The sequence below is a fragment of the Hyperolius riggenbachi genome, chromosome 4, assembly GCF_040937935.1.
Source record: "Hyperolius riggenbachi isolate aHypRig1 chromosome 4, aHypRig1.pri, whole genome shotgun sequence".
NCBI lineage: Eukaryota > Metazoa > Chordata > Amphibia > Anura > Hyperoliidae > Hyperolius > Hyperolius riggenbachi.
This window is the reverse complement of record NC_090649.1, coordinates 273,592,053-273,664,141: the sequence shown is the minus strand read 5'-3', so window position 1 is coordinate 273,664,141 and position 72,089 is coordinate 273,592,053. Positions and strand designations below refer to the sequence as shown.

General features: G+C 44.6%; 1 protein-coding gene across 1 annotated transcript; it reads left to right on the top strand.

Annotated features, from left to right (window-relative positions):
* Positions 1 to 13,213: 13,213 nt before the first annotated feature.
* LOC137504774 (piggyBac transposable element-derived protein 4-like) lies at positions 13,214 to 63,065 on the top strand. Its single transcript, XM_068233362.1, has 3 exons — positions 13,214 to 13,556; positions 13,842 to 15,086; positions 62,656 to 63,065. Exons 1-3 carry the CDS (start codon positions 13,214 to 13,216, stop codon positions 63,063 to 63,065), a joined length of 1,998 nt encoding a protein of 665 aa, XP_068089463.1.
* The last annotated feature ends 9,024 nt before the right edge of the window (positions 63,066 to 72,089 follow it).

Genomic DNA, 72,089 nt, shown 5'->3' with positions numbered 1-72,089 from the left:
ATAATCTTATTTCTCAGCATCAACATGGGTTTACTAAAGACAGGTCCTGTTTGACTAACATGCTCAGCTTTTATGAGTTAGTAAATGCTAATGTGGATATTGGGAATGCTGTAGATGTGATATACTTGGACTTTGCAAAGGCCTTCGACACTGTTCCACGCAAAAGTTGAGGATGCAAGGACTGGGGAAGAGTTTGTGTGCATGGATAGGGAACTGGCTAATGGACAGAAAACAAAGAGTTGTAGTCAATGGATAATACTCAAAATGGGTGACTGTAAGCAGTGGGGTCCCACAGGGGTCTGTATTGGGTCCAGTGCTCTTCAATTTAATAATGACCTAGTAGATAGAGTAGTAAGCAATGTTGCTATTTTTGCAGATGACACAAAATTGTGCAGAATCATCAACTCACAGGAAGATAGGGACATACTGCAACAGGATCTGGATAGGATGTCTATATGGGCACATAAAAGGCAGATGAAATTCAATGTTGAAAAATGTAAAGTCATGCATTTTGGTCGTACCAATGGTCTAGCACCATACAAAATAAATGGGATACAGTTGGGGACATCAAAGTTGGAGAAGGACTTAGGAGTACTCATCGACAGCAAGTTAAATAATCATACTCAATGCCAAGCCGCTGCAGCTAAAGCTAACAATTTTGGGATGCATTAAAAGGGAAATAAAAACTCGAGATGCTAGCATAATATTGCCCCTGTTTAACTCTCTAGTAAGGCCACATCAGACATATGGAATTCAGTTCTGGGCACTACATTACAGGAAAGATCTTGCAGTTTTAGAGCAGGTGCAGAGACGAGCAACAAAATTGATATGTGGGATAGAAGGTCTCAATTACCAAGAAAGGTTAGATAAACTGGGTTTATTTAGTCTAGAGAAAAGACGCCTTAGAGAGGATCTAATTATTAAGTATAAATACATCAGAGGGCAATATAAAAGCTTGGCGGATGAACTTTTTGTCCCTAAGCCTTCTCAAAGGACTAGAGGACATGATCTGCGCATGGAGGAAAAATGTTTTAGCCATTTATTTAGGAAACGATTGTGGAATTCTCTCCGTGATCAGCGCACAGGACGTGCGCTGACACTGCGGAAATCCTCCAGAGGCATATAATTTGAGGGAACCCAGCAAAAGGTGCAACGCACCTGTAGAGGGAAATTCCTGTCGGCAGGTGGAGCTGTGGAGTGCGGAGGAACAGATCCATTGCCCTGCCACAGACGCCAGACAGGAATTGTATGAAGGGAAGAAACGCAGGGCAAGATAGCCCTGAAAGAGAGAGAGCAAAGCGACAGAGGGTATGTGTGTGCACCAATCTAGTCGCCAACCCGCGACAGTGCATACACAACAGCAGATATGAAGTAGGAACGCAATCGCGAGAGAGGCGATTGCCAGAGGTGACACAAGGCTACAGCAAGGCAGAGCACGAGAGTAGCGAAGGCACAGCAAATCATACAATGAGAAGATAAGGAAAATAACAAACGCTAACTAAACGCGAACACCGCACTCATTCGCAACAGCGACACGTTTTCTGCGCGGTCTCCGCGTGTTAAGCACAACAGAGACAAGCACGCCTAACTAACCACCAACAGACAAACATACCACAGAGGACGCGAGCGCTTGCTTAACGGTTACCTCACCGAGCCTCCAGCAAGCGTTCGTAGCAGACAAGACAGATCAGATGAGATAGCTGGTAGCAACCGCTGCTCCAGCTATACTCCAAGAACAAAGATCAGAATGACTTCCTGTCGACCACCGCTGGGAAAGGAGAATCGCAACAGACAAACAAAACAGATATGCAATCCTAACTGCACTAGGGAACCTGCCTAGTGCAGTCCCAGGAATTACTCTAGGCTAATCTTCAAACAATGAGCAAGGCTGACACTCCAGGAGTGTTTCACAGGACAAACCCTTATGACCAGCCCAGGTCTGTGATATCACATGGTATTTATAGTACAAACCTCCAGAGGATGTGGCTAGGAAATTTGCATGACCAACGTATGCAAATTCCTCAGCAGCAGCAAGCTGCAAAACTGACAAAAGGTCTCTCTTCCAGAGACCTGCAAAATGCAAACCTGAACAGTGGTCAAAAAGCTGCCTGCCTGCGCAGGCAGCCGAGCGGATCCTCACAGGAAAGAGTTCTTTACAGTAAGAGTGATTAAGATGTGGAATGCATTGCCACATTAAGTAGTTATGGCAAATTCTATACCTGCATTTAAAGGGGGCTTAGATGCTTTCCTTGCGTTGAAAGACATCCATGGCTTCAATTACTAGGAATGCCCAATGATGTTGATCCAGGGATTTTATCTGATTGCCATCTGGAGTCGGGAAGGAATTTTTTCCCTTTTTGGGCTAATTGGACCATGCCTTGTAAGGGTTGTTTGCCTTCCTCTGGATCAACAGGGATATGTGAGGGAGCAGGCTGGCGTTGTACTCTGTTCTCTGGTTGAACCCGATGGACGTATGTCTTTTTTCAACCCAAGTAACTATGTAACTATATATAGCAGGGGTTCGGACCCAAGCAAGGGGTTCCTTGGTTAGTGTACTGGAGGGGGGGGGAGGGGTTACTGGGCTCAGGCGCATGTTACCACGCACCCTGTGCTCATTGAATGCCAGTGACTAACATTCAGGTTGTTCTTTATCAGGGTTCTGCAATGACATGGATGTACTGTAGCTGAGTAATAAAATTGCTTTAGGCCCCTTTCACACCGAGCATTTTCATTGGGTTGCGTCACCTGTTTTTACCACAGGGTAATGCTAATTGCTAAAGCAATGAAAGTCTATGGGACATTTCATACCTAATGCAATGCGCTGGAAGAATAGCATCTGATGTGAAAGCATCAGTGCGTTATGGCTCATCATCCTCAGTGACATGTTCTGACTAGAAGTCATGTAAGTCAATGGCTGATATTTTAAAGCGGCGGAATTGTCACCATAAAAATCAAATTTCAACAGTAACCGGTGTGAGTGTATTAAGTGATAAAGATGCTAATACTGCATTCAAAACATTTTCTGCTGTTATGGTTTGGAGTTGTCACATACCTTAGGAGCACTGGCCCTTTAATTGCCATTGCCAAACAGTTGCATGCTGGGGGTCTTTTTATCTATAATATATTCCTCCTCTTCCCTTTAGTTCCCCTTCCTTCTAATGACATCAGACAGTGCACTTCCTAGTATAGACTTCAGTGGGAGTGTCTGAAGACTCTGGGAGGAGAGCGGGGTAACAAATACACAATTAGCAAGAGGGGAAAGAAAAAAGTGAGGGAGGAAATGTCAGAAGGTCAAAGGTAACAAAATGGAAACTGCATAGAATAGGATTCTCTGTTTTTCCTTTATAAAATTCACAGGAATCATAACGTGGACAGTGCAATACATTTGTTATGTTAGTACAACTAGTATTTATCTACTTATATGTGTTTTTATTTCTAGGTTAGCATGGGTGTCACTTGTTTAAACTTTTTCGCATTCGCGATGCGTATGCGGAGAAGCAATTTTTTTTCAATACACTTGCTTGCAATGTGTATTTCCGCCACAGAACGTAAGCACTAGAGAGCCTCACTTATGATTTGAATTGTTGCCAAGAATTACTTGAAGGCTTTTTACCGCAGGTATCTACAATGCCTGTTTTTAGCATTGCGATGGGATCATCCAATTGCACCGCAATTAAAACGCTGGTTGCTGGTGTGAAACTGAACTGAGAGTATGTCAGCATCACATTGTAAGGAGGTTTGAGCCCATTCAGTTGTACGTCTTTGGCCCTGTCAGCAGCTTAGAGAGCCCAAGGTGGGCTTAGGTAGCAGCCATCCACGCCGCTCCTGTGGGCACTAGCCCACTTTCGACCTCTGGGTCACGACACTGGAAGGAGAGATTGACTTATTTCTCTCACACACCGTGCAGGGACGTGGGGGAAGAGCAAGGGGCGCGTCCAGAAAGAGCCTGCAGGAACACCCCTAGTGGGTGTTTTGAGCAGGGCACCCCTCTCCTCTATTCACTTTATGAGATGGGGACAAATATTGTCACAAATTTTGGGGGGCTATAGCGTGGAAGGGGAGGGGGCAGAAAGGAGCAGTGTGGGGACACAGAGGCATGTCATGAGGCAGAGAACATGCCTCTGTGTCCCATCTGCCCTCCCAAGGAACCACCTCGGGTTCTCTTTAACTCTCCCTTGAGAAAGCCAGAAGTCCGGGGAAACATGTTGGGTTGCTGGCGTGCTGCGCTTGGATGTGCTGGTTCCTTTCACCTGGGTGTTTCCGCGGCTTGGCCCACTGCCCAGCCACTGCCTAGCCCTTTCCACCTTGGATGAGCATTCAAGTCCTGCTACAACAAGCCTAATGACGCCACCAATACTGCTACAGCCATAAGACTCGCAGGATCATCTGCAGGACTTGCCGTTCCAGGCTTGTTAGGTTTTAATATGATTGACATATGCCTTCTGTGTCGCTGCTTGCCCATAATGAACCTATGTCTTTTGACTGCCTTGCTTTCCTGCATGCTGCTGGCTTTGTCTAATGGTATGCACTACATATGAGCCTTGCTGGCTGAATTACATACATTTGCTTGTCTGCATTAAGTGTTCACATGACCCTGATTCAAGACTGCTTACAGTGGTTTGTGGAATCAAGCAGTGGCTTAATAGGAACTTACTTTTTACATCCACCTTCCTGCAGCAATTATTTGGCGTTCATTTAAACAGTGGCCACATTGAAGATACTAAGCTGTTGAACGCTGAACCTTCATTTATGCATTCATGCAACTTACTGTACTTCTCTGTCTGCCCACGGAGCCAACTTATCTGGACATTACTAGATGTTGAACGGTTGATGGACTTAGTGGGAAAGAACTGTAGCCTTGCTTGTCAATTTTTTGGGTGGTGATCTGTTCACCACCAGCATACAAATTCACATTTATGAATTGCTGCTTGCATTCAGGATGCACAGTTTGATGTGTTGTGATATAAGTGTGGCTGCAAGCTTGTGAGTATGCTGGAGCATTTAGGTGGGTGGGTGGGGGGATCCTTCTAGGTGGGGATTTAAAAGACTGCATATTCCACTTTTTAGATGGGTATTGTAGATTTTTTTTTTTTAAAGCGGATCCGAGATGAAACTTGTCTATATATCTTATGTACAGTTTAGATGGTTTAAACAGCATATCTGTTTGCATACTGCTTTAATAGAATATGATTATTTCTTCCTGTGATACAATGACAGCAGCCATGTTGTTTGTAAGCATTACACAGAGGCAGGCTTATCTGCACCATCAGCACTCAGACTGAAAAAAACTAATCCCCCCTCCTCTTCCCTCCTCCCCTCTGCCTCTGAAATCTCTGGCTAGTAATACCTCCCCCTCCTCCTGCCCAGACTGATCTCCCATGAGCCCTTGCTACTGCCAAGGCTCTCTGAAAACTGTGGGTGGGGCTTATTTAGTTTATAGGGAATTAAGTTATGAAAACAAAAACAAAAAAGTATTTGGCTTGAGGAATGCCCTATAAACTATAGGAAAGGAACACAATTATGCAATGAGTAAAAGTTCATCTCGGATCCACTTTAACTTAATTCAGATATATTAATGAAGTAATTTTTGTAACACTTTCACTGATGCAGTTTGTGATCTTTTGGGACACACGTCTCCACCTGTATATCTCATGATTTTGTGTAGTCTCTTTAACTGTAGTAACTTAGAAAATGATGATGATGATGATGATGTTATCCTTTCAGTCGTATCCGACTCTTGGCCATTCTATGGGTTAGCTCTCTCTATGCTGTCAGTACCATTTCTGCCAGTTGGCTTAAGCTCAATTAAGACCGGCATATTGGCTGCAAGCATCCGCACGGCTGGGTTAACTTAGAAAATGCAAAGCTATAAAATTATCCAAACTCCCTTCTATAAATAAAATGTAACATCTAGAATGATTTGGCCACCTTTGTTATCAGTAAGTAGAGGAAAATCAATGTTAGTACGGACATGCTTTTAGCTAAGTTTATTGCTTGATGTTGCAAGCTCCGATGTACTGATGTACAATTGGCAGTTGTCATAGTGCAACTTGAAACTTGACATGCAAAGAGCTGGTATAGCTGTGCTCCCAGACTTGTCATGTGTAGTAGATCCACTTATTTTTAGTCCTTGTGTCTTGTTCTTTTTGTAGCTGTTTCCATTCCTTGTAGGTGAACCTCATGGAAAAATCGGGCTGCTTCTTGTTACATGGGGCGTGTGTACTAATGTGAGACAGATTCACATAAACACCTTTAAGGACATTTATTTTTTTTATTCTTTTTCCTCCCCTCCAGAAGATACAAAATGTTCTGCATTTCAGAATCAGATCTTATGTTACTCTGGCAGAAGTTTGTTTACAGCTGTGACAGTAACATGACCCAAGCTGTTCCTAGAAAAGGAAGATAAATCCGCTCTGAAAACTGTTGTCTTGAAGCAAGTATGCTTTCATGGCAAACCTCAGACTATTCCAGTGGTTTGGAATCAACCAAGCAGTGTTAATTGCCAAAACCACACTGCTTATAAACTGTATGCGATTCCTCAGCTTAAAAGGGAACTCAAGGCAAATGAGTAAATAGTTGTTGCGGTAATACTGTAGTAGTTGCAATATAGGTTAGTGTTTTGTCACCAGGTTTGTAATTTGTGCAGTTATTCTTGAGGTCAGATACAGTTGTTACACTACATTCCCTTAGTAGCTCAGCTTTTCTGCCTTGTCACATCAACCTGTTAATCAGACACCATATAAAGGGCAGGCAGGTATCATAGGGAGCTAAAAGAACCAAGTACTAAGTAGTGGCTGTCTGTCCGTGTGTGCTTGCAGCAGAGAGAACTGTGGGCTCCAAAAAATGACTATTGTGAAGGGTCAGAACATTTCAGACATATCTGTTTCTGCCCCAGTACTTACGCATGGATCCTGTAGAAGACGCAAAAATTTCCAAGATTTTAGGGAAAGTTAAGGTATTTCGTAATCTCTTACATTCTGAATATTTTTTTTCATTTTCTAGTAGGTACAAGTCCTCTAAAAGCACAATATCAGGCATCCACATCATCCCCACAAGTCATTGTTACCTTAGGTATCAGCAAACTAAAAAAATAAGTTTTAATATACATATACATTCATTTATAAAAATGGTGAGAAACAGGCAATTTACAATGAAAGCTAGGCAGACCATCATAACACTTAAAAGTGTAGCTCCAAATTTATTTCATATCTTTGTATCGGCACCTTATTGTGGTAAGCATTCTCTTACCTTTTCAACTGTCTTTTTTAATTGTTTTATATATTTTGGGGGCTCCTTCTCCCACAAGTCAGAGTTTGTTAAAGCGAACCTAAACTGAGTAAATAAATGAAGACTTTAAAGAGAATCTGTATTGTTAAAATCGCACAAAAGTAAACATACCAGTGCGTTAGGGGACATCTCCTATTACCCTCTGTCACAATTTCGCCGCTCCCCGCCGCATTAAAAGTGGTTAAAAACAGTTTTAAAACGTTTGTTTATAAACAAACAAAATGGCCACCAAAACAGGAAGTAGGTTGATGTACAGTATGTCCACACATAGAAAATACATCCATACACAAGCAGGCTGTATACAGCATTCCTTTTGAATCTCAAGAGATCATTTGTGTGTTTCTTTCCCCCCTGAGGGGGGAGTGCATAGCAGAACCACAACACTGAAGAACTTGGCAGCCTTCCAGACACAGGCTGACAAGTCTGACAAGGGAAAGATACATTGATTTATTACAGAGACTGTGATAGTACAAAATGCTGCAGTAAGCCAGAACACATTAGAATAGCTTTTGGAACTTGTAGGATGATAAAAAACAGGATGCAATTTTTGTTACGGAGTCTCTTTAACTTACCTGGCGCTTCAACCAGCCCTGTGCCCACGCCGAGACAAAGCGATCCTCCAGTCCCTTGCAGCGACCCTCTGTTACATGGATGCGCGACCCTCGTTCACACACCTCCTAATTGCTTTCCCCTGGACGGGAGCGCTCTGTATGTGCAGTATGACAAAAATATCTACTGTGCATGCAGGGAGTGGAGCGTGGTAGAGAATGCATGCAGGCGTGCTTGTGCAGTGGCCGTTGACTCGCTGGTCGGCCAGAAGAGGGTCACCGCGGGGGACTAGTGGAACACTTAGTGACAGCGTGGGCACAGGGTGGCTGTAGGGGGCTTGTAGAAGATCCAGGTAAGGTTTGTATTTATTTATTTTTTTATATTTAGTTTAGGCTCCCTTTAAGTAATCTGCTCAGTGGATGCATTGCAAGGTACAAAAGGATAATAGGAAATGGTAGAATAGATTACTACAACCTTGGATTTCAAACCTAGCTCTGAAAGAATGAATGTAATGCTGTATGATATGTAGCCTAACCCATTGTTTCTAAAACATTTTCAGGTGAGAGCACACTCAATGTCTTTACATTTTTTTACTCCAAGGCACCTCTTGGCAAAAACAACAATCAAAATGCTGCAATGAACTAACAGGAGGTAGTGTTTATTCTGGTATAGGTTACAGTACTTCCACAGAGAGTTTGTGTGCATTAAACACCAAGTGAACACCTGACATATCTGGCTTAGCAAATTTGGCCTTATTCATGCAAATATGCATTTGCTTTCGCATGCCAAATAATGCAGGGTCAAAAACCAATACCGCAAAGTGGTTGCCCTGCGGGAATTAGTTCATGCTACATTAGCACTATCCGGAGCGCCACCGGGAGGCTTCCCAATGCCCCCATACAACCGGGGAGCTGCGGGGCCCCAAGCTCTCTCACTGCTCGGGGACCTCAGCGGCGCCCCGGAGGAGGAGGCTGGGGGGTGCAGGCGACCCCCCCCAAGCGTGGCCAATGCCGGGGAGGGCCGTCCGAACCCGCCTCCTAAGATTAACTTCCTTAGCGGTCTGCTACTGAGCATGACTTGGGTGTGGTAGTAAAATGCCCCGAGGGGGGGGGGGGGGGAGCTTGCCTCAGGAGTGGGAAGCCTCTGGATCCTATAGAGGCTTCCCCATTCTTTCTCAGTCCCCCCGATCCAGCACTGGCACTCCTTGAAAATCCACCGACAAGCCTGTCGGCAGTGTGTGCAAACGCAGTAGTCATCCGGATCCAGAACCATTACAATCCTGTGACACGCCTCTCGCAGGCGCACTTGCGGCTTCCTGTTTGGGCGCCGGTGGAAATGGCCATGCCTGATTGGGTCTGCTGTACTGTGCAGATATGAGGTGCCTGCGCAGTAGAGCGGATCCGATTTGGGCTCGGCTATTCCTGCCAAAGCCAATTGAAAAGTCTGTACTGCACCTGGGCGAGGCACGTCACAGGCTTGTTATGGTTGCAAACAGTTCAGGGGTCTCTGCTCTGGATTGTGCTGGCTAAGGAGGATGGGGAAGCATCCTATAGGATCCAGAAGCTTTTCCCTACTGAGGTAAGTACCCCTTATGGGCACTTTATTTCATTACAGATTTATTTAAAAGGACAACTGAAGTGAGAAGCATATGGAGGCTGCTATAATTATTTTCTTTTAAAAAATACCAGTTGCCTAACAGCCCTGATGATCTATATGGGTGCAGTAGGATCTGGAACAAGCATGCAGCTAATCTTGTAAAATCTGACTGTAATGTCAGGAACGTCTTATCTGCATTAGAGATGTAGTGAACAGTTCTACTGCGAACAGACCATGGGCAGCCTGCCTATGTACTTCTTCCGAGTTGGCAAGGTCCCTCAGTACTACGCAGGTGCTGGCCCGGCGGCGCGCGTCCTTTATTACGTGCATGTGGCCAGGCACGCTCTGCGCATGTTGTGTGCATGACGTCATGCATATGCGCACATATGCTACAACTCTGCAAGCCCCCAGCAGCTCTCCTGACTTGTAAGTCGAGGCCAGTGCAGCCCTGCCAAGTGTATCCTTTTACGCATTCCTGTCTGCAATAGTGCTATTGCACACTGGAATGCAAAAGATATGCATGGCCAGAGCCGTGTAGGCGCAGTGGCCCGGTGGCAAAACCGAAAGTAGCTGGCTGTGGGAGAACTGAGGCTCGTGGAGGACTGGCGCGGGACAGGTTGGCTGCAGGGGGCTTGGAGAAGCCCCAATTAAGTGAAACTGTTTTTTTTTTAAATCTAACGGCAGTTCCGCTTTAAAGTAAACCTGAGATGGGCACACTAAAAGATTTTATACTTACCTGGGGCTTCCTCCAGCCCCATGAGCACCAATGCGCCCCTTGCTGTCCTTCCAGGTGCCTCCGTTTGCCTGGTATTGATTCCGGTAAATGGCTCAGCCACGCCAGTCGGGATATTCTGCACATGCGCGGAAAGGCCGTGCATGCACAGAAGAGCCGACTGGCGTGAGTAAGCCAGATTACTGGAACCGATACCAGGCAAACTGAGTCACTTGAGAGGTTTGCGATGGGCGCATCCGGTGCTCTTGGGCTGGAGGAAGCCCCAGGTAAATATAAAATCTTTTAGTGTGCCCACCTCCACTTAACCCCCCTGGCGGTATGAAAAATTCCGCCAGGGGGCAGCGCAGCAGTTTTTTTTATTTTTATTTTTTTTTAAATCATGTAGCGAGCCCAGGGCTCGCTACATGATAGCCGCTGCTCAGCAGCATCCCCCCGCCCGCTTCGATCGCCGTCGGCGATCTCCGATCAGGAAATCCCGTTCAAAGAAGCAGGGATGACGTCAGCGACGTCGGGACGTCATTGGGAGTCCCGATCCACCCCTCGGCGCTGCCTGGCACTGATTGGCCAGTTCAAATTAAGGTTTGATATTAAGCGCTACACAGTCCTGCTTCTGAAGGAGGGAAAACCTCTCTTTCATACGAGTTCTTTTATATTGCCAATTAGAGATGTAGCGAATGGTTCCCGAACCGTTCGCCGGCGAACATCTCTCAATACATGGGGCTTTTACTACTTCCGGGTCGCTCTGACCCGGAGTAGTACGCCTGCGCTGCCCGGCGAAGCGCGTCCTAGATCACGCTCCTGTTGCCGGGCACTCTCTGCGCATGTGCGTGACGTCATGAACGACGTCATGCACATGCGCAGAGAGTGCCCGGCAACAGGAGCGCGATCTAGGACGCGCTTCGCCGGGCAGCGCAGGCGTACTACTCCGGGTCAGAGCGACCCGGAAGTAGTAAAAGCCCCAGAGATGTTCGCCGAGCGAACAGTTTGCAACATCTCTATTGCCAATATGGTTCTCACCGCCACCACACCAAATATTGGAAAGGGACTCACCCTCTTCTAAGACCCCCAGTTAGGTCTTAGTCTCGCCTTGGGGTTATTCCCAGGTCACCCCGACCTTATCGATCTGTATCTTTAGTGGGTTAGGCCAATCCTTGATGTTTATCCAATAATGCTGATATGTTACCTCCAAACAAAAAATCTCACATAACGTAATACTGTATGGTTTCTAAAAGCCTTAAAAATGTATTGCACTTACAATATTCTCCAGATAAAAACAGCATGAGTTTTTCAACGGGCTCTCCCCCGTATTGGTGGCCTCCGGAGGGCTCTCCAAGTGTAGCTACCCGGTCTGGCTGCCGCGCGGCCAGCCTTCCGTGTAGTTTCCGCGTTTGCCCCGCTGTTAGCTGTGCACTCCACGCCGTCTAGGGTCCCGCCCGACTAGTTTCGTCACAGTACGTGACTCATCAGGAGTCACGTACTCATCACTGATTGGCCAGGCAGTCATCAGGACTCATCACTGATTGGCCAGGCAGCGCACGGGGTCTTGGGGGGGGGGGCGCGCCGCAACGGATAGCGGCGATCGGGCGCGGGCCAGCGGCGATCAGTGTGCTGGCGCAGCTAGCAAAGTGCTAGCTGCGTCCAGCAAAAAAAAATTATGTAAATCGGCCCAGCAGGGCCTGAGCGACACCCTCCGGCGGCTTACCCCGTGTCACACACGGGGTTACCGCTAAGGAGGTTAAATATGAAATAAATATGGCGGCCTTCATATCCCTCTCACTTCAGTTGTCACTTTCCCATGTCTGCATCTGTGGTACTTTCATTCACTTCTTGATCTTGAGTTGAAGCAGATTAATGCAAACTTGTTATGCAAATGTTTGCAGCTTGAAATGGACCAATTAAATTCCACCATGGCTTCATTTGATTGGTCCATTTTCAAGTTGTTTAGAGTAGCAGAAAAATTGCTAAATCTTACATAAACTCGGAATTATTTGCATTCCATTAACTATCCATAGTTTCTAACCCTTTTCTACACTATTTAAAGCGAATATTTAAAAATCTGAGAAATGGGCTTTACAGCTGAGTGTTCCGCCATGTATTACTATCCTGTGATAAGCTTTCTCGTTTTGATCATCTTGTTTGCTTGATTGACAGATATAATTGGGCAGTGTTGTTTTTCTGGTCAAGCAGATTATATTAGGTGAAACAATGTGTATTGAGAACATTTATGGTTTGTTCATTTTTTTTTTGCAATTTATTTTAATTTGCAGTCATAAAACGCACAAATGAATTGTGTTTAAAAAGAATTACATCTCTTTAATAGAGTGTAGCAATAGGGGTGTTTTTGGTTTTTTTGATCATTAACCGCTTCAGCCTATATGGACGAGCAAGCTCGTCCAGGCAGCGGCAGCTGAAGTCTATCTGGACGAGAGTCCGCGTCCAGGCGCACTTCCGCGTGTGCGCACGCATGGTCGCGTGGTGCGCGCTGTGCGTGCTCGTGCCCGGCGACTGACAAGCCGATCTGTCTGGTGAAGAGGAGCCAGCGCTCCTCTGAGCCAATCAGAGCAAAGGAAGTAAAGAATTCACATAGTTACATCCAGTAACAATGTGAATTCTTAATAATGTTTGTAAATAAAACATTTCCCTCTCTCTGTCTCTCAGCTCCTGTCACACAGATCAATCACTGTTCTGTGGTGACAGGAGCTGAGAGACAGACTGACAGATAAACTGGTAGGACTTTCTTTTAATAAAATTTGCCCCCCATCCCTGAATTTTTAACCCCATAACTGCCCAGAATCCCTGATTCTCCCTCTCCTTGGCCATTTATTCCCTACAGATCTATTGATCACTGATCTATTGTGATCTTTTTCTTCCTATCTGTTACTATCTATACTCTACTGTCCTCCCCCCCCTCTCTACCCCCTCTACAACCCCCCTCTACAGCCCCCCCCCCCCCCCCCAAAAAAAAACCTTTAAAAAAAACTGTCACTTTAAAAAAAAAATCTTTCTATCGCTTTATATTTTTCATCTTTATCTATCCCTTTCTAAATAATGGCGAGGAGGCTCTATTCTGTGGTGGAGGCAGCTGCCATCCTCCAGCAGAGCAGCAGCGAGGATGAGTCAGGTAGTGATTGGCTCCCTCCGTCCAGCTCTGGTTCAGGATCTGAATCTTCAGAGTCCGAAGGGCCGCCATCACGCCGCTTAAGGAGGGACCCAAGTCCTGAGTCCGCTGATGAGGGACCATCAGGACTGTCCACAGCAGGGGACTCCGTGGGCGACCCAGCATCGGGCTCCGTGGGCGACCCAGCATCGGGCTCCGTGGGCGACCCAGCATCGGGCTCCGTGGGCAACCCAGCAGAGGGCTCCGTGGGCAACCCAGCAGAGGGCTCCGTGGGCAACCCCGCTGCTGCTAGCAGCAGTGCGCCAGGGGGAGCTAGGCGCAGACAGGGTAGGCAGCCACAGGTACCTCGCAGGCAGGAGGTACCGCTTCATATGTTAAATGGCACCTGGGAACCCCCTAATTATGCTGCGCCCAACATCCCACCCTTCACAGCCACCGCTGGTGTGTCAGTGCCCATTGTCAATCAGGCACCAATTGACATTTTCCAGCTTTTCATGACAGAGGCAATGTGGGAGCATTTAGTAGAGCAAACTAATTTATTTGCTCTACAATTTTTAGCTGACCACCCCACCAACTATATCACCAGAAAATGGCACCCCACCAACGTGCCTGAAATGAAGGCTTATGTAGGCCTCACGCTCAGCATGAGCATCACCCCAAAGCCCCAGATAAAAATGTACTGGTCCAGGGACCTTTATCATAATGCACCCCTCTATCCAGCAATAATGCGCAGGCAGCGTTTTGAGCTGTTGTCAAAGTTTTTTCACCTAAATGACAACACGCAAAGTGTGAATCATACCGACCCTGACCATGACAGACTGTTTAAATTAAGACCCCTGTTGACCCACCTAAGTGCAGTGTTCATGGATGTATATACCCCACACCGGGAAATAGCTGTGGACGAATCCCTGGAACCGTTTCATGGGAGACTTTCCATGAAACAGTACATCCCAAGCAAGAGGGCAAGATGTGGGGTGAAAATTTATAGGGCATGCGAGAGTGGCACTGGCTATACCTTCACTTTTAAAATTTATGAAGGCAAAGACTCCATTATGCAGCCAGCTGGGTGCCCTGAGTACATTAGCACCAGTGGCAAAATAGTGGTGGACCTACTGAATCCACTTCTCCACCAAGGCTACCACGTCTACTTGGACAACTTTTATACAAGTGTGCCACTGTTCAAGTTCCTCTTCTCAGTCCAGACTGGCGCATGTGGGACGGTGAGAGCAAACCGTAAAGGCCTCCCCCCACAGGTAGTAAATAAAAAACTATGCAGAGGAGAGTCCTACGCACTCAGATCTGAAGAGCTCCTGGCATTAAAGTTCCACGACAAGCGGGAGGTGATGATGCTATCCACCATCCATACTGAGGCCACAGTTCTTGCCACATCCAGAACGGAACAACGTACAAAGCCAGAGGCCATAGTCGCCTACAATAAAAATATGGGAGCAGTGGACTTAGCAGACCAAGTCTTGGCGCCTTATTTATTAAGAAGAAGAAGGAAAGCATGGTACAAAAAAATAACATTCTTCTTGTTGCAGATGACCATGCACAATGCATTTGTGGTCTATCTAAAAACCACCACAACACCAACAAGCCAACAGATGACCTTTCTTGAGTTCCAGATTCAAGTCCACAAGTCCCTAATGTATTCCCCTGGCCAAATTGCACAACAGGATCCTATCCATTTGGAGAACTCAATTAGACTGAGGGAGAGACATTTCCCTGAACTAATTCCCCCCAATGAAGTGAAAAAAGCCCCCCTGAGAAGATGCAGAGTGTGTGTGAAACACAAGAGACGGTGTGAGTCACGGTATTTTTGCCCAGATTGCCCCTCAGCCCCAGCACTGTGTGTTATTAAGTGCTTTAGGGCATACCACACACTTGCAGATTACTAACTTATTTTTTTTCCTTTTTTTTGTGTTTTTGTTTCTCTCTTTTTTTGTGAGTTTTTTTTTTTTTACCTGGACATATTTGACTGGCATTTTCCCCCTTCCTATATATATTCATGTAACTTACAGACCCTCAAAGGAGCTCACATTTGGCATACCCCTATGTTTTTGGGGTGTTGGCGGAAACGGAATTTTTTGAGGAAAAAGAAAACACAAAGTAAGTTCAAAATTGAACTTTGGACCCTGCTGCTCCCATCTTCTGACTCTTGGATCTGCTTGACCCCTGACTTATGGCCTCTGGCTTTTCTCTAATTCTGCAAGACATCCAATGGTAAGTTCCAATGTATTTGTTATCACTGTAAAGAGAAGTGATATATTCAAATTAGCCACATTTTGGATTTGTTATAACCAGGGCAATGTGAAAATTCCTTTTGCAGTGTTCCTTTGAGAAGGTAGCTCACAAAATACCTACTGATGAATAGCCCTGGTTGTTAGCCTTCTATGATGGTGTCATGTGCGGTCTTTGTTTGATTCCAATCTCTCCTGGGAATATGCAAACAAACAATAGCTCTGCAACATATTAGTGCAAAAAAATAGTGCACATTGGGTATAATTGATTGCTGCACACAACCATTTGTTACTAAGTAAGGCATATGTTGTATCATTTTAACCGTGATGAGCTGTAGAATACATTTTGGTGTGTTTTAGGACTGAGGCCTAAGTCATCAGATTTTTTTATAGTGCCAAAGTGAAAAAAAGATGTAAAAAATATCATTTTCCAAGTTATGATTCAATTTTAGCAAAACCGCAGAAGTCCAATTGTTTCAAAATATGTGTATCTCAGTAGGCCTGGGTCTCTAGTTTTCAGAATGGTGACATTTGTGACCTGTTTCAAATGTTCTGACACTCCAGGGGCTTTACGAACAAAGAATGACTGTACTACTTTTGTTGGAAAAAATGGCCTTGAAAATTGCATTAGTGCTGCTCATGGTTAACAGAGTATTGCGTGGCCAAGAAGCTATCTGATTATGTGTATAGGGTATCATTTTCACCGGGACAAGCAAGAGAATAGTATTTGGGGTCTTTGAGAGACAAAAACTATGTCAAGTGTTTGTTTTTTTTGTGCCAAAGTGAAAAAAGATGTAAAAAAATACCATTTTCCAAGTTATGATTCAATTTTAGCAAAACCGCAGAAGTCCAATTGTTTCAAAATATGTGTATCTCAGTAGGCCTGGGTCTCTAGTTTTCAGAATGGTGACATTTGTGACCTGTTTCAAATGTTCTGACACTCCAGGGGCTTTGCGAACAAAGAATGACTGTATTACTTTTGTTGCAAAAAATGGCCTTGAAAATTGCATTAGTGCTGCTCATGGTTAACAGAGTATTGCGTGGCCAAGAAGCTATCTGATTATGTGTATAGGGTATCATTTTCACCGGGACAAGCAAGAGAATAGTATTTGGGGTCTTTGAGAGATTAGGCATATGTGATGTGGTTTTGTTTTAGCAGCAAATGAAATGAAAAGCAATGCAATTGTTATTTTCATATACTCTGCACCAAACTAATACACTTGTAAAAAACACCAAAAGTGACAGAATTGAAAAGTGAATACTTAAATAGTTACCTTAGGGACTCAGCTTTTTAAATATGTATGTCATGAGGATGTATTACTGTTTTTTTTTTTTCAAATAAAGGCTTGTAATCATTGGTAGTGTGCAATGAGAAAACAAAAAACACAACATAGAAAAAATGCACCTTTATTTCCAAATAACATATTGTCACCATACTATGTACTAGGGACATAATTTAAATCTTGTGATAACCACGACAAATAGGCAGATAAAATGTGTGGGTAAAATGTTCAGTAGCATTGTTCATTTTAAAACTATAGAGGCTGGAATTGGAGAAATAGTGTATTTTTTCATTTTTTCCCTCGTTTTTCTCTTTAAAATACATAGACATTTTAGTAGTTACTAAAAACAAATGTCACCCCCCAAAAGCCAAATTTGTGGTGAAAAAAACAAGATCTAAATAATTTATGTGTGATGAGTAGTGATAAAGCTATTAGCGAATGAATGAGAGCAGCGCTGACAGGGGAAAATTGCTTCAGTCCTTAAAGAGTAACTGTCAGGCTACAAAAGCTAATTTAAACCTCTAGTTTAGAAGGACGCCAAAAAGGCATTACTGAAGATAAAAATCTCTCTTACATTTGATGTGTGCTTATCAGCAAAGCTGTTATTCCCAAACTCTTAAGAAGACGCAAGCCGCATACCATACTGCAAAGCATTCTGGGGCTCTCCCCTCGGCTGCTAATGAGAAGTTACAGGGTCAAGTAACAATAGCATGTAACTCAGTCCAGTGCACAGCACTGATAAATCTCCCGGCAGAGTACACTGCAGGAGTCCGCTATTGTTCCTAGTCACATGGCTAATTAATATTCACTGCACACTAGTGTTATTCAGTACGAGCTTTTCTGTGATCAGGAAGCAGGGAGGACATGACGACACATTTGGCTTCATAGGAGACAGACAAACATGGAGCCTGCCATGAGCTGTCAGGAGCATCATTCTCTGCAAATACTATATAAAAATTCTGTGAAATCCAAACGTGGACAGTGAAATGCATATGTAATGTAAGTACAGCCTATATTTAGCTACTGATATATGTGTTTATTTTCTCTGAGACCTTATACCTAACATCTCCTCTTTAAGGTGAAAATAGCTGTGAGGCTGAACCAGTTAAAAAATATTTTAAAATTGAGGAACTTCTCTAGCAGTATCACAGGGAATGTACGAGCAAATGAAATGCGCAAGCTGTGCATGGTCATTTTAAACTTGCTTTTGTGTGAATTAGTGATTAGTATTCATATGGTGGTGTGACTACTACTGGCAGGATATGCATTTTATGTTGCTCTGTACAAGACAGGGAAATATTAATCAAAGTGTGCATGTTATACACAGAATAATTCTAAGCTCTGCAAAGGATCACATCCTTGTATATCTTAGATATCTTTTAACACTCTTGAGTCACGCATTGCACAGAAGTGGCGCTGAAAGTATATGGAGAATGTGTGGAGGATTTAATATCATTTCTCTGGCCTTTTGACATTAGTCTTGTGCAACCGCAAAAATGTTTTTTGTATTTTAGGCAAGATGCCATTGAGACCACATGCTAGTGTGTTATGAAAACAGCCGTGTGGAGCCTAAGTATTATCACCACATTGCGGCAAGAACAAGAAAAGGTGATCTGAGAAGCCACAGATTAAGTCTCTCAAATTTAGCTACTCTTATCCACTATTTATCATAAGAGTAAAAATAATAGCAGAGTTCATCATGCTTTCGAAAGAAAGGTGTTTCTGGCACCCAGTTGTAATGTGAATACAGTGACATTGCTTATTACTGTTCTTCAGGCTTGGATTACATGGACTTTTCCACACTTACAGTAGCAAGAAATAGTATGTGAACCCTTTGGAATTATATGGATTTCTGCACAAATTGGTCATAAAATGTGATCTGATCTTCATCTAAGTCACAACAATAGACAATCATGGTCTGCTTAAACTAATACCATACAAAGAATTACTGAATTTTATGGACTATAAGACTCACTTTTTCTACCCCAAAAGTGGGGGGAAAAAGTCACTGCGTCTTATGGTCCAATTGCAGGGAGTTCCTGACTTGTGAATGTCTGTCTGCCAATACGCACCTCCAACCCGCCGCAATGTCGGGGACTCCCTGTACTGTGCCCATGCAAAGGAGGACACAGAAGGAAACAAAGGGGCATAGAGGAGGACAGAGGCGGGCACAGAAGGACACAATGGGAATAGAGGAGGACACAGGAGGAAACAAAGGGGCATAAAGGAGGACAGAGGCGGACACATGGGGGACACAGAAGGACACAATTGGGATAGAGGAAGATACAGGAGGAAGCAAAGGGGCATAGAGGAGGACAGAGGCGGACACATGGGGGAAACAGAAGGACACGATGGGGATAGAGGAGGACACAGGAGGAAACAAAGGGGCATAGAGGAGGACAGAGGCGGACACATGGGGGAAACAGAAGGACACAATGGGGATAGAGGAGGACACAGGAGGAAACAAAGGGGCATAGAGGAGGACAGAGGCGGACACATGGGGAAACAGAAGGACACAATGGGGATAGAGGAGGACACAGGAGGAAACAAAGGGGCATAAAGGAGGACAGAGGCAGACACATGGGGGAAACAGAAGGACACAATGAGGATAGAGGAGGACACAGGAGGAAACAAAGGGGCATAGAGGAGGACAGAGGCAGACACATGGGGGACACAGAAGGACACAATGGGGATAGAGGAGGACACAGGAGGAAACAAAGGGGCATAGAGGAGGACAGAGGCGGACACATGGGGGACACAGAAGGACACAATGGGGATAGAGGACACAGGAGGAAACAAAGGGGCATAGAGGAGGACTGAGGCGGACACATGGGGAAAACAGAAGGACAGAACAGAAGGGTGGTAAGATTGGTCTGTGATCTTATATTTTCCAAAGACTATAGTCTGATGTGTCTATGCACCTTTACTCTCCTCTGGTGAATTGAGGCCAATGTCCCCAACCTCCTAATCCAAAAGGATTCTTTTCTTAACAAGGCCTGATCTCTACTGCCCCCCTTCAAAGTCACAGGTACAGGGGCGGGCCGAGGCATAGGCTGGAGAGGCTCCAGCCTCAGGGCGCAGTGTAGGAGGGGGCGCAAAATTCATTCAGCTGTCATTCCTAATTGTGTTTGAAGCAGAAAGAAATATGAAAAGGGGATACATGGCAGTGACTGCAAGCCAGATAACTAGATATTAAGGTGTTGGGGAGGTTGTGGGCCCTGTGGCTCCTCTTAGTCTAATAGCAATCAGTGTGTGATGGCTGGGGTGGCAGGGATGGAGGGGCGCACTTTGGTGTCTCAGCCTTGGGTGCTGGAGGACCTTGTCCCGGCTCTGCACAGGTACCCCATTAATTGCAGTTACCCTCAGTTGCGACACCGAGTGTCTACACATATGGAAGTGTTCTGCCACAGAAAGCGTGCTCTCCGGATTACGAATATTGGATTTGTGTGAAGAAAAACGATCCTTAAAGAGACTCCGTAACAAAAATTGCATCCTGTTTTTTATCATCCTACAAGTTCCAAAAGCTATTCTAATCTGTTCTGGCTTACTGCAGCACTTTCTACTATCACAGTCTCTGTAATAAATCAATGTATCTTTCCCCTGTCAGACTTGTCGGCCTGTGTCTGGAAGGCTGCCAAGTTCTTCAGTGTTGTGGTTCTGCTATGAACTCCCCCTTCCAGGCCTGTCTACGCACACTGCCTGTCTGTTATTTAGGATTAGAGCAGCTTCTCTCTTCTCTCTTATCTTTTACAAGCTGGATAAATCGTCCTCTGAGCTGGCTGGGCTTTCACATACTGAAGAATTACAGACAAGGGCAAAGCTGTTTGCAGGAAGAAAAGAGCAGCCTGAAACTTCAGTGCATGAGAACAGGGGGAAAGAAACACACAAATAATCTCTTGAGATTCAAAAGGAAGGCTGTATACAGCCTGCTTGTGTATGAATGTATTTTCTATGTGTGGACATACTGTATATCAACCTACTTCCTGTTTTGGTGGCCATTTTGTTTGTTTATAAACAAACTTTTTAAAACTGTTTTTAACCACTTTTAATGCGGCGAGGAGCGGCGAAATTGTGTCAGAGGGTAATAAGAGATGTCCCCTAACGCACTGGTATGTTTACTTTTGTGCGATTTTAACAATACAGATTCTCTTTAAGACTTTGTGTGGTCTTACCTATATAGGCAAGACCACAAGGACACGTTAACATGTATACAACATATCTCGAGTCGCAACTGAATTTGCTTCTTATCTTAAAGGATGTATCTAATGAAGGGTGATAGGTGTCCACCCTGATCACATGACCACACATGTGGCAGGAGAGACAAGGAAACATGCCAGCTCCCCTGCCATCAGGGGGGCCACCCCCACCCCTATTGACTATGTCACGGACAGTAGGTGCCCACTTAAAGGACATGATGGGCAGGTATCTGAACTCGGGGATCACAGGGAGGCCATCTCTCAATAAATGCCAATGCAGACGAATCGACCTTGAGATGGACTCACTACATGCACTGTAAGTTGAAACAAATGGAATGCGAGCTGATTGAGTACGAGGTCTTTGTTTCCTCTGAGTTTCAAATGTGTTTTCTGGGTAACCACATGCTCTGAATTTTTTCTTCATCTCATTTTTCCACTCTTCTCTCACTGATGCATTACTGATTATGGTAGAAACCCTAGAGAGTTGGCTCAAGGGTATGCTATCCCTGGTACTTTTGGGAGGGAAGCTCTTATAATGTAGGTCCGAATTACGGTCCGTACCCTTAACATACAAATCAGTGAAATTACAACCATCCTCGAGTAACCAAGGTATCCAAAAACGGAATACTCCCATCATCACTGTGCACAGTGAGTTTGATATAGGGACATAACAGATGTAATTGGGAGACAAAATTCATAAGGGCCGAATGCGGCCCCCTCCAAATGCAAAAAATATCATCTATAAATCTCCACCAGCACAAAATGTGCTGGTGGAAATAGACGTGATTGTACACAAAGGCCTCCTCATAGAGCACCATATACAAGTTAGCAGAGGATCCCTTGTCTCTGCATGTAGAACTTTCCTGCAAATAAATCTCAATACCACTTCCAATAGTTGAACGATAAAATGTCTCTGTTCATTGGACCATCCAATCTGGTCATAACAAACCAGTCCAATAGCCTCTACACCTCCATCATGAGGGATGGATGTGTAGAGGCTTTCCACATCCATGGTGACAAGTAACAGATTCCCACCCGTCAATTCCAGTGCATGAGCTTCTCTAAGAACATCGAAGTGTCCCGAATGTACAAGGGTACTGATTGAACGAGAGGCTGCAACAGACCATCCAGGAAGCGAGCTATAGGTACAAAAATCAAACCAATACCAGAAACAATAGGCCTACCTGGAGGCCTGTGCAGCCTCTTGTGAATCTTTGGGAGGATATATATTGTTGAGTATTGGGGAAATCCTCCCTCCCTCAGAAATTTGAACAAAGCAGCATCAATGATACCTTTCTGCAATGCTGAGTTTAATAAACCATCAATTTATCACGAATCAGTAGCACAGGGTCATGATCAATACATTCATAAACCTCTCCATCAGCTAAATGCCAACATATCTTGTCCTCATACATAGCAGCATCTATCACTACCACTGCTCCCCCCCTTGTCTGCTGGACGGATCACGATGGAGGAATTATCATGCAATGATCTCAAAGCTTCACGTTCACCACGTGTGAGATTGCACACCGAGTAACTGTCTATAGGGTGGTGTTTTGCTTGGTCTGTTGACCGAGCACACCACGTGGCAGCTTTGTTTACTTTTTTTTCCAGCGTCGATTGGCAGCTAAGGAGTGATGCCAAAAGTGGGTGTGTTTACTGCAACCACCCTGAGCGTGGTCATGTGAGGCTGACATCAGAGGTGGGGGTACCATAGTGGCAGTGATGACTTGGATGGCAGCCACATTGTGATTAGTCGGGCAACGCTCATGTTACACGTCAGTCCCTCGCTGTCCTCCTCCGCCACCTGGATCTTCTGCTATGATTCAGCCAGTCAGCGCAGTCTGGCCGCGTGCCGCTCTCACAGACAGGAACATTCTGCACCTGCGCAATAGTGCGGCGCAGGTTTAGTATGCTCCCGGCGGCGGAGTGTGTGTATGCGCACTACGCCCGACTGGCTTAAATACCTTGACTCTTGGCAGAAGATCCAGGTGGCGGAGGAGGACAGCAAGGGACTGATTAGCTTTAAGGGGGCTGGAGGAAGCCCCAGGTATGTATCAAACTTTAATTTAATCTGTTTTAGGTTTACTTTGTTACACAGAACTACTATACTCTACATATGCACTCTCCACAGAGCTGCAGGGAATCCACTGAGAATGTTGTGCACATTGAACACAGAGGTGTTGTCTATCACCCATAAACCTGTTTCAGATTGTGCATGAAGAATGTGTAAGAGGAACAATCGCCTCATTCTCCTGCAGAGTACCTGCACATCACTGTTACATGTACCCACAGTCACATTGCCTAGGGCCTGATCCATGTTCAGATTGTGCATGAAGAATGTGTAATACAGGAAAAATCTCCTCATTCCCCTGCAGAGTACATACACATCATTCTTACATGTACCCACAGTTACATTGCCTAGGGCCTGATAGATGTTCTTTGTTCCGGTTTGTACCTTTTACAAGTACTCTTACCAAGGACTAGTTTTAGTCTAAAAGGAATAAATATGGCAGTCTACATATCCTTCTTACTTCAGTTGTCTTTTAAAATTCCTAAGCGTTGGCAGTTAAGAGACGAACTTCATGTTACATACTTTCAATCAACAAGATTGTAATATGCAAATTAGAGGAGTCGGAGTCGGTGGAATCCTCAAATGAGGGGTCTGAGTCGGTGGATTTTTGTACCAACTCCACAGCCCTGCAGAAATCCATACTCACATACTTTTTCTTTATACTGTACAGCATAGCGGTTTTATGCACTTCATACACTCATGTGTTCTCCATGCATACCAAAGCTGCAGTACAAAAAGGTGTTTAACAGAGTCATAATAACTAAAGCATACTGCTTTTGAGTATTCAAGCATACCCACATTCCTATAGTGTTTTTAGGTAATCTAATGCCTGGTTTAGAATGTATGTGTAAATTGCAGGGCTGTGGAGTCGGTCCAAAAATCCAATGACTCCGACTCCTCGACTCCGACTCCTCTAATTTGCATATTACAATTTTGTTGATTAGCAGTATGTAACATGAAATTCATCTCTTAACTGCCAACGCTTAGGAATTTTACAAGACAACAGAATTGAGAAGGATATGTAGACTACTATATTTATCCCCTTTAGACTAAAACTAGTCCTTGGTAAGAGTACTTGTAAAAGGTACAGACCGGAACAAAGAACATCTATCAGGCCCTAGGCAATGTAACTGTGGGTACATGTAAGAGTGATGTGCAGGTACTCTGCAGGGGAATGAAGAGATTCATCCTCTATTACACATTCTTCATGTACAATCTGAACCAGGTTTATGGGTGACAGACAACACCTCTGTGTTCAATGTGCACAACATTCTCAGTGGATTCCCTGCAGCTCTGTGAGGAGAGCATATGTAGAGTATAGTACTACTGTGTAACAAAGTAAACCTGAGACAGATGTAATTAAAGTTTTATACATACCTGGGGCTTCCTCCAGCCCCCTTCAGGCTAATCAGTCCCTCGCTGTCCTCCGCCACCTGCATCTTCTGCTATAAGTCCAGGTACTTGAGCCAGTCTGGTGTAGTGTGCATGCACACACTCTGCCGCCGGGAGCATACTACACCTGTGCAGCACTATTGTGCAGGTGCAGAACACTCCTGGCTGTGGAAGCGGCACGTAGCCAGACTGCTCTGACTGGCTGAATTACCAGGACTCATAGCAGAAGATCCGGGTGGTGGAGGAGGACAGCGAGGGATTGATTAGCCTGAAGGGGGCTGGAGGAAGCCCTAGGTATGTATAAAGCTTTTCTTTTAATTCGCCTCAGGTACCCTTTAATTCATAGGCACCAAACCAAATTTTAACAACATATCAAATTATTTGATTTCATGAGCAAAGAGAGCGCATACATTTGCATAAACCAGCATCAATGCAGAATTATTTCCATCTCATTGACCATCTCTATTAGTGACACAGCTACACATCAGGCTTTATTCTTACAGCATAGATGTTATTTAGTATATATAAGAGATTCCTGTGTACACATCATATATACATTTACAATCAGATATGTATATCTGACCTTAAAAATACGGAGACTGCTTTATTGAAGCAGCACAAGTAACTAATTTTGATTGGTTTATTTCATTTTTGTGGACTAAGCACAGCTATTACTGTATATATACATTATTTTTAATGACTATTATCTGAGAAATAGAACATTTTATCATATTTTCTATTTTAATTACAGTTACAAATTCATTAGGAGTCGGAGTCGGTGCATTTTTTCCCAACTCCGACTCCAGGCACCCAAAATTCCTCCGACTTCGACTCCACAGCCCTGGTAAATTGCACTGAGAAAATAAAGCATGGGATTTTACAGCTTCTTAAAGAGAACCCGAGGAGGTTCCATGGAGAGCAGATGGAACACAGAGGCATGTTCTCTGCCTCCTGACATGCCTCTGTGTCCCCACACCGCCGCGCTATAGCCCCCCGAGATTAACGTCAATATTTGTTGCTATCTCTGTGGTAAATGTAGGGGAGAGGGATTCCCTGTTTAAAACTTCCAGCAGCCATCCTGTGCCCTCACAGTCTTGATCGGATCCTCCTGTCCTTGACGCCAGCTACTTTCGTTTTTGGCGACAGGCCCGACAGGCCTGGCCATGTGTCTGCTTCAATGCGTTCCTGTCCGCAATAGCTCCCTCATAGCTGCTATTGCGGATAGGAATGTGAAGAAGTAGACGCATGGCCAAGCCTGTCGAGCCTTTCGCCGAAAACGAAAGTAGCTGGTGACGGGGGACAGGAGGATCCGATCGAGACTGCGAGGGCACAGGATGGCTGCAGGGGGCTGGTAGAAGCCCCAGGTGAATAAAATTGATTTTTGTTTTCAGACTTAACCACTTCGCATCCAGACCTTGTTTTCCCCTTATTGACCAGAGCAGTTTTGACGCTTTTGCGGTGTCCCTGTTTAATCACCAATAACTTCACCTGTACTCGTGCCACTTAAATGATCTATATATCGTTTTTTTCAAGACAAACTAAGCTTTCATTGGGGGGTATTTGGTCCCAAATAAAATGTTCCCCTCTATGCATTTTAATGGGAAAAAGGGGGGAAAAATAAAAAAATTCATTATTTCTCAATTTTGATCAATTTCTGTTTAAAAATAAAAATTGCGATTGACATAAAAACGGTGCCACCAGTTAAAGTCGCCCCAGTATAGATATCCAGAAGTGTCCCCAGTATCAACCCCCCCCCCCATACAGCCAGATGTGTCCCTAATATCAGCCCCCCCCAGCATAGCCAGATGAGTCCCCTGTGTTTGCCACCCCTAGAATAGATTGACAGATGCACCCCCAGGAATAGTGCCCCTCTTTATAGCCAGATGTTTCCCCGGGATCAGGATTACCCCATTATAGCCAGATGTACCCCCAGGATTAGTGCTGCCCCCCATTATAGCCAAATGTGCCCCCAGTATTACATTATGGGCCCCCCCAGGTGCCCAGATGTGCAAAATTTGTAACCCCCCTCCCCTTTGTTAATAATATGTCCCCCAGTAACTTTTTATACCCCCCATTGCATTTCCCCCCCTCCCCCCAAGAATCCATAGCCAGATCCCCCCTCCCCCCCCCCCCAGGCAGCCCCCTCCGTGCAGAAATAGTTAATAAAAATGCACAAGCAAGCAGCCACACTCACCTACCTCGGTCCTGCGACGATCCTGAAGCCTGATCCTCCGATCACCGCTCTGCAGCCAGCCGCATATTGCCGGTAACCCGGGTCCCGGCTTGATGACGTCATCAAGCCGGGACCCGGGTTTCCGGCAATATGCGGCTGACTTCAGAGCGGTGATCGGAGGATCAGGCTTCAGGCTCGTCGCAGGACCGAGGTAGGTGAGTGTGGCTGCTTGCTTGTGCATTTTATTAACTATTTCTGCGCCGAGAGGGACAAATGAAGGATCGCTGCAGTTCACTACTGCAGCGATCATTCATGGGAGGAGGGTATACTAATTGGCCAAAAGGGAACATGTTCCCTTCCACCAATTAGTAATGCAGCTGACAGTGCCGGAGGGTGCGCTCTGCAGCGCACCCGACCGTGCACAGCAGGGCTGCAAGAAGGTCAGTATATCTACGTGGCTGTGGCTTGGAGGGTGCCACAGCTGACGTAGATATACTGTAGCAGTGGGGAAAGTGGTTAAGCGTCCCTTTAAGACCTATTCACTGATCTGATTAAATGTAATCCAAAATAATGAATAAAAATGATTGATCATAAATCAATTCATACAGAACCGTTTCACCATGTAATACATTTGTAAGTCTCTGATTGTTTGGTTGTAGTCACCTCCTGTTTTCTCAGAAATGCTGGGATGATTATATCCTTAAAGCCAATGGGTACCGTTTCTAAAAACAAAAAGTCAGATACTCACCTAAGGAGAGGGAAGGCTCGGTCCTAATGAGCCTTCCCTCTCCTCTCCCGGTGCCCTCGGTGCTGCGCTGCCTCCCCCGTTCGCGTCCGCCGCCGCAGGGACTTCGGAGGTCTTCGGGAGCACTCGGGCTTCCGAAGACGGGCCGCTCCATACTACGTACGCGCGAGCGCATCATAGAGGGCGCTCGCGCATGCGTAGTATGGAGCGGCCGCGTCATCGGGAGCCCGAGTGCTCCCGAAGCCTTCCGAAAGCTCCCGAAGGCATGCGGAAGTGGCAATATTTGACCGAACTGGTCGAATACTGCCACGGGGGATCCTGCGCGGGACCGGGCACCGGGAGAAGAGAGGGAAGGCTCATTAGGACCGAGCCTTCCCTCTCCTTAGGTGAGTATCTGACTTTTTGTTTTTAAAAACAGTAAACATTCACTTTAACAGCCAACCATGGACTTAAAGCGGATCCGAGATGAAAAACTAACTATAACAAGTAACTTGTCTACATATTTTATTTAAAGTTTAGATAGTTTACACAGCAAATATAGCTGCAAACAGCTTTAATAGAAAATAATTATTTCTTCCTGTGATACAATGACAGCAGCCATGTTGTTTGTAAACATTACACAGAGGCAGGCTTATCTGTGTCTTGATCACTAAGCCTGTGAAAAAAACCTAAACCGGGTGGTCACCGGGGCCCCCCACATCTAGTCATGACTGTGGGTGTTCCTAACCACTTACCATCCTACTTACAGTATGTTCACGTCGTTGCAAGTGGCTCCTGAAAGCCAAACGACGTGAATATAAGTTCCCCCCTTTAAATGAGCACAGCGCGCGTGCTAGCACACTCCTGGGCTCATCAACCCCCTCCCTCTAACTACACTGCGGGATCCCCTCCCAGGTGTCTGATTTCTCCCCACCCCCCGCCCGATCCCCTGTAATTATGTCTCCCTCCATGCTGCGATCGGACAGCATGGAGGATTACAAAGTAGAACTCTCACCTAATCTTGTTCCTGCGGCGGGCTCCCCTCCATTCAGTACTGCTGACGGCCTCTGTGTGCAGAATGGATCGGGTCTCGGCTTGATGACGTCATCAAGCCGGGAACCAAGCCATTTGGCATAATGAGGCTGACAGCGGTACTGAATGGAGGGGAGCCCGATCGCCGCCGCAGGAACAAGATTACGTGAGAGTTCTCTTTACAATGCTTCCCTGCGCCCATCTCTGCTGTGAAAGGGGGTAGGGAATTGCACCTAGCGATCTAGGAGCTAATCTACTTTAGGGGACCCACTGCAAATCCCCATAGACAAATTGACCTCACTGAAAACCGCAACGAATTTCCGCCTTCCCGCCGCCACAACCCCCACGTTATATATCATTAGAAAGCTCACAATCTCCTCTAACGAAATATGTTCAATCGATTAAAAAAAGAGGCTTTACAGACCACACATACGACCCCTGCTGCCGCTTCACTCTGTCTCTGTCTCTTGGAGAAAATCCTGAGGTGAAAATTCCTGAGGTGAAGTGAAATGATTTTACCTCACACCTGTATAGTTCCGCCTCTTTGCCCCCCCTGATTTATTTACATTAATTGACATTAATTATACAGGGAAAAAAAGACATTTGAGTCTGATTGTGCACCTTCCCTGCTAGTAATTCAAACTTGTATATTTATTTAATATAAAAGAAAAAGAAGGGACACCGAGAGCCCAATATAGTGTAGTAAGTTGGGTGATGGGTAAATGGAAAAGTATATGATAGATATACTCACAAGTCAGGGTTACCAATTAGGCAACCACCGTGTAGGCAGGTGAGGAGATTAGGCCTGTCCTCACTCAGGATTACGATTTCGCTCTCTGTAGATTAGGAGAAGAAAGGGAATTCAACCCCTCCACCAGGCGTGGATGCTGATATTGTAAGGAGAACAGAGGCGCCAGCAGAATAAAATATATCTAAAAACTTTTAAAATTCCTCGGGAGGCGGTGGTGGACAGGAGTACACACGGTGCAGTCTTAAAGGGAACCTAAACTGAGGAGGATATGGATTTTTCCTTATAAAATAATACCAGTTGCCTGACTCTCCTGCTGATCCTGTGTCTCTAATACTTTTAGCCACAGCCCCTGAACATGCATGCAGATCAGGGGCTCTGACTGAAGTCAGACTGGATTAGCTGCATGCTTGTTTCAGGTGTGTGATTCAGCCACTACTTCAGATAAAGAGATCAGCAGGACTAACAGGCAACTGGTATTGTTTAAAAGGAAACATCCATATCCCTCTCAGTTAAGGTTCCCTTTAAGGTCACAGAGGCACTTATCGTGACCTTAAGACTGCACTGTGTGTACTCCTGTTCGTTATTGCCTGAAGAATCCAGAATATACCCGCGAAACGCGTTTCGCTGTATGTTGGAGTATATAAATAAATTTGTTTGTACTAAAACCGACAGTATCATGTCTGCTTCGGGGAGATGAGCCCACCACCGCCTCCAGAGGAATTTTGAAGTTTTTAGATATATTTTATTCTGCTGGCGCCTCTGTTCTCCTTACATATTAATTTAATATAATTGATATTGTCATGTACTTTAATTCATGAATTTTCTTTATTGGCTACTATTGTACTGTCTGCCACTAGGTGGTGTGGGTAGACAATCCTTTTTTCTTTTTTTTTCTTTTTTACCCTCTTCACAAACCCCAGCACAGCATTCCTCCAATCAGGAGGAAGAAGTTGCAGAGCACAGATCAAAGAAAATGGCTGCTACAAACGCGAGTGTGGCGCTTCGGTGCCATTTATTCCGTAAGTATGTATCGCAGCAGCACACCCACTGGCTATCCATGATGGTGGGAGGGAGATAACAGGGCAAAGACCTGGCTATCCATGGGGGGTGGGAGGCTAGGAGCCACATCTAGCCAACTTTGGGGGGGGGGGGCACATCTGGCTGGTGGGGGGGGGGACAAAGGCACATCTGGCTAGCTGTGGGGGTAGAGGAGTTACAAAGGCACATCTGACCAACTATGGGGGAGGGGGGCAATATGTAAGAGCACATATGGCTAACTGGGGGGGGGGGGGGTAATACAAAACAAAAACAAAAAAATTGACAAAAAATGAATGTGCATCTTTATTTCTAAATAATTGTCGCCGTACATTGTACTAGGATCGTAATTTTAAATGTTGTAATAACCAGGACAAATGTGCAAATAAAATGTGTGGGTTTAATTTACAGTAGCACTGTGATGATTTGCTCAGCTGCCTGTGCAGGCAGCCAGCCTTTTGACCATTGTGTAGGTTTGCATGCTGCAGGACTCTGGAAAGAAGAGCTTCTGTCAGTTTTGCAGCTTGTGCTTGCAGAGGAATTTGCATACGTTGTCATGCAAATTGCCTGGCCACATTCATTGGAGGCGTGTACTATAAGTACTATGTCTTTCCCACAATGCTTGGCTGTTCATAAGGATTTCGTCCTATGTAACACTCCTGGTGGGGTGTCAGCCTTGCTCTCTGTTTGAACATCAGCTTAGAGTAATTCCTAAATCTGCGCTAGGCAGATTTCCCTAGTGCTGTTAGGATTGTATTATCTGTATTGCCTGTTCTGTCTTGTCTTGCCTGTTTGCCATTGTTCTGTCCCTATGGTGGTTGACAGGAAATGGTTCTGATCTCTGTTCTTGGAGTATAGCTGGTGCAGCGGTTGCTACCAGCTATCTCTTCTGTTCTGTCTCCTGGGATCGCACTAGCTACTTTTTGCTAGCGCTGGGGATCCTTCTGTTCTGTCTCCTGGGATCGCGCTAGCTACTTTTCGCTAGCGCTGGGGATCCTTCTGTTCTGTCTTCTGGGATCGCCCTGGCCACTTTTCGCTGGCGCTGGGGATCCTTCTGTTCTGCTTGTCCCTGTTTTCGTGTGTCTGTCTGCTACGCTTGCTGGAGGCTCGGTGAGGTAACCGTTAAGCAAGCGCTCGCGTCCTCTGTTTCATGTTTGTCTGTTAATAGTTAGTTAGGCGTGCTTGTCTCTATTGTGCTTATCACGTGGAGACCGCGCATAACCGCGTGCACTGTTGCGAATGAGTGCGGTGTTCGCGGTTAGCTAGCATTTGTTATTTTCCGTATCTCCTCATTGTATTATTTGCTGTGCCTTTGCTAACCTCGTATTCTGTTCTGATCTGCCTTGTGTCTCGTCTGGCGATCGCACCTCTCGCGATTGCGTTCCTATTTCATATCTGCTGTTGTGTGTGTGCGGTTGCGGGGTGGCGACTGGATTGACACACACACATACAACCTGTCCCTTTGCTCATTCTCATTCGCAATCGCCTCTCTTGCGATTGCGTTCTGCGTTTTGTACAATTCCTGTCTGGCATTTGTGGAGGTACAGAGGATTGGTTCCTCTGCACTCCCCAGCGCCATCTGCCGACAGGAATTTTCCCTCTACGGGTGCGTAGCACCTTTTGATGGGTTCCTGCAAATTATACGCTTGTGGAGGATTTCCGCCGTGTCAGCGCACGCGTTGTGCGCTGATCACGGGGAAAGTTCCACAATCGTTACAGTATGAACAGCCCAACCCAAAACCCCAGTGTAGACGGAAATTCCGATTTGTACGATTTTGTCGAGTTTGGGTCCTGTGTCTTTAAGAGCTTTAAAAGGCTTAATTTAGAGACCAAGGAATTTCTTTCTGAATGTGTGAGGTTTTGCCTGAATCCCACCTTTCAGATTTCTGATCCGTCCACGTCGGCTCTTCAGTTTGCCTATGTGCTCTTAAAAGACGATTTGTTCACCTGGGCATATAATCTGTTAAAAATCAATTCTTGGAATGGTAATCTGTATCAGTTGCTTGCAGTGATATTCTCTCACTGGTTTAAACTGCCTGGGTTACCACCTGCTCTGATTGAGTGTGTAGCTGCTGATAAGTCAGCTGATCTTTCCCTTCCATGCAAAACCTTTCAGTATGACAATCAGTTCAATGTGTCTGTTGCCACTTCAGGTTTTAAACAGCAGACATGCAAAGTGGCGAAAAAGAGAAAAACTAAAAAACGCAAGCATCGGAATAAAACACTTCCTATTGATGTTTGTAATGATGTTGTTCTGTCTCCGGCTTTTTTGCCCCAATCCAAAGCTTATGTGGATCCTACTATAGGTAGGATCGCACACTACATTAAAGCAGTTAAAAAATCTGTTCTTGTTCCTGAACTCCAACCCTATGGAGATTATCTGGATACTGGCCTGTTTGAACCCCCATTTGCTTCCTGGGATGTTGGGGCCTTGCTGGAGGAATTCGATTTTGATTGGAAAGCCTTTTGCAATTTTTACATCGCAAAAAGCGAAGATGTCTTGAATGCTTGTCTTGACTCTATGTACCTTCTGATTGATTCCGATAAATGTGACAAGGATGATGTGGATCTGGTGATCTATGTATGGCAAACGATTTTGGATGAGTTGCACACACACCAACCAATTGATTCCAATAAAGAGACATCGTTGTCGGATGATTGTTCCTGCCTTTCTGGGGTAAAGCATGTGAGTCTTGACTTTGTGCAATCTGAAATGAATGAGTGTGCCGCTGTGGTTGATGCCTGTGCGAATCCTGAAGGATTCGCTCCTGACAGTGTGCAGTTTGAATCTGTGCGATCTGATACCTGTTTCTCGGATGTTCCTGCAGATTGTGATCGGCATGAGTCTGCCGGTTTCCTCAAGGATGTGTGGGATCCTTTGTCATTTAGAAACAGATCTTTGAGATCTTCCGTCTGTGACCCTGCTATGGGGAAAAGTTCTCGACTATGCAGCGTCAAAAGTAAATTTAATATGCCTAATAAAGTTTGTCCTGTTGATGTCACTATTTCTTCTGCAGATGAGTCTCTGTCTCACCCTGTTCACACCTGTAAGGGCCCGTTGCCTGGGGACAGTTGCTCCAGCGTTTCGGTCCTAGATGCCTTGCAGTCTGCTCCGCAGATCGCGGAGGTTTGCGCTATAGAAGCGTCAGTTTCACAACCTAAAGTGAATTTTGATTCGCAGGTTTTGCGTTCTGATTCCTCGGATTTGACATTGTTAGCCAAATCTAAGAGTGAGACAGCGCTTCGGTTTTGCGAATCTGATGCTGAACCCTCTTTGCCTTATTCAGAGACGCTTTCTCTGAACCTGCCCTGTACCATGAATAACAATATGATGTCCAATCACACTGACATTTGTGAGTCCCTTTCTTGCTCTGAGGGAAGTTTTGACTCTCCACCCTGTACTCTGGATGAGTCAACATTGCCTTGTACAATATCTCCTGCCCTGCCCCTAGAGGCTCGTCTAGGTATTGCTGCTATTTTTACTTGTTTTTCTGCAGTTTTGGAGTTACAAGCTAGTTTGACTGCCACACAGAATTCTGGGTACAGTGAGAATGAAGTTAGGGAGTCAGTGTGTGTTCCAGTAAATATACCTGTACATTCCCATCATGATGATGAGATCCAGTCTCAGGTTATGGTGGAACCATTCCTGGGACATCTGCCCTGTCCACAAAATAAAGTTCCAGTTTTGCCCTGTAACATGGATAGTTCAGAATCCTTCCTAGAAAACTTGAAAAATTATGTTCCTGAGGTCTTGTTTGATGTTCTGGAGGTCTCCGAGTTCCTCCCAAAGGGTGCAGAACTTGTAGGAGATGTCTCCTGTCCCCCAAGTCCTTCTGAGGTGTTGCCCTCTTCCGTAGGCATTGCTGCCTTGCTGGCTACCTTTTCAGCTCTGGTGGAGCTTCAGTCATGTGTAGTCAATGATGATATTGCAGTCACAGAAATTTCCGAATTTGAATCTGAGTCTTCTTTTGAAAGTCCAGTGCTTGAGACCATTGCTCGTGATGATTCTCTGCCCAGTCCTGGTTTTGGTTTCCTCGTGCCGGACTCTGAGGTTGGCAGTTCCCCGACATGTCCTGAGGTTTCTCCTGTGCTGGTGTACCCCAGTGTGCTCTGTGACCCAGAAAGCCCAAGTGTGCCTCGGTTACCAGCGTACTCAGATGCTTCCTCGGTGGAGACATGCTCTGATTTAGCCTGCCTGCTTGCATGCCCAGAAGTGATCCCTGAAAGTCTTGATCTTGATGGGTGTCCTCGTAATTCTGAATCCGGAATTGTCATTGGTTCCATGGGGGTTCTTGGTAATTCTCCATGTGAGCCTGGTGATTGTTCTGCCCTCTTGGGATCTCTGTGGAGCTTCAAAAAGTTCTGGGAGATTCCGGGAGAAATTTTGCTTGGTCCCCTGGATAAGATCAACGGTGGCTTTTGTGTTGTAAGGGACACTTCGAACAGGTATTGTGGCAGGTTTGGTATTTTCGGACGCTCCTTGGAAGGTGGTGGGTATTGTCTGGAGGGTGTCGATGGCTTCTTCTCTGGCAGTCACAGTCCTGATGGGTGTTATACTGAGACTGGTAGTACTGATGGGCATGTTTCGGTGGCTTCTGTTTCCGATGAGGTCGGTTTCGGGTGGACTGACTCTGGAATTGGACCTTGTCGGGCTACCCCGACCTTCATGAGTCTTCAGTTTGATTCTGTTGCTAATAGCAGTTTTGAGGGTCGTCTGGAATTCGACCCTGGAGGGGGGGGGGGGTACTGTGATGATTTGCTCAGCTGCCTGTGCAGGCAGCCAGCCTTTTGACTGTTTGCCATTGTCCTGTCCCTATGGTGGTTGACAGGAAATGGTTCTGATCTCTGTTCTTGGAGTATAGCTGGTGCAGCGGTTGCTACCAGCTATCTCTTCTGTTCTGTCTCCTGGGATCGCACTAGCTACTTTTTGCTAGCGCTGGGGATCCTTCTGTTCTGTCTCCTGGGATCGCGCTAGCTACTTTTCGCTAGCGCTGGGGATCCTTCTGTTCTGTCTTCTGGGATCGCCCTGGCCACTTTTCGCTGGCGCTGGGGATCCTTCTGTTCTGCTACTCTGTACTTGGATCGCGCTAGCCACTTTTCGCTAGTGCTGTGGATCCTATCTCTCGCTTGTCCCTGTTTTCGTGTGTCTGTCTGCTACGCTTGCTGGAGGCTCGGTGAGGTAACCGTTAAGCAAGCGCTCGCGTCCTCTGTTTCATGTTTGTCTGTTAATGGTTAGTTAGGCGTGCTTGTCTCTATTGTGCTTATCACGTGGAGACCGCGCATAACCGCGTGCACTGTTGCGAATGAGTGCGGTGTTCGCGGTTAGCTAGCATTTGTTATTTTCCGTATCTCCTCATTGTATTATTTGCTGTGCCTTTGCTAACCTCGTATTCTGTTCTGACCTGCCTTGTGTCTCGTCTGGCGATCGCACCTCTCGCGATCGCGTTCCTATTTCATATCTGCTGTTGTGTGTGTGCGGTTGCGGGGTGGCGACTGGATTGACACACACACATACAACCTGTCCCTTTGCTCATTCTCATTCGCAATCGCCTCTCTTGCGATTGCGTTCTGCGTTTTGTACAATTCCTGTCTGGCATTTGTGGAGGTACAGAGGATTGGTTCCTCTGCACTCCCCAGCGCCATCTGCCGACAGGAATTTTCCCTCTACGGGTGCGTAGCACCTTTTGCTGGGTTCCTGCAAATTATACGCTTGTGGAGGATTTCCGCCGTGTCAGCGCACGCGTTGTGCGCTGATCACGGGGAAAGTTCCACAATCGTTACAAGCACCTTTTATTTTTAAACTATAGTGACTGAAAACTGAGAAATGATGTTTTTTTTTAATTTACTTTTTACCACTTATTCCCTTTAAATTGCATACAAAATAATATAATTCTTAGAAAAAAGTACCACCCAAAGAAAGCATAATTGGTGGCGAAAAAAACAAGGTATAGATCATTAATGTGTGATATGTAGTGATAAAGTTATTGTCTAATGAATGGGAGGAGTGTGAAATGTAGAAAATTGCTCTGTTTTTTAAGGGGGAAATCCCCAGGGTAGAGAAGTGGTTAAATTCATTTAGATATTGCCACTGTCATAATGACATACTGTGGTGGCGCTGGGGCCCAGGGCAGCCAGTGTGCAGTGACTACTGGGGTAATATAAAGGCTGGCAATAAGGGGCCTCTGACTGGCATCATGGCTACCATGATGGATTGATGACATGTCATGATGTCAGAGATGAATGTGTGCAGCAGCAGCATTGTGTTGAAGAATTAAAGATAATCATGGTGGTAGATATGTCAGAGATGGGCAGCATTGTGGGATAGACAAAAGATCAAGATGGAAAACATGTCAGAGGTGGATGCAGTATTGTGGGATATACAGTGCTACCCTACTGAAATGTGAACATAGATGGATTGATAGGCTAAGTACTTTAGCCCCTAATGGATTAAATGACGAATTTAATTTGAATTTTTTTTTTGTAATACTGTCTCTTTATATGGCCTCTAGTTCTTTAAGCTACTGCCCGCCTCCCTTGGGTTGTGTTTTATGTGTGTAAATTGATTTATATGTCACTTTTTATCCTACTCTGTAACACTTGAGAAAGGCCTCTTGGCCGAAATGTTGTGTTTTTGCTACTATGGTATAATAAATATTTTGCTACATTTGCATTAATCCAGGTGGAGACCCAGTCATTCTTGTTACTTTGCTGTGGAAGTTTCTTTTATTCAACCAGCAAGTCATTTTTTGACAGGAAATTACGTGTCTCCCAAAAGATAAGACCATGTACAAGAGGCATTATTGTGGGGAAAAACATTTCCCAGCTTCTATTTACATTTGAGCAAAAAGTGTCCAGTCCAAAATTATTCATACCCTTCTCAATATTCAATAGAAAAGCCTTTATTTATAATTGCAGACCAGCTTTTTGCATGTCTAAACAGGTATTTTTGCCCATTTATCTTTAGCAGTGAGCTCCAAATATTTCAGGTTGGAGGGTCATCTTGCCATCACCCTGATTTTAGCTCCTCAGATACTCAATTGGATTGGAAAGTCAGGACTATGTCTGGGCCTCTCCAAAACGTTAATGCTGTTGTCTGCTAACCATTTCTTTACCACTTTTGCTGTGTGTTTTGGGTCATTGTCATGCTAAAAAGTCCATTGGTGCCCAAGGCCAAGTTTCTCTGCAGACTGCCTGATGTTGTCGTTGAGGAAAATGGCAATCACATTGCGGTGGGTAGTTGTGGGTTCCAGTGTGAAACACTCCTCTTGGTACATACAGACTTGAAATATTTGTTGCTCAAAACGATCATTAGAAACCATTTTGGACAGCAGTCAAAGAAGAGGCTCCATAAAGACACGCTTTTTAGATTTTATGGAGAGGGTGTTGGTTGTGGTGATGGATGAGACTGCTGCAACCCACTGCAGGAACTTCACAGAAAGGTCTTGCAGGATTTTGTCCAGGGCTTGCTATCGACAGTGCCAATAAAACCCTGTGAGTGACTCAACTAAGGACTTCCATAGGAGTTTGTAGTCAGTCTTTCAGTTGGACCTACTGGAATCTAGAACCCCAAAGTGTGTGGCAGTGTGCTCAACTGCTGGGCATTTCCTGTTGAAATAAGTTGTTACAGTGACAGCAGCCAGATCTGTATGAAGCTTACCTTTTAAAGAGACATTTGAAGCGAAAAAAATAATTGATATAATGAATTGGTTGTGTATTACGGATAGTAGTAAAGAAAATATTCTAATATTTTTATTTTCAGTTTATATAGTTTTTTATAACATTGCATCATTCTCTAATATTTGCAGTTTACACACTTCTCAGCATTATAAATGTTTTTACAGAACAGGCCAGTGAACTATTGACCTGTCCTCTGGAGAGAAAAAGTAAATACAGTGACTGACAGTTGAGATAACAAGCTTCAGAAGACAGAGCTCTCTACAACTTTGAAAGTCGTGTAGCTCAATTGCTCTTTTGCATAGATAACTGGAGTTTCTTATTTCTTCCTGTACTGGAAACAATATTAGACGTATGTCTCTGCTCCTAATGTTTTATTTCTTAGCTGTACTACTCATACAAATCATTATATCATAATTTATTTGTTTTTTGCTTAAGTGTCTCTTTAATAGAATTCCTTGCTTATTATTCACCTTTATATATTACAGTATTGAATATGTGTAAATCAGATCACATTTTAAAAGGCTTTCATCCAGAGCTGCAAAGTATTTCCAAAGGGAAGAAAGCTGAAAATAGAGAAGTATGTAGGGGCTTCTCACTTGCATGTTTAACCACTAGGCGACAGCGTCACGCCGATGGGCGTGCACACGACGCCAGCCCCAAGACCGCCTAACGCCGATCGGCATAAAGTCCTTGGGGCGTGGTTTGCAGGAGATTGCACGCGCATCTTCGCTTGGATGACGGAGCTCCGCTCCGCCTTCAGTCTTTCAGCGGCGATCGCCGCTTGGAGACTTTTAGATGCCGTCTTTTAACACAGTACAGCGCTGCGATCTAAGGCAGCGCTGTACAGAGGACAGCTGTGTGACACGGCTGTGCCCCTGGGGGACACAGGAGCGATCTGGCGATCTGCTTTGATAGGCTAAAGCCTATCACAGCCGATCGCTGTAATTGGCTGATGGGGGGGGGGGGGAGGTAAAATAATTTTTAAAAAAGCATTTTTATTTAAAAATAGAAAAATATTTGCAAAAAGATAAACATTGGGGGAGCGATCAGAGAAAAGGGGGGAGGGAAATCACTTGTGTGCTGAGTTGTGCGGCCCTGCAGCGAGGCCTTAAAGCTGCAGTGGCCCAATTTGTGAAAAATGGCCTGGTTTTCAGGGGGGTTTAAGCCTGTGGTCTTCAAGAGGTTAAATTATAGGAGTTTTAAAATCTAAAGCAGATGGACCATTTGATCTTAATTGTATAAGTAATTAAAAAAAAAAGTTCTGTAAGTCAAGAAGGTTTTAAAGGGTCACTTAAGCCAAATTAAAAAAACTTCCGGTTTCCGCGACAGGAGCCAACAGGCTGGGAACGCGAGTGATTCTTCGCATTCCTGGCCGTAATAGTGCCATCTATGCTATTATATGATATATGCTATAACAGCATAGAGGGCGCTATTACGGCCAGGAACGCGAAGAATCACGTTCCTAGCCTGTTGGCTCCTGTCACCGAAACCGGAGGTGGCTGCCGGTGGGGCCAGGAGCATCGGAGCGAGTCCACGTGGGCACCGGACAGCTTCAGGGGGCTGGAAGAAGCCCCAGGTGAGTAAAACTCATATTTTTAATTTGGCTTAACCACTTCACCACTGAGGGGTTTTACCCCCTGAGCACCAGAGCAATTTTTACCTTTCAGCGTTCCTTCCATTCATTCGTCTATAACTTTATCATTACTTATCGCAATGAAATGAACTATATCTTGTTTTTTCCGCCACCAATTAGGCTTTCTTTAGGTGGGACATTATGCCAAGAATTATTTTTTTCTAAATGTGTTTTAATGGGAAAATAGGAAAAGTGTGGAGAAAAAAATAATTATTTTTCAGTTTTCGGCCATTATAGTTTTTAAATAATACATGCTACTGTTATTAAAACCCATGAAATGTATTTGCCCTTTTGTCCCGGTTATAAAACCATTTAAATTATGTCCCTATCACAATGTTTGGCGCCAATATTTTATTTGGAAATAAAGGTGCATTTTTTTCAGTTTTGCGTCCATCCCTAATTACAAGCCCATAGTTTATAAAGTAACAGTGTTATACCCTCTTGACATAAATATTTAAAAAGTTCAGTCCCTAAGGTAACTATTTATGTATTTTTTTTAATTGTAAATTTTTGAATTTTTTTTTAATTACAAAAAAAAAAAAATGGGGAGTGTGGGAGGTAATGAGTAAATTTTTTGTGTAAAAGTCATTTATTTGTATGTGAAAAATGTGTAGGGTGTAGTTTACTATTTGGCCACAAGATGGCCACAGTAACTTTTTTTTTAATGCGACCTCCAAGCATCCTTCCGGAAGCTTGGAGGAAGTATAAGGAGGCTGGACACGTGAGTTTTTTCTCACAATGATCGCGCTGCCCATAGGAGAGCAGCGGATCATTGTGGGGCTTAGATCAACGAACAGGAATGGATTTTCCCATTCATTGATCTCCGGGCGAGCGGGCGGCGGCGTGTTTACTAGCGGCGGGCGGCGTGTTTACAAGCGGGAGCGCGGACAGCGTCGGGAACGCGGAAAGTACGGATTTCTCCGTCCCTGGGGGTTAAAGGATGGAAAAGGGACGGAGAAATCCGTACGGGCGGGGGTAAAGTGGTTAAGTGTCCCTTTAAGTGTGTTACATGTCGTTATTTGTATATTTTCACAAAATCCAAATTTTCCCACTCTTCACTCACTCATTTTAGAATCTGAATTTAAGTACTGTAAATGTTATAGTGGTTTTAAGGCTGATGGTGGTCAAGAGCATCTATAGAACAACCTGTGCTGATGCAGTTCAGCTCCTCTCTAGAAAATAGAGGAGGCAGTTGTTTGCAATTACTGGTATGCGGATGCATTACCAGCATCGGCTCTCCCCTCAATCGTGCCCCCTTAAATCTTATATATACAGCCCTGGCCAAAAGTTTTGAGAATGTCAATATTAGTTTTCATAAAGTTTACTGCTAAACTACTTTTAGATCTTTGTTTCAGTTGTTTATATGATGTACTGAAATTTAATTATAAGCATGTCATACGTTTCAAAGGCTTTTATTGACAATCACATGAGATTTATGCAAAGAGTCAGTATTTGCAGTGTTGGCCCTTCTTTTTCAGGACCTCTGCAATTTGATTGGGCATGCTCTCAATAAACTTCTAGGCCAAATCTTTCATAATCACTTCGTTGAGTTTCTCAGAATTAAATGTTTTTTGTTTGTCCACCCGCCTCTTGAGGAATGACCACAAGTTCTCAATTGAATTAAGATCTGGGGAGTTTCCAGGCCATGGACCCAAAATTTCAGAGTTTTGGTCCCCGAGCCACTTAGTTATCACTTTTGCCTATTGACACGGTGCTCCATTGTGCTTGAAAATGCCTTGTTCTTCACCAAACAGTTGTTGGAAGCAGTTGCTGTTAGAGGGTGTTTTGGTGCCATTCTTTATTCATGGCTGTGTTTTTTGGCAAAATTGTGAGTGAGCCCACTCCCTTGGATGAGAAGCAACCCCACACACGAATAGTCTCATGATGCTTTACTGTTGGCATGACACAGGACTGATGATAGCACTCTTTCTGCAGAAGATCAATCTGTCCCTGATGTTTTTAGGGAGAGAAGTGGCTTCTTTGCTGCCCTTCTTGACATCAGGCCATCTTCCAAAAGTCTTCGCCTCACTGTGCATGCAGATGTGCTCACATCTGCCTGCTGCCATTCCTGAGCAACCTCTGCATTGGTTGCACTTTGATCCCGCAGCTGAATCGTCTTTAGGAGACGATCCTGGCGCTTGCTGGACTTTCTTGGATGCCCTGAAGCCTTCTTAACAAGAATTGGAACCTCTTTCCCTGAAGTTCTTGATGATCCTATAAATTGTTGATTTCGGTGCAATCTTAGTAGCCTCAATATCCTTGCCTGTGAAGCCGTTTTTATGCAAGGCAATGATGGCTGCACGCTTTTCTTTGCTGGTCACCATGATTAACAATGGAAGATCAATGATTTAAAGCATCACCCTCCTTTTAACATGTCAAGTCTGCCATTCTAACCCAATCAGACTGACAAAATGATCTCCAGCCTTGTGCTAGTCAACATTCTCACCTTAGTTAACAAGACGATTACTGAAATGATCTCAGCAGGTCCTTTAATGACAGCGATGAAATGCAGTGGAACGTTTTTTGGGGGGATTCAGTTAATTTTTATGGCAAAGAAGGACTATGCAATTCATCTGAACACTCTTCATGACATTCTGGAGTATATGCAAATTGCTATTATAAAAACTTAAGCACCAACTTTTCTAATTTCCAATATTTTTGACAGTCTCAAAACTTTTGGCCAGGACTGTATAGGTAATATGCCCCCTTACTATACTACTACTATGTAATACCCCGTCAGTATAGAGCCTCCTTAGTAATTGTGGACAAGAGATGACCAATTATGTTTTCACCACTTGGGGGAAGCACTTCACATGAAGTTATTCTGTTCACTGGAATAGTGCTAACCAAGCGTTTTCTTTTGTGCAGAGATTCATTCTCCTCCTACATGTCTGAATCATAGCAGATGCTGCTCATATCTTATCTCATTCTGGACACAGGCACATTTATTTTCCTGTTGTCAGTAACTGTTATTAGCCTGATGCATGTTCATGTTAACCATGTGTCCACTCTCCTTGAACTTCATTTTACTTCTCATGTCCTTCTAAACTCCTTTTGCCAGGAGCAGATCACAAGCGACATAACAACAAACAGTTTATTTCATTGTACAGAGAAATGTTATTTCTCTGTACATGGGGAGGTGCTGTTAAACAGCTTCATCTGCAGAGAAAAATATCATGCTTTGGCCTTCTTGCTTCACTTTTAACCTCCATATACTTACCAGATGCTTACCTTAACCCTCCTGGCGGTTTGTCAAAATCCGCCAGGGGGCAGCAAATACGTTTTTTTTTTATTTTAAAAAAAATTTCATGTAGCGAGACGAGGTCTCGCTACATGATAGCCGCTGCTGAGCGGCATCCCCCAGCCCCTCCGATCGCCGCTGGTGATCGGAGATCAGGAGATCCCGTTCAAAGAACGGGATCTCCTGGAGGGCTTCCCCCGTCGCCATGACGGATGACGTCATCGACGTCGTGACGTCAAAGGGGACTCCGATCCACCCCACGGCGCTGCCTGGCACTGATTGGCCAGGCAGCGCACGGGGTCTGGGGGGGGGGGCGGCTGCGGCGACGCGTATAGCGGCGGATCGGCGGGTAGCGGCGGCGATCGGGCACTGCACGCAGCTAGCAAAGTGCTAGCTGCGTGCAGCAAAAAAAAAATTATGCAAATCGGCCCAGTGGGGCCTGAGCGGTGCCTCCCGGCGGCATAGCCCGTGCTCAGCACGGGCTTACCGCCAGGGAGGTTAAAGGAAACCTTAACTGAACGGGGGTAAAGAGTTTCACTTACCTAGGGCTATTACCAGCCCCCTGCAGCAGTCCTGTGCCCTCGGAGCCGCTCTGGAATCCTCCGGTCCCCCGCTGTCACTTAGTTTCGTTTTTGATGACTCACCAGTCGGCCGGCCGCCCGCCATGCGTATTATTGGACGCATTCCCTACTGCAATTAGCACTGTTGCAGACCGCAACGCATACAAAAATACGCGTTGCCACATATCTACGTGTGCAGATTGCGGCAACGCGTATTTTTGTACGCGTTGCGGTCCGCAACAGTGCTAATTGCAGTAGGGAATGTGTCCAATAATACGCATGGCAGCCGGCCGACTGGTGAGTCGTCAAAAATGAAACTAAGTGACAGCGGGGACCGGAGGATTCCAGAGCGGCTCCAAAGGCACAGGACTGCTGCAGGGGGCTGGTAATAGCCCCAGGTAAGGGAAATTCTTTACCCCCCCCCCCCCCCCGTTCAGTTAGGTTCCCTTTAAGAGAGGTAAGCCTCAGTATCCTGTAAAGGCTTCCCTTGCTATTCCGTTGTCACCATCGCTGAGCACCCCCCCCCCCCGAAAGATTAATGACAAGACAGTGTTGCTAATAACATCGGGGCCATGCAGCTCCTCTTCCTGTATCATGGCTGCACAATACCCGACCGAGCCTGTCTGCGCAGTAAGCCAGAGCTACTGGGCATGCGTGGGTGGACTCGCATGGCTTCTGCGCGGCCATGATTTAGGAAGAAGAGCTGCACGGTCCCGATGTGGAGGGGGGTCGCGTTTTGCAACTAGGGGCCTCAGAGAACGATGGAAGCCTCAATAGGATCCTGAGGCTTCCCTCTCTTCACGGTATCTGATTTTGAACCCGAGCTTTGGCTTGGGTTCACTTTAACTTCACTATCAAAATACTAGCTAGATTGCAAGAGCCTGAAGTTTTATTGTTGTATAATGAAGAACCAATTTCCCCTGGCTGCGTTTGTGTTGAGTTTCCGATGAAACTCGCATCAAAATTCCAGCGCTCAATTTTACCGTAAGTTTTGTACATTGCAGCGAAAAAATTTTCCCCCCCATAATTCTCGATCAAGGTAATGAGAATGCGTTTTTTTAAAATGTAAACGTACCACAAACCGGAAATTCTACTGCCACCGGAAATTGAGCCTTAAAGTTAACCAGAGACGAAGCATCCTCATGTATTTTACCATATATATCAATGGGAACATGACAGTAAACACCTACCCTGCTCTCCATTTCATTCTTCTCTGCTAAATCTGCCTATAATCAGCTCTGATAAGAATCTCCGACTGAGCATTCAGTCAAGCTTTCACCAGAATGATTATAGCTGAGTCATTCTTCTGTGATGTTTTTTCAACCCCAAGCCTGCCCCCTTGTGGCTCTGCTTTGCTGCTTCAAGGATAAATAGCAGGAAAGCAGAGCCACAAGGGGGCAGACTTGGGCTTGAAAAGACATCACAGAAGACTGACTCAGCTATAATCATATGGGACCAAGCTAGACTGAATGCTCAGTCGGGGATTTTTATCAGGGCTGATAACAGGCAGATTTAGCAGAGAAGAATGAAACAAAGAGCAGGGTAGGTGTTTACTGTCATGTTCTCATTAATATATATGGTAAAATACATGAGGGTGCTTCGTCTCTGGTTCTCTTTAAAGGCAATCTGAAGTGAAAATGAAATAATGCATTGTATGTGTAGTACAGCTAAGAAATAGGACATTAGTAGCAAAGAAACAAGTCATATATTGTTTCCAGTACAGGAAGTTAAGAAATTTCAGTTGTTGTCTATGCAAAAGAGCTCCACAACCAAATTGGTCTCTGATTTCTGGAGCACTATACATCAAAGAAACAGTGACAGACAGCTTTAGATAAGGTTCAGTGAGAAGAGAAGTTCAAAGGGTCATTAGCTCTGCAAACCACACTCTGTATTTTAAACTATAAGGGCTTGTTCACACTGCAGACGTTTTTGTTATTTTTTAAGCATGAGCATTTTTTTTCAAAATCACCCTGAAAGCGCTTATACAATGATTCTCTATGAGATAGTTCATATCTAAGTGGTTCGTTTCCGATCCATTTAGATAAGCAGTGCTTGAGCCGTTTTTGAGGCGTTTGCGCCTCAATAGAAGGTATAGGAAAAACGCAAAATGCTCACAAAACAGCTTTGTGGAGTGATTGCGTTGGCATTTTTAAGAATAAATACATTGTATTTATTAGTTTCCGTATTAAAGAGTTCACTTCCTGACTTGCTTCAAAACGCTCGGGAAAACCGTGTCGGAAACCACTGACCACAAAAAGAATCTCCCACCCAAGCACCAGGAATTGGAAAGAAAAAACGACTCAAAATAAGTAGACAGCGGACGGACACGTGAGCCGAACGCAATGTGAACAAGGCCTTAGACAAAGCAAGCTGTAAATATGACAATATGATGCAATGCTATAAAACAAAAAGCTATATAACTGAAAATAAAAATTATAAGACTAATTTCTTTGCTACTAATGTTCTATTCCTTTTCTGTACTACACATACAATTCATTATATCGTACTTTTTTTTTTTTTTTTGCTTCAGTGTCACTTTAAAGTGTACCCGAGGCGACCTGGGACATTAGATAAACAGGTGTATGTAGAGGGCAAAACGTATTATACATACATACATACATACATACATCTCCCAGCTGCTGGAGGGAGAGGGAGGAATGTCGCCTCCAGCAGCTGGGACCACCTATACACTTTTGGTAAGCACGCCAGCACTTTATTTATATTGTATTGCACAGTTGATATTTATTTATATATGATAACAGCGATTCACTATGGACTGTTTAGGATTTTTTAAGTGATATGTTTATAAACTTTTTTGCACGTAGGTAGCACGCAGCACTTTTTTCCACAGGCAGGTTTTTTGTGGACAGGATCTTTCGTGATATTTAAATATTGGTAGTTTTGTAATAGTTTTTCTTGTGTGACTCTAGTGAAGGGATTTGTGCAATATATACTATAATCTTTTGTGCACCAGTTATATATATAATGGATTATTCACTGTTTTGATCCCAGTCCCTGGAGAGATTTCCGATTATAATCGGTTTAAGAGGGTGGTTTTTATAGGTTTTAATTCTTGATGTTTTTGCATAAGTCCTTAATAAACTTTCAGATTTTTGCATCATATTTGGATGAAGTGTATTATGTTTACATATTGTCTCTAAGAGAAGGAATCTTTCCTATAGATTTGCATTGTGTTGTATAGCCTTTCAGGGACGCATTATCATGTGCATCTAATTAGCTCTATTAGCAGTTGTGGGCATATAGTAAGAATCAGTGATAAGCAAACTAGAGCCATAAAAGTTTTTGTGACCGAATTCAACTTCTGAGTGCAAGGAGCGATAGTAAAAGGTCAATAGTTCATGTATTTTCACTCAGGGGCACTTAACAGGCTGCCATTGAGCCGAGACAAAAAAACATTCAATCTACTTAAAATAAAACCATGGGTTATCTAAAAAAAAAAAAAGTGATTTTTCTTTTTTAGGAGTAGGAGGATAAATACAATTGTTCATCTCATCAGTTTATTTTTACCTCTGGTTCACTTTAAATGTAAATATCCAAAGGAGTAATGTTTTAAAAAGAGTTGATCAGTGGCAGCCACAAACACAGGTATGCTCCTGTCATCAAGTTACCATCTTTTTACCTGATATGGGTATAAATATTCTACGGGACAAATGTAGGTGCATTGAACAATCAATCCCATTCTGGCCTTGTCCAAAAGAAACAGTGGGGGTGGAAGTTAAATTCAAAGAAACTTATTGGCAAAAACTTTGTAGAGATGATCAATATTTTGCCACTGAAGATTATTTCTGATCATTTCCCGCTAAAATGTAAGTGTCAGTACAGGTGTTTCACAATCTTGTTTATGGCCAGCGCCTTCTGCGCAGGGAGAACAGGTTACTTAGGTGTAGCCGACCAGCAGAGGTCATTTCTAAACCTGTCAACTGGAACAATCTCTAATGTTAATTCTGAACAACAGTAAGGCTAAGTTCAGGAACACAAAAGAAGGGAAAAGTCATATCGCACATTATGTGCACGTTGCATTGCATACAGTCAATGTAAAGTATGCTTCTCTGCCACTGTTAATGTATGCGTTGTGCTGTAACGCACTGAAGGCTTTGCATTTGGATACTGGAATCCATTGAATGGCATTGTACCGGATGCAGTCTTAACATCGCATAGACTTACAATTGCAGTGCGATTTCAGCGCATTAAAATGCCTCTGTTACATCACACCACAATACCCCACTGTGAACATAGCAAAACAGAGTGTCTGTCTGTCCAGGCCTTAAATGATATGTCCAAGGAGAATAAAAAACAAAAATCCACTTACTTGGGGCGGCTCCCAGCCCCTGGCAGCCATCCTGTGCCCTCGCTGCAGCTCTGGTGGCTCCCGGTCTCCTCCGCTGCAGATGCTGACCTCGCCAGGTCAGCTTCCTCCATGCGGTTCACGTGGTCGCGCTGACTTCATCAGGATTGAACTGCGCAGGCGCAGTAGTTCTGTACCTGCACAGTACAGTCCTGATGACGTCAGTGTGACCGCATGACCCTTACGGTGGAACGCAGAAGACGCCGACCTGGTGAGGTTGGCATCTGCAGCGGAGGAGACAGGTAGCCACCGGAGCTGCGGCGAGGGCACAGGGCCCCTGCGAGGTGCTGGAGGAAGCCCCAGGTAAGTGGATTTTTATTTTTTATTCTCCTTGGACCTATCTTTTAAAGCGTACTTGAAGTGACCTGTAAAAAGAGATGCTTGTGTTGCTTGTTATTCCATTTTACAGTTTAATTACATAGGTTGATAAACCAGCTTTCCTGAAAAGTTATAAGGCAAAAAGATGGCAAGAAAGTGATGAATAGTTCAAAGGGTCAATATTTTGGAGAACTAAGTAAATTCGATTTTACATCACACAGACATGGCTACTGTTGATACTTCAGACTTAGAATTTCAGCCCTTAAAGAGACTCTGTAACAAAAATGTCATCCTTTTTTCTACTATCCTACAAGTTCCTAAACATATTATAATGTGCTCTGGCTTACTGCAGCACTTTCTACTATCACCCTCTCTGTAATAAATCAACTTATCTCTCTCCTGTCGGATTTGTCGCCCTATGTCTGGAAGGCTGCCAACTCTTCAGTGTTGTTGATCTGTTATGCACGCCCCCACCAGGCCCCCCTCTATGCACACAAATCAAATCAAATATAGCTTTATTGGCATGACCAAGCTTAAATACAGGCACTGCCAAAGCAGGGGGAATGAGGGACATGGGATGGGGTGGGGGTGCAGGGAGTTAGCAGTTCGTGGACATTTGGGGGGGGGGGGGAGTTTACAGTTCATTTATGCTCCTCTCAGTCTGTGGCATGCTGTGACATAGTGTGCAGCGATTGTCACTGTGGATTTCTCTTCTAGTAGAATGCAGTGTTTTCTCTCATCCTCTGCGTGTGTTATTTAGATTAGGCAGCCTCTCTGCTCTCTCGGTGAGAGACGAGAGCTTTACAAGCTGGATAAATCGTCCTCTGTTAGGCTGTGAAAGGAGCTGGGCTGCAGAGCTGGGACAAGGTCCTCCAGCACCCAAGGCTGAGACACCAAAGTGCGCCCTTCCATCCCTCCAACCCCAGCTGTCACACACTGATCGCTATTAGACTAAGAGGGCCACAGGGCCCACAACCTCCTCAACACCTTAAAATCTAGTTATCTGGCTTGCAGTCACTGCTATGTATCCCCTTTTCTTATTTCTTTCTGCTTCAAACACAATTAGGAATGACAGCTGAATGAATTGTGCGCCCCCTACTACACTGCGCCCCGATGCTGGAGCCTCTCCAGCCTATGCCTCGGCCCGGCCCTGCTTGGCTGTCACATGCTGAGGAATTGCAGACACCGCAGAGCTGTCTGCAGGAAGAAACAATCAGCCTGTCACTATTCAGTGCATGAGAGCTGCAGGGGAAAGAAGGTAAACACACAAATGATCTCTTGAGATTCAAAAGGAAGGGTGTATACAGCCTGCTTGTGTATGGATGTATTTTCTATGTGTGGACATACTGTACATCAACCTACTTCCGGTTTTGGTGGCCATTTTGTTTGTTTATAAACAAACTTTTTAAAACTGTTTTTGACTACTTTTAATGAAGCGGGGAGCGTCGAAATTGTGGCAGAGGAGGATAGGAGATGTCCCCTAACGCACTGGTATGTTTACTTTTGTGCGCTTTTAACAATACAGATTCCAAAACCAGAGATCAAAACATCTAAAGAATCGATACTTGCCCGGGACTAACTCCAGCCCCATAAGCACGTGAGAGTTCCTCGCCATCCTCCCACGGTCTGACATTCAGCCGCGATCAGGCCTGGTGGTAACTGGCTCAGTCGCATCAATCCGGGCCTACTGCGCATGCGCAGGAGGTCTGTGCATGTGCAGTAAACCTAGACTGGACCCGATTGAGCTGGTTAATGGGGCATGTGCTTATGGGGCTGGAGGAAGGGGCTGGGTAAGTATCGATTCTTTAGATGTTTTGATCTCTGGCGGAGGCGTAACTAGGTGCCACCGGGCCCCCCTCCAGAAATTCTGAGCGCCTCACCCTGGGGCCCACTCGGGGCCGTTTTGGGGGCTGGAGGGGTCACAGCATGAGGGGAAAGCCATCCTGCACTTCGGCGTGCAGGGGGGACGGTCCCCCCCTTCCTCACCTCTGGCTCTCCCCTCTGCGCTCCCCTCCAGCATCAATAAGATTGTGTATGCAGGCGACGGGGCAGCGGCAGATACATACCTTCCGTGCGCTCCAGCATAGATGTTCGTCTCTAGCTTCTGACGCGACTTCCTGTATAAACAGGGAGTCGCGTCAGACACTAGAGGGAGAAACGTCCGCGCTGGAGCGCATGGAAGGTATGTATCTGCCGTTGCCCCGCCGCCTGCATACACAATCGTATTGGCGCTGGAGGGGAGCTCAGAGGGGAGAGCCCGAGGTGAGAGGGGGGGGGGGGGGTGAGTGCAGCAAGGCTTTCCCCTCATGCTGCGTCCCCTCCAGCACCCCAAAACGGCCCTCCCCCCCCCCCCCCCGCGGGGCAGAGGCTGCAGGCCCTATTGTTACGCCAGTGATCTCTGGTACACTTTAAAGGAAACCTGTACTGGCCGGAAACTAAAATTAAGATTGTTACCTAGGTAGAGGGAAGCCTCTCAATTGTCCAGAGGTTTCCTCCTTGACACCACCACCGCTGCTAGCCAAGGACCCTCTTGTGCATTTCACATTTGTACTAAATTATATTTAAAACGCCTGCCTGGATGCCTCCTGTAGCCCCATTTCCTGTTAAGATGCCAATTTTATTTAATAGACCTCTGTCCAATCTCTTCCCCTTATCTCCTCAAGGTAGTCAGTGTTGGGAGGGGTCAGCAGCCAGCCAGTCTGTCTGTCTGTGTAGATAATCTGACCCGGCCCACCTCCTCTGTTGGCTAAAGCCCCATACACACACTGGACAGCGGTCTTTTATGCTTTCACAACTTTTGTTTTGAAACACCTAAAAAAAAGTCTTTTGCTATTGTTCGAAGAGCTGAGAAGACTGATAAGTCAATCCAACTGTTGGATTGACTTCTTATAAGTCTTGTCTTTGAACAATAGCAAAATACTTTTTTAGGTGTTTCAACTTGTTTCACAACAGAAGTTGTTAAAGCATAAAAGACCGGTATTGAGCGTGTTTGTATAGGGCTTAAAGGGAGCCAGAGAGGAATGCTTTGGGAAAATAGAAAAAAGATTTTATACATACCTGGGGCTTTTTCCAGCCCCATAAGCCTGGATAACTCCCACACCGCCATCCTCCGCTTCCTGGATCCGCCGGTACTGGGCCCGTCACTTCCAGCGGACGCGGCCAATTGTCCGCATCACAGGGGCTCCCTCCATACCGTACGCATGCGGCTGCGCAGTAAGCGGCCACACGCGTACCTGTATGGAGGGAGCCCCCTGTGATGCGGAGAATTGGCCGCGCCGGCCGACTGGCGGTAATGACGGGACCCAGTATCGGCGGATCCAGGCAGCAGAGGACGGCGGCGTGGGAGCGATCCAGGCGTATGGGGCTGGAGGAAGCCCCAGGTATGTATAAAAGATTTTCTTCATCCTCTCTGGTTCCCTTTAAAGAAAACCTATACTGAAAATTAAAAGTCAAAATAAACATACACAAGTCATACTTACCTCCTGTGTAGTCTACTCCTCAATCTATTTTTCCTCTCCTGCGTCCTGTTTGTCCACTGTGATCAATGGAATTCTCCGTCCTCCATTTTGAAAATGGCTATTACCCCATAACAGCTTCCTGGTCAGCTCACTGTCAAACTGTAACATCGCCCACTTGAGCCATAGGGAAACATGGACACATCAGTTCTCCTCTCAGCTGTAACTGACAGCAACTGATATATAACTGACAGCAACTGATATATTTCAATTCTGACAAAATGTTGTCAGAACTGGAAGGAATCACTGTAAGAAGAAAATGGTGAGCTTCTGAGAGGAACTGATGGCAAGGTAACTATGTAATGTTCATTTGAAGTTACCTCATGTTTTTATCTTAAATAATTTTACTCAGTACAGGTTCTCTTTAAGAGTTTAAAGCAAGGGAGTGATGTGCCAATAAGGACTTAATACAGCAAGCCTATCAATCCCTCCTTTTATTGAATATGGATCGTATAGTGATCAGTTCATACTACATTGATAGCCATTATCTTTCAGAGTGCAGTGCTATGCATTGGCACTTTTTGGCTCACAACAAAAACCTGTGTTCCATCCATAACCTGATTGGGTACTTTGATCTGCATATCCAAACATTGCAAGGATACACCTTGTGGCCAGTGGGACTATACGCAGTTCAATACAGAAACATCAGTTTGTGAAATGTTACTTGGTCCTCTTTTTCCACGGGCAGTTGAACTGTGTTCTTAGCAAATAGTTACCAGGCAGCAGCAAGCAGTTGTGAGAGTTGAGAGGCATTTCTCTGCCTGTCAACTGCCCGCGAAAAAAAAGACTTACTCTTTCTTCACTATCCGAACCGTCAGGAAACCTGATGTTCAGAAATCACACAGTTTGACGGCTCGTTTACACTACAGTTGTTTCCGATTTTTGCATGCGAGTCTGATTTTTTTTTTATGCGATTTAAAAAAAAAAAAAAAGTCCTGTATGCTGCAGTTTTTGTGTTTTGTTTTTCTTCTTGTGTTGCTAGCATCCAGTGAAAATTGGACTCAGAAATCAGAATTGCGATTTACAGTGTAAAAGAAGTCTGAATCATTAAAGGGAAACTTAAACCTCGGGGGGGGGGGGGGGGGGGGGGGGGTTGTGGACGACAGCTGAGGGGTTTTGAGGATAAACCAGTTTTACTTACCTGGGACTTCTACCGCCCCCTGCAGTCGACCTGTGCCCGTGCGGGTACTAAACGAGACTCGAGTCCCCCGCCGCAGCTTAGTTTCGTTTTCGGCATCTGGCTCTGTCGCCGACAACTGCGCCTGAGCGGCCCTGGCCGTGGGCCTCAGCGATTGTGCTCCTGTACTGGCGCAGTAGCGATTTTCTCGTACTGCTTATGCGCAGGTTGATGACGCACGTGCCCAGGGCCGCACAGACACAGTAGCCGGGGGGAGAGCCAGTCACCAAAAATGAAACTAAGCGGTGGGGGACCCGAGGCTCATTGAGTCATAATGGCGTGTTTTTTGTTTTTTTTTTACTTACCTGGGGCTTCTTCCAGCCCCATAAGGACGTATGCGTCCCTCACCTTCCTCCTGCTTTCTCCCGTTCAGCCGCGGTGAGCCCCGTGGTGAGCCTGGACCTGGGTACTGAGTTTACAATAGCAAGAGGTTTACTATAACTAGATTCGAATGCAATGCTTTGTCTGTTGTGAACTGAACGTAAGTCTTTTGCAGTCTATGGTGAGCCTGTGAGCAGGAGGTTATTATAGGTTATATTAAATCAATTGTCTGTGGATCACAAAGGAAGTGCAGTACTATAATTAAAGCCAGCACACTGATTACTTCCTGTTTCCATCTGGACTATGTCTTAGATTGTTTCCCCTAGCGAGCTGCACCTACTGAATGAACAATTAAAGAAAGGGAAACATGAAAGTGCACCACTTAAAGAGAATCTGTCATAAATTGATGTGTGAGATTTTTTTTTCTTTTCTTTAAAAGTGGTAACATAAATAAGTTTGCAGGTAATGGGGAAAAGCAGGGGTAACTCGCCAAGTGCTGCTTCACAAAGCACTTCTAGCTCATTCCTGACTAGCCAGCATGTTAAGGTAATATTTCACAAAATTCAGTTACAAAAATTATTTATCTATTTCCAACATAAGTTATACTGGTATTTGTATCAAGGTTGAATCAACTTTTAACCTACTATTTGAAAGAGGAAGAGTTCACTTTAGAGGAAAAGACCTGTAATGGTCTAAGTTGCTGCTGGCTGGTTGTAGACTCACTTCTTCTTGACTTTGTGTCACTTGCAGTCATTTTAGGGCGATATTCACTTAGCAACTGGTCATAGTGTTCATACAGTGATCCTATATACTAACCAAAGGTTGTAGGTATGCACGGACCCAGAAACACCTGTGGATGGTGGCTTTTTGTGGGAGGCGCAGTTGTGGTCGCTGGCTTAGTGTGAAGGCAGAGCAGTTGTGTGTGTGTGTGTGTGTGTGTGTGTGTGTGTGTGTTGGCTTACTGCGGCAGTTGTGCGCGTACAGCTGCAGGTGTCCATGCATACTTTACGCACTGACACAACTGTGCACACTGGCTTAGTGTGAGCAGTAGTGCAATTGTGGGTGGTGGTTAAGTGTGGTTGGTGGCTTAGTGCGGTAGTTGTGGTGTTCATGTTGCATGCAATTCTTTTGAGAAACGGTTTCCTGGTGTCATCCTAGGCAAGCAGTTTACTGCTCCTTAGCCATTGCATGCAGTTGTTATAATCGCTTGCTCACGCCTGTTTGCATGGTCAGGATAGATGAAGGCAGTGTACTATAAGTATTTGTAGCAGTTACTGCACAATTTGGCTTAACTTCTGAACAAGCCCTAATGTTTTTGTGTGAAATTTTGCCTTGCAGTATTGTTTTTCACACATTTTGGCAAGGCCTTTCATGCTTTTTCTTACTTTGTTATGCATTTTTGAATTGGTCTGCTTAAAACCCTTTTAAATTTCCTTTGTTTATTGTTGCCCTTTCCCGACCACAGGGCTTTTCTAACCTCAGTAAAGTCCATTTTTGTTAGGATGGATATTAGCCTGTTGAATCTCCCACTGGTGGTTGACAAGGGCTCTCTCGTACACAAGCTAGATTAAAGCCGACCGAGACACCAATAACCACTGTCTTTGCCAATCACCCAGATTGATTACAGAAGCTCCCAACCGCTGCATGAAAATCGATCAACTTGGCCAACCAACAGCCGTTTGTTGTAGCTGCTCGGTCCACCTGACGTCACGTCTGTGCCGCTCTGTCAGTCCCCCCTGCATTGCTACATTTCGCATCTTTAGACTGTAGGCTGAATGCGTGTCTGTACAGCCTCAGCCCAGTGATCTTGCCTGAGGGATTAGTTCCAATCCCCCTTCTGACGGGCGACATCATTCAAGCGTGTGTATGTGCCTTTTGTGACTACCTGGATTTCACCACAGCACCCTGCAGGTATGATGTACCACCACACCTATTGGTGATATTCTTTGTTGCCAGTGACAACTAGGACACAGTCCCAGGCAGATAGCAGACTTTATTAAGGTAAGATTCTGAGGTCAGGTCAAGCAAGCAGTAAACTGATAAAACACAGTCACAATTCATGGTCTGAACAGGCAGTTCGCTACAAGGTAACAAGCAGAAGACGAAAACAGAGGATCAGGATCAAGAATAGTCAGGCTGCATCAAAGACAGGAGTATGTGTCACAAGCAGGAAGACGGGCCGGATGAGAGAGGAACAGTCAGATAAACCACTAGCTGTCTGACTGAATAGCATGGGTGCTGGCTGGAGGGGGCTTGTTTAGGACAGACTGAGTGGCTTTGGCACAAATTTTCATGCGCACAGAGATATCCGGATCTCCTGCAGGGTTCGTGATTTAGGCCCCATTTCCAATTGTGCCAGCATCCGTCTCAGTATCGGATGGCGGCACTTTCTCTGATGTGAGTACACATCCAAATCCTCTAGCACTGCTATGGGGATTTGCATTTCGCAGGCGTTAAAGGGACTCTGTAACAAAAATGTTAACATTATTTCTCCTAGCCTACAAGTTCCTAAGACTTCTCCATTGTGCCCTGGCTTACTGCAGCACTTTCTACTTGCACTGTCTCTGTAATAAATCAGCTTATCTTTCCCCTGTCGGACTTGTCGGCTGTGTCTGGAAGGCTGCCAACTCTTCAGTAATGTGAACAAGTTAACCCCTTCCACGCCCCTCCAGTGCTCCTGTGATGTTTTATTCCTTGCAAACAACCTCCCTGCTCTCACTGTCAGCTTGTCTGCTATCTGTGAGGCTGATAAACACAGACTGATAAACTGAACAAAGAATAGCTAGCTGAGGAAGAAGCTGCCTGTCAGCCTGAAACCAGTGCAGAGCTGACGCAGCTTGTCATGCTTCATTGACACACAGAGCTCTTTCAAAACTTGCACATAACCTCTGGAGACTGAATTCAATGTGTAACTCACTGAATTTTCTGTGTACTCAATGTGTATTAACTGAGTTCACTGCTCTGCTGATGTACTTCCTGTTTTGGTGGCCATCTTTTCTGTTTACAAAACAGTTTATAAAACTGTTTTTTTTACCCTCTTTATTAAGCGGAGAGCAGCGAAAATAATACAGAGGGGGCTAGGAGATGACCCCAAACAGGCAGGGATGTTTGTTTATAATTCATTTTGTGAATACAGATTCTCTTTAAGCAAAAAAAAAATGCTGCCGACCGGATTTTTTTTTTAAATTTATTTTGCAAGTGGTTTTTAAAGCAGCCTATTGATTTCAATAGGCTTTGATTTCCCAGCCAAATTCAGAGACAAGACAAGTAACCTGTTCAAAGACAGATATGCAGTTGTAGAATACATACACAGGAGGTACTAAAGCAATAGCAACAGAAAATAGAAGAAACTGCCTTGCCCGATCAAGGTTTGAGGTAAGTTAGACCACCCTGGTGTAGAGTCCACATGTGATACTGACAGAATTGCATTATATATAGTATCCGTTATTTTACTGTCTCATATTTCCACTGTAGGCAAAAATAGTATTTTAAAAGTTTTTAAACTAACGTAAAAAATAAGTACAGGGATGTGTTATAATACATCATGAGCCAGGGCCAGGCCGAGGCATAGGCTGGAGAGGATCCAGCCTCAGGGCGCAGTGTAGGAGGGGGCGCAGAATTCATTCAGCTGTCATTCCTAATTGTATTTGAAGCAGAAAGAAATCAGAAAAGGAGATACATGGCAGTGACTGCAAGCCATATAACTAGATATTAAGGTGTTGGGTAGGTTGTGGGCCCTGTGGCCCTCTTAGTCTAATAGCAATCAGTGTGTGACGGCTGGGGTGGCAGGGATGGAGGGGTGCACTTTGGTGCCTCAGCCTTGGATGCTGGCGGACCCTGTCCCAGCTCTGTCATGAGCAGCAAGTAATTCAGGAACCTAGGGAGCTGTAATAGCCAATTTACAAGGGCAGTTGGTACAGTATTAGTACTTGTTATAGTAAACTCTGATATAGTAAACATTCGGGTATGGTAAAATAAATGTGCAGGTCCCTGTCTCTGCCAAGCACCATTAGAAGTATATAGAAGTAAAGCCAGGTATAGTAAACTCTGATATAATAGAATGTTGGTTATATTAAACCTTTTTTAGACCCTGCGGTGTTCTGTGTCCAGCTATAGTGGATAGTGGGCGGGTGCATGTGTCATATGTCAGTAGGAGACATCTGAGCTGAGGTTGGTGGGCAGGCTACATAAAAATGTGGACAGAGGAGCACACTATCAGTACTGTACCTGCATTTATTGGTGAGACCTATGTTTCCTGTGCCAGCTGTTGTGTGATTATTCCATGTAAATCCCTGCATATTGAGCACTGCATTTTGATCTAGCTTAGACGATGTGTGTGCTCGCTTGCTGAAGCATTGAAAACAAAAAATGAGTCCAAATCAGTGACTGAATGAAGGCCTGGTTTACATTTGCGTTTTTTCCCGGATTGGGCCGTACATATCCAGCCACCTGGATCCAGGAAAACGGTCCATTTTTTACAGCCAATGTGCTGTAAAAAGTCAGTTTTTATTGGTTCCTATTTTGCTGCAAAACCTTCCGTTTCCATTCCGCTGAGTGGTGTTTCAAGCCCTATTCCATAGAGCCAAATTAAACCATGCCATGCACTAATGAGGATCAACCAATCTGAAACAGTCTGTATGCATGTTAGATTATTATGGCTCTGTACAAATTAACAAGGTGACACATTGCATTCCAGCGGATCTGGAGGTGTGTTTAGCTTCTAAGGGCAACAATGGGTAATTTACATATATTCAGCAGTGATGCACTGGGAGACATCTCAGAGCTCGCTCCAACCTGAATTATCGCAAATTCTTTCTGTTATAAGAAAGCAAACTTTTGTTTTCCATTCCGCTAAGTGAAACAGTCTGGAAAATTGGGTTCTGCTGCATTTTTTTTTTTTTTGTCAGTTCAGCAGAACGGAAACCGGAATCGTACGGCTGGATCCGCAGCTAAAAGCTGATTTGAACCGAGCCTAAGATACAGTACTATAGAACAGGGATCCCTAACTGCCAGTCTGCGGCCCACTGCTGAGTATGGTTAGGGGCTGGAGCTGCCAGGACTTTATGCACTGACAGTGTCTGTAGAACAATCGCCCTCCCCCCGGTCCTTAGGTCAAAAAAGGTTGGGGACCACTGCATAGAATTTTTTATGTGCTTGAGTATGACAATTTCTCATACAGTAAACTACTTTGTCGTGTCCCTTGGAGTTTACGATAAAGGGATTCTACTGTATTGAATGTGGCCAAAACAACTTTATTTTCTGCAATATGCCGTTTGGTTAATGTAATTCAGCCAGTTGATCAGCAACATTGTCAATGTTATACTCGGAACACTACAGAGCTGTTTTGTTAGTTTAAGGAATGCAGTACTTGGTCTCTGTCTTTCTTATTTTTTAAAGAAAGCAGAGGCAGAGCAGAACACATAGTGCAGGCCAACTGCAGAATGTTTTGCAAGACTGATGCACGCACGCATATACATGGAACGTCTGGTGAGTGAAAAACAAGCTCTAGAAGAGGTGGAGTTGGGTAGGAAAACATTCCTTGCAGCTTTTCATTTCACAGTTCACTGCCTTCTTTTTACATAGAAGAATCTGCTTCTGTTTACATAATCTAATAGTACTGCAGGAGATGTTTATACCCAGAGTAATATAATGCAATACAATGTATGCTCTGTCCGTGCTTGGATGAGCTTGCATCACTTTAAAATGGATTTAGTAGAGAACTGCTTTTCCACTGTCCTCTGATATTTTATTTTTTTATTTTTTACAAAACTGTTGCTGGTTTTTCCGATAAGTGAAATGGTAGACAGAATCATGGAAGAAACAATCCACACCAGTGTAACATTCCAAATAAAGTTACATGCAACATCAAAAATTATGCTTAACAAGATAGCCTTTATCAAAGTTCCTCCCACACCCCCCAACTGTCATTTACATTAGCATGTTGGCATTTCTGCCTATTTTAGCTTCCCTCCGGCTTCTACTGGTCATTGTGCTATTATTATTATTATTAATAATGATTGTGATGATGAGGTACAGATAAATGAAACCTAACAGGTCAGCTATTGTAGGTAGAGGTAGAAGATGCACAGTAATGTTACATAGCAGTACTGGAACACACTGAGAGAGCTCTGATCATTTTAAATTTACAAACGAGCAACGACGCTCAAGCGACATTCTCTGCCAAAAAGAAACGCAAAGTAGTTTAAACAACGTACACACACACACACACACACACACACACACACACACACACACACGTCATAAAAAAACACTGTGCAAACGAACGTTACATTTCATACGACTTGTTTATACTTTGCAACAATGTAGCTTCAACGACTTGTACACACTGGTCAACTTGCACAATATCTGCCCAATAATCATCTGAATTGGTTCGCCAGGCTAAATACCCTATATCAGTAGCTCGTTGTTGTCATTCAGCTACTTTTTCTTTATAAGAAGTGTCGTGTGTACAAGGCTTTAGTTTCAAGGGTTAAGAGTTTGCATAGAATTTATGCTATTGCTTTAAAGGGACTCCGAGCAGAGCAGAAACTATGGAAAGATGCATATCATTTTAAAGCTCTCTTTCTACTCTTTCCAATGATATATAAACCGTCACCCTACGCCTTTTAGTTTTCGCTATTTTCGCGATTGAAATTGCCGCGGCCACGATTTCGATCGCGAAAATAGAGAAAACTAAAAGGCGTAGGGCAACGATTTAGGTGTCGTCAGAAAGAGGAGAAAGAGAGCTTTAAAATGATATCCATCTTTCCATAGTTATATTGTATTACACAGGGCGACTTTTTGTCAAAGTCAGCAGCTGCATTCAGCAGAATGGAGCTGCTGACACTGGGGAAAGTGTCGTCCTGTGTAATACAATATAACTATGGCTTGATGGATATCATTTTAAAGCTCTCTTTTTCCTCTTTCTGATGACACCTAAATCGTCGCCCTACGCCTTTTAGTTTTCTCTATTTTCGCGATCGAAATCGCGGCCGCGGCAATTTCAATCGCGAAAATAGCGAAAACTAAATGACGTAGGGTGGTGCTTTATATATCATTGGAAAGAGGAGAAAGAGAGCTTTAAAATGATATGCATCTTTCCATAGTTTTTGCACTGCTCGGAGTCCCTTTAATATGCATGCGCCTCAGTAACAATAAATGCAGGAGAGCCTCGATTTCTTAAAAAAACTCTGTGTGTTCACAGAACTTCTAATTCCTAAACTTAGAGGGATCGTCAGCCACAAAATCAAATTCCATTTACCCACTGCTCTGTGTTTATTATGCAGCTTTGCAGCCTTACCCTGCATTGCAAGCATCCTAATCTAATCAGAAAAGTTTTAGCTGTAATATATCTTATCTCAGTCAGACTAGCTCTATTTGGTATACTGCTGACGAGAGGGTAGCTTATCCTCTCCCCTCCCATTCCTGCTCCCCACTGACTTGGCTGAGGGCAGTTTAGTGTAACAGAAGGCTGAAATCTGATCTTTCTGTGCTCACATGTTTACAAAGCAAGCTAGCTATGACAAAGCAGATTCTAGGAGGAAAAAAAGGGAGGAAATTGCATCAGTATTGGCTTCAGTCAGAGGAAATCCAAGACGGCAAATGCCTGAAACAGAATTCTCTATTTCCTATGTAAAATTCACTGAAATTAAAATGTGGACAGTACAATGCATCTGTTTTGTAAGTAGAGCAAGTAGTTATCTACTTATACAGTGCTGCCCATAATTATTCATACCCCTGCCAAATTTTGACGTAAAGTTACTTTTGTTCAACCGGCAAGTAATTTTTTGACGGGAAATGACATAGGTGTCTCCCAAAAGATAATAAGATGATGTAAAAGAGGCATTATTGTGGGGGAAAAAACATTTCTCAGCTTTTATTTACATTTGAGCAAAAGTGTCCAGTCTAAAATTATTCATACCCTTCACAAACTGTCACAGTCTGTGGGAAAATCCAAAGTTCTACAGTGATGGGAAAAACTATTTGCCCCCTTCCTGATTTCTTATTCTTTTGCATGTTTGTCACACTTAAATGTTTCTGCTCATTAAAAACCATTAACTATTAGTCAAAGATAACATAATTGAACACAAAATGCAGTTTTAAATGATGGTTTTTAATTATTTAGTGAGAAAAAAAAAACTCCAAATCTACATGGCCCTGTGTGAAAAAGTGATTGCCCCCCTTGTTAAAAAATTTAACTGTGGTTTATCACACCTGAGTTCAATTTCTGTAGTCACCCCCAGGCCTGATTACTGCCACACCTGTTTCAATCAATAAATCACTTAAATAGGAGCTATCTGACACAGAGAAGTAGACCAAAAGCACCTCAAAAGCTAGACATCATGCCAAGATCCAAAGAAATTCAGGAACAAATAAGAACAAAAGTAATTGAGATCTATCAGTCTGGTAAAGGTTATAAAGCCATTTCTAAAGCTTTGGGACTCCAGCGAACCACAGTGAGAGCCATTATCCACAAATGGCAAAAACCTGGAACAGTGATGAACCTTCCCAGGAGTGGCCGGCAGACCAATATTACCCCAAGAGCGCAGAGAAAACTCATCCGAGAGGCCACAAAAGACCCCAGGACAACATCTAAAGAACTGCAGGCCTCACTTGCCTCAATTAAGGTCATTGTTCACGACTCTACCATAAGAAAGAGACTGGGCAAAAACGGTCTGCATGGAAGATATCCAAGGCGCAAACCACTTTTAAGCGAAAAGAACATTAAGGCTCATCTCAATTTTGCTAAAAAACATCTCAATGATTGCCAAGACTTTTGAGAAAATACCTTGTGGACCGACGAGACAAAAGTTGAACTTTTTGGAAGGTACGTGTCCCGTTACATCTGGCATAGAAGTAACACAGCATTTCAGCAAAAGAACATCATACCAACAGTAAAATGTGGTGTTGGTAGTGTGATGGTCTGGGGTTGTTTTGCTGCTTCAGGACCTGGAAGGCTTGCTGTGATAGATGGAACCATGAATTCTACGGTCTACCAAAAAATCCTGAAGCAGAATGTCCGGCCATCTGTTCGTCAACTCAAGCTGAAGCGATCTTGGGTGCTGCAGCAGGACAATGACCCAAAACACACCAGCAAATCGACCTCTGAATGGCTGAAGAAAAACAAAATGAAGACTTTGGAGTGGCCTAGTCAAAGTCCTGACCTGAATCCTATTGAGATGTTTTGGCATGACCTTAAAAAGGCGGTTCATGCTAGAAAACCCTCAAATAAAGCTGAATTACAACAATTCTGCAAATATGAGTGGGCCAAAATTCCTCCAGAGCGCTGTAAAAGACTTGTAGCAAGTTATCGCAAACGCTTGATTGCAGTTATTGCTGCTAAGGGTGGCCCAACCAGTTATTAGGTTCAGGGGGCAATTTCTTTTTCACACAGGGCCATGTAGGTTTTGAGTTTTTTTTCTCACTAAATAATAAAAACCATCATTTAAAACTGCATTTTGTGTTCAATTATGTTATCTTTGACTAATAGTTAATGGTTTTTGATGAGCAGAAACATTTAAGTGTGACAAACATGCAAAAGAAATCAGGAAGGGGGCAAATCATTTTTCCCATCACTGTATACCATTCCAAATAGTCCAAACTGTTCTAAAGCATCCTAATTACCCTGATTAATTGGGAATAGCTGTTTTAATCAACTCAACAGGTGAAAAACGGCAGCTCTCTGTAGTTGCTTTGTGGACTGTCATGGCTAAGACAGAGGAGCTCAGTGAGGACCTGCGGCTGCACATTGTGGCTGCTCACAAGTCAGGAAAGGGCTACAAGGCTAAATGTTTTCAAGTTCCAGTGGCTGCAGTGCAAAGTATTATTCAAAAATACAAGATGTTCCGCACTGTAGGAAATCACAGAGGACGTGGTCAGAAGCCAAAAGTAACACCAGTGCTGGCCAGGAGGATTGTGAGAGAAGTAAAAAGAATCCAAGTATTACCACCAAGGCCACCCTGGTCAATCTGGGCTCTGCCGGTGGCAATGTCTCAAGGCAGACAATCCAACGGACACTGCACACTATTTGGTTCCACGGATGCAGACCAAGGAGGACCCCACTTCTCCAGATAAGGCACACACAATCTCGCCTTGCCTTTGCAAATGCTCATCTGGACAAAGAAGAAGACTTCTGGTCTTCTATGTTATGGTCAGATGAAAGAAAATTTGAATTGTTTGCTCACAATAATGTTTCCTTCAAAAAAAATAAAAAATATAAAAACCTTAAACCCAAAGACCACCATTCCCACGGTCAAACGTGATGGTGGGAACCTAATGCTTTGGGGGTGTTTTTCAGCCAATGGACCAGGGAACCTAATCACAGTAAATGGCACAATGAAAAAAGAGCAAAACATGAGGATTTTCAACAACCACATCCGGCAGTCTGCAGAGAAACTTGGCCATGAGCACCAGTGGACATTTCAGCATGACAATGGCCCAAATGCACAGCAAAAGTGGTGGAGAAATGATTAGCAGACAACAACATAACGTTTTGGAGTCCTGACTTGAATCCAATTGAGAATATGTGGAGGGAGCTAAAGATCAGGGTGATGGCAAAAATACCCTACAACCTGAAAGATTTGAAGCTCATCGCTAAAAATGAATGGGCAAAAATACCTGTGGAGACATGCAAAAAGCTGGTCTTCTGCACTTCCTATGTATCCCTATTGCTGTAATAGGCTTTTCTATTGATTATTGAGAAGGGTATGAATAATTTTGGACCGGAAACTTTTTTGCTCAAAAGTAAAAGATGAGATTTTTCTTTTCCACAATAATGCCTCTTGTACATCGTCTTATTATCTTTTGAGAGACACCTATGTCATTTCCCGTCAAAAAAATGACTTGCTGGTTGAATAAAAGTAACTTTAAGTCAAAAGTGTTTTCTTGTTTTGTTCTCATTTTCCTGGCATAGTATGGCTGACCCTGCTGCTTTAAGGCTGGTTTCACAGTGGGACGTTAAAGTCCCACGTTACAGCAGCCAGTAACGCAGCCTAACTCACAGCACTGTAAAATCAATTGTGCTGTTCACAGTGCCCACGTTGCGTTACATAGTAACGCAGCACGTTTAAACAAAGTGCTGCATGCTGTACGTTATACTGGGCTAAGCAGCGTTAGACTGCTTGCACATGCTCAGTAATGTTGGAGGAGGAGGTCTCCCCTCCTCCTCCGCGGCCAACCACATGGCTAATTAATATTCACTGCACTGCAGAGACTCGTGGTAGGACTGTAGTGTTGTCCGGATCATGAACGAATCGTTCATTTGATACGGATCTTTTTTGAGTCGAATCATCTGGATCATCACAATGAAAGATTCGGTTCACAGTGGATGTCTGTCTGGAAGAAACAGGAACATACAGAATGTACAGTGCAGGGAAAGTCCTGTCCTGCTAGTCATTTCACCCAGTCTGCTTCCCTAGTAAAATGATTCGGTTCAAAGATCCGGATCTTTTCAATGATCCGATTCAAATGATCCGAATCCTTAAAAAGATCCGGACTTCCTATCACTAACCTGGAGCAGCTGCTTTAAGAGCTGCATAACGCAGCTCAATCTGACATCCAACTTCAACACCACCATACACACCATGCGACCATAACGTCCCCTAAAACGCAACGTCTTAGTGTGTAAGTAGCCTAAAGCAGCAACACACTGTTTTCATGTGACCCATGTGAAAATTGCAATTTGCTGATTGGAGCCAAAAAAAAATTTAAAAATCCAGTTTTGGTTTGCTGGATCAAACTTCTGTATGATTCTGTTCCAGAAACTGATCCCAAGAAAGATTCCAGTCTACTGCCAGCTGTGCCTGAAGCCTCCTGGACACTGAGCACCTTGAGGCAACCTGTGTCATGCTTGACACAGTGTCTAAAAGTAGCCTGCATTGTATTCAGAATTACCTGCCTCCTTACAGTGCCCATCTTGAAAAATTAAGCTTGGATGTACTGTTCTATCACTTTGGATACTCATACTGTATTTTTTGTACAGTTGTGTAGCCACATACCTACCTATATGACCATGCACCAAGCTGTGCATTTAAGCACAGCCAGGATTATAGACCTGCTGGCGGAACAGGGGAATCACCCTCCCCATCAGGCGTGGCTATCGTCATTTCTGTAGCTGGACTTCGATCAGCCACAGTTCCCTGTAGGCTTGTTTTCCATAATGAGTACTGGAGAAAGAATGGCAGCAAGACTAGGCTATGGGAAAGGCCCGGAGTATAGGTAGCCAGCTATAGGTGCTCTCAGTATAGGAAGCCTGAAAGGAGGCCCCACCCCCTCCCCACTGCTGTGTGCCCTCTGCTCCCTCTTCCTGCGCTGCTACCCCCTCCTGCTAGTTGCACGGGGCTTCCTTTAAGGCTACCTATACTGAGAGCACCTATGTCTGGCTACCTATACTGGGGGCACGTATAGCTGACTATTTTTACTGGAGGCACCTATAGCTGGCTACCTATACTGGGGGCACCTGTAGCTGGCTACCTATACTGGGGCACCTATGGTTGGCTACCTATATTGGGGCACCTATTGCTGGCTGCCTATATTGGGAACAATTATACTTTGCTACCTATACTGGGGTCACCTATAGTTAGCTACTTATACTGGGGGCACCAATAGCTGGCTACCTATACTGGGGTCACCTATAGCTGGCTACCTATAGTGGGGGCAACTATACCCTGGTTCTAGACCCCGCATATGACACGCGCCCCAGGCCCAGTGTCCTTTAAGGCCGCCTCTGTCCTAGATCAGCATTCACCTCATACTAAAGATAAAATAATAAAACTGCAATATACAGCAGTTTTGTTTCCCGGCACACAGACATATTAGCAGCTTTATTGTCTATGTTGCGTACTGCTGTGCATATGCTCGTAAGAGACGCATGGGAAACACATAGTTCTAAATAAAGCTTAAAAGTTTACTGACGTAAGACCTGCCGTTTCATTCCTAAGCTATTGTCATGGGTATCTGTAGACTGTTTCCTAAAGTACTTTGTTATGGAATAAACCAATACATGAACAATACAAAAAAAAAACAAGTCTCCTATTTTTCTCAGATGCGATTTGAGTTGTAACTCCCAAAACCTGTTAGATGGGTACTATTTGAGCATTTAGCTTGATTGAATAAATGAAGGGCCAGTGTACATTTCTTTCCTGTGATGCATTCCTGTGACAGAACAATTAGGAATAGCAGCTGGGTGACATGTGAGGCCTTGCCATGATTATCCATCATCAGTAAGAAAAGGGAAAAGGCAAAACAACACGCCCACACCACTCTGGGGATATGTCTGCCGGGGCTTTCAGCCACGGCGCAGTTCGGCTATTTGTGTGCGATTGGCTTCCCTGCAACACACCTCTGGAATGTCTCTTTTGAATTCAGAAGACTATATGTATGTGTACATACAAGAGTGGGGAATTGCAAGAGAAGTAGCAGTCTTATTTACTGAAAACTTAACGACCTTATACAAAACTTTACTGTACATGTTAATGTTTGCTATATAGGGTGAGGGAGACTATCACAAAAGAAAATGTGGAGTGAACGGTAGTAGGTATGGTTTAGTTGTTAAGGGGCACAGAGTTTAACAGTACAATTAGTTGTGGTGTACAGTCTAGGCATAATACATAGGCTAGAAGACTTTTCAAGTAAATCTACCTATCTCTCCAATGTAAGATATGTAAGGTTAAAGAAAACCAGAGACGTTTTAAAATAAGTTTCATACATACCTGGGGCTTCGGGCTGACGGAGGGGTATGTAGAGAGTGCACTTCTGTTGCACAGACTGGCCACGACTGGCTGAAGTTGACTTGGTACCGGTGATACAGAAGGCTGAGGACGGCGGCGTGGGAGCGATCCGTGTGCATGGGGCTGGAGGAAGCCCCAGGTATGTATAAAACTTTTATTTTAAATCCTCTAATACACTTTAAAGAGACTCTGTAGTAAAAAAAAAAAAGTTACCTCGGGAGGGGGAAGTCTCAGGGACCCAATGAGGCTTCCCCATTCCTGTAGCTGTAGGCAATCCAGCATTGGCTCCTCCGAAGCGTCCCGCAATCCTGGCTTGACAAGCCTGACACGGCTTGATATATTTACCTTTCCTGGCTCCAGCGGGGGCGCTGTTGCGGCTTTCAGCACGGAGATAGGCTGAAATAGTCGATGTCTGTCGGGTTCGCTCTACTACGCAGACGCAGGAGATTTGCACCTGCACAGTAGAGCGGACCGACAGCGATCGGCTATTTACGCCTATCTCTGAGCGGAGAGCCGATGCTGCGCCTGCGATGGAGCCGGGAAGGTAAATTATTTACATCCCCGCTGTCCAGAGGGGCACAGCAAGACTGCCGTGAGACACAGGAGGACGGGGGAAGCCTCGATAGGATCCAGAGGCTTCCCCCACCCGAGGTAAGTAACCCCCAGGGGAACTTTTATTTTATTTTTTTTTTTACTTACATGTTTTCTTTAAAGGGGCACTATGCACATATTTTAAATTTTACAATTTTTGGCCAAACATGTACAAATAAGAAGTACATTTTTTTCCAGAGTAAAATGAGCCATAAATTACTTTTCACCTATGTTGCTTTCACTTACAGTAGGTAGTAGAAATCTGACAGAGGTGACAGGTTTTGGACTAGTCCATCTCTTCATAGGGGATTTTCAAGGATTTATTTATTTTCAAAATCGCTTAGTGAAAGGCAGTTGCTCTGTTCAACTGCCAAAAACTGTGTAGCAAGCAGGGAAGCTGGCCAGCATCATTGTTTAAAGAGTAACTGTCAGGTTGCAAAAGCTAATTTAAACCTCTATTCTCCTGTGTTAAACAGTTTAGAAGGAAGCCAAAAAGGCAATAGTGAAGTTAAAAATCTCTTTTACTTTTACTTTGATGTGTGCTGAACAGCAAGCCTCTTTATTCCCAAGCTCCTAAGGAGGCCGGCAGGATGCATAACAGATACTGCAAAGCATTCTGGGGCTGATTCTTCTCCCCACTGCACTACCTTGGGTCCTCCCCTTCATTTCCCTATCACGCCCTAAGGCTGCTTTCACAGTGGGAAGTTACAGGCTCATGTTACAGCAGCTTGTAACAGCAGCCTAAACTCACAGCACTGAAAAATCACAGGGCACATGTTCTGTTAGAGTATACTGCATGAGTCCGCTATTGTTCCTAGCCACATGGCTAATTAATATTCACTGCACAGTAGTGTTGTCCAGATCATGAACCATTAGGATCTTTTTTGTGAGTGGAATCATCAGGAAGCAGGGAGGATATGACATCACAATTGGTTTCATAGGAGACAGACAAACCTGGAACCTTCCATGAGCTGTCAGGAGCATCATTCTCTGCAAATACTATATAAAAATTCAGTGAAATCCAAACGTGGACAGTGAAATGCATATGTAAGGTAAGTAGAGCCAATATTTAGCTACTGATATGTGTTTTTTTTCTCTGAGACCCTATACCTAACAGCTCCTCTTTAAATCCTTTTTAGGGAATATCTTTGTAAAGAATGAAAGCCTTGCTGAGAATCCCCTATGGAGAGATGGACTAGTCTAAAACATGTCGCTTCTGTCAGATTTCTAATACCTGCTGTAAGTGACAGCAACATAGGAGAAAAGTAATTTCCTGGACCAAACATGGCGGCATACCTATGGGTTATGGCTCCGCCCCCTGAACCCGATAGGACAGACTACCTATAAATTCTTTAGACCCACCCCCTCCAGCAATTCTTTTTTCTGTCCTCGCATGGACAGGTTACCTATTTTTTTTTCTTTTCTTTTATACTTACTTTTCTTTCCTTAAATTTCAGAATTTTTCCCCTATGTAGGGCGGGTTCAGCCTCGCCCGTCCTCTGTGGGCGTCCTGTACCCTTTAATAGGGTTTAATGGCGTCCACGTGTGTGTGCAGCGGCTTGGCTTCTGATAGCTGGCTGCCCTTTGCAGCAATGGCGCCGCCTTACCCCTCCGGGAAGTGACGTAGCAGCAAGGAGCGCGGAAGTCTCGCGAGAGACGTGACTTCGCTCCGGGAGTGCTGATTGGACGGCTCCTGGTTTTAGGGGTGTCCAGGAAGTGTCTCTGCGTCTCTGCGCGCTGGCTTGGCGTCTCCGCAGCTGATAGTAAGCGCTGCGTGGAGACTAAGCTGCGACCTGGCATTTGGATTGAGGTAGCTATTGGCATATATCTTCTGGGCTTTTTGTCTGCTGGAGCAGGTATGTTTTGTACATTCTACTTGCTAATGTACTAGGCTACTATACTGTGCCATGTTTTGTTATCCACTGATTTGCTCATTACCTTTATGCTATGCAATGCTATGCAATGGTACTGTGGTTTATGTTGCTAGTTCTTATGGCTCTTATCTTTCTCTTAAATAGAGAAATGGATAATCTTGAGCATGCGGAGGAGGTGGTCACTGTCAGGTAACAGGCTGCTAAATGTAGCCTTTTTCTGATTATGCACACGGGATGTCTCTCAATTTCCCTTGCACAGGGGTCCCAGTGGTAAAAGAGTGCTTGTTCCCTTCTATGTTCTATTGAATATCGGATTCTTGTGGAAACATATATACAGTATGTGTTCTATGTTTCCACAGTCTGGGGGAAGGTGGAAGTGCTCAAGCGCCAAAAGATCGCAAATCTGCATCTAAGAGGTGGCAGTCTCGATCACGTTCGAGGGACAGGAGCCATCGTTCCCGTAACAAGTCTCCAGTAAAGAGAAGATCCTCCAGAAATCGCAGAAGTAGATCCCGGAGTAGAAGCCGGAGAAGCAGGAGGAATTATAGAGAGTCCTCCAGGAGACGAGATTACCGATCCAGATCAAGATCGCATAGACGTTCCAGAGACAGGAGAAGGCGGTCCCCAGATCGCTATTCTTCTGATAGACGTAGAGGATGTTATCAGGACAGGTCCCCTAGAAGAGGCAGGGGAGAGTGGATCATGTCTCCAGAGTCAGACCCCTTTGAGCCTTTTCAGAGGCCTGTTCAGAATCCGTGTTGGTCATGCTCTAGGCTAGCAATGCCTGACAAGAGAGTTTGAGAAGCCTGTTTTACAGAACTCGGAAGGGACAGAGATACTGATAATCAACAGGTGTTAGCAGTCATCCAGCAGGCAGTCCAAGAGACTTTCCAAAACATGGCACCTCCTCAGCCTGTGCCGGCTGCGGTTCCTCCGGCTCTTCCAGAGGATCATCTTGCTCAGGAAGATTTATCCCCAGTGGGGTTTAATTTTGCCCTAGTTCCCGCTTTCCTAACAGCGATAAAGGCAGCTATTGAATGGCAGGATGAGGAGGGTGCTGTGCAGGAACCGGATAGATATTACCCTCACTTAGACCAGCAGCCAAAGGTGTTTCCTTTTATGAAGGTAATAAAAGATGTGATGCTGAAGGAATGGACTAAGGTGGAACAGAAACCATCCCTCAACAACAAGCTTTATCCGCTGAGACAGGAAGATGCAAAACTATTGGACTCTGCACCAGTAGTGGATGCTTCAGGTGCCAAATTGGCGAAACATGTGACTCTACCTATGGAGAATGTTGTAGCTTTTAAAGAGCCTTTAGACAGAAAAATTGACACAGACATCAAGAAGGCTTTCTTGGCTGCTGGTGCGGCTTGCAGGCCAGCGGTTGCCTTAACCTTCCTGGCAAAGGCTAATCGTGTGTGGGTAGATAATGTGGAATCAGCTATCAATGCAGGTGTGGACAAGCAAGAAATTATAAGGGCTCTGGATGAGTTAAAGTTAACAGGTGATTTCATGGGAGAAGCGGCCATTGACATCATTAGGTTGGCAGCAAGATCCATGTTGTGCAGTGTCACCGCCAGAAGAGCCCTATGGTTAAAGCCCTGGTCAGCTGATCAAGCATCAAAGTCAAACTGGTGCAAGATGCCCTTTGATGGTTCCCATTTGTTTGGCGCTCAGATGGACCGTGCCATTTCAAAGGTGACGGGAGGTAAATCGGGCCTGATTCCGCAGGATAGGAAACAGAAGCCCTTCAGGCAACAAACCTCAAGAAGAACTGCTAATAGCAGATTTCAGTAGGCAAGAACCTACAGGCCAGGCGGGCAGTTTAATAGAAACTGGAAGGGAACTCAGTCCACCTTCATTAGAGGTGTGATGGCGAAGGCTTCTTCCGACTCTTTACAAAGAAGTGCTTTTGATGGGGCGCTCACTCAGGATTGTCCGGTAGGGGCCAAATTAGGCCTCTACTGGAAGTCTTGGGTAGGGATAGTCAGAGATCCCTGGGTAGTAAACACTCTGAAATCAGGTCATTCTTGGAAGTTCTAGATGAAGCCTCCACATTTCAAGTTCATGCCCACGAGGCAACCACAAGACAAAGACAGATCTCAGGTCCTAAAGAACTTTGTCCAGACCTTATTAAGGGAAGAAGCAATTGTTCCACTGTCAAGGAAGGAGTGTCAGTCAGGAATCTTTTCTCCTCTATTCTTGGTAAGGAAATCATCAGGAGATTGGAGACCGATTCTCGATCTAAAGTTTGTGAACAGATACATAAAGGTCAATCATTTCAAGATGGAATCCCTTCAGTCCATCATTTCCATGGTAACCGTGGGAGACTGGATGTCTACGGTGGATTTGTCGGATGCTTATCTCCACATTCCCATAAAGACAGAGTTCCAGAAGTTCCTCAGATTCTCAGTAGGCGGCAGGGCCTATCAATTCCGATGTCTGCCATTCGGCCTCTCCACAGCCCCAAGAACATTCACCAAGGTTTTACTGCCCGTAATTGCATACCTGAGGCTTCAGGGGTTGAGGATTTTCCATTACCTGGATGATATCCTATTACTTCATCAGGATCGTCAGGAACTGTTGCAACATCAGAGAATCCTGCTCAATCTACTTAAACGCCTGGGCTGGTTAGTGAATACCAAGAAGAGTCAGCTCTCTCCTTCTCAGGATCTGATCTTCTTAGGGGCCAGGTTCAGGACGGTCCAGAATCAAGTCTGCCTTCCAGATCAAAAGGTGGCGACAATCCAAGCGAAGGCACAGAAGGTTCTACAAGCACCCTTTCTGACCACCAGAGATTGTTTGAGCCTCCTAGGAACTCTATCATCATCCATTCCGATAGTAAAGTGGGCACACTGGTTCCTCAGGGGGCATCAGACTTTCTTTTTGCGCTATTGGAACAG

Coding starts and splice junctions, on each gene's coding strand:
- LOC137504774 (XM_068233362.1), top strand. CDS start 13,214: ATGGCGAGGAGGCTCTATTCTGTGGTGGAGGCAGCTGCCATCCTCCAG. Junction 13,557..13,841: donor CCCAGCAGAGGGCTCCGTGG/GCAACCCCGCTG, acceptor TACAATTTTTAG/CTGACCACCCCACCAACTAT. Junction 15,087..62,655: donor TGTGAAACACAAGAGACGGT/GTGAGTCACGGT, acceptor TCAACTCAACAG/GTGAAAAACGGCAGCTCTCT.